This window comes from Helianthus annuus, chromosome 10 (genome assembly GCF_002127325.2).
Source record: "Helianthus annuus cultivar XRQ/B chromosome 10, HanXRQr2.0-SUNRISE, whole genome shotgun sequence".
Taxonomy (NCBI): Eukaryota; Viridiplantae; Streptophyta; class Magnoliopsida; order Asterales; family Asteraceae; genus Helianthus; species Helianthus annuus.
In genome coordinates, this window is record NC_035442.2 from 47,457,010 (window position 1) to 47,529,098 (window position 72,089).

General features: G+C 40.2%; 3 protein-coding genes across 4 annotated transcripts; all 3 read left to right on the forward strand.

Annotated features, from left to right (window-relative positions):
* The first annotated feature begins 14,834 nt into the window (after nucleotides 1-14,834).
* LOC110885429 lies at nucleotides 14,835-32,746 on the forward strand. Its single transcript, XM_022133119.2, has 2 exons — nucleotides 14,835-15,482; nucleotides 30,920-32,746. The coding sequence occupies exon 2, from the start codon at nucleotides 30,924-30,926 to the stop codon at nucleotides 31,734-31,736; it is 813 nt and encodes a 270-aa protein (XP_021988811.1). The 5' UTR covers nucleotides 14,835-15,482; nucleotides 30,920-30,923; the 3' UTR covers nucleotides 31,737-32,746.
* On the forward strand, nucleotides 19,150-22,291 carry LOC110885428. Of its 2 annotated transcripts, XM_035978928.1 has the most exons (5): nucleotides 19,150-19,790; nucleotides 19,866-20,219; nucleotides 20,295-21,469; nucleotides 21,558-21,722; nucleotides 21,789-22,291. In XM_035978928.1, exons 1-5 carry the CDS (start codon nucleotides 19,652-19,654, stop codon nucleotides 21,846-21,848), a joined length of 1,893 nt encoding a protein of 630 aa, XP_035834821.1. In that variant the 5' UTR covers nucleotides 19,150-19,651; the 3' UTR covers nucleotides 21,849-22,291. The 2 variants fall into 2 exon arrangements, with proteins under 2 accessions (XP_035834821.1, XP_021988810.2); XM_022133118.2 differs by having other exon boundaries at nucleotides 19,150-20,219.
* A 414-nt stretch (nucleotides 32,747-33,160) lies between the features above and the next one.
* LOC110882184 (glycine-rich cell wall structural protein 1-like) lies at nucleotides 33,161-33,682 on the forward strand. Its single transcript, XM_022130265.1, has one exon. The coding sequence runs from the start codon at nucleotides 33,161-33,163 to the stop codon at nucleotides 33,680-33,682; it is 522 nt and encodes a 173-aa protein (XP_021985957.1).
* The last annotated feature ends 38,407 nt before the right edge of the window (nucleotides 33,683-72,089 follow it).

Below are 72,089 nucleotides of genomic sequence, written 5' to 3' on the forward strand. Positions count from 1 at the left end.
TACAACACGTCATATATTCGAAAAATCATCAACCTGATAACATGCTTTCGGACCTTGACCTCATCAATAGCATTCAATGCATATCAAGATTAAAGCATGAATCATGCTCATTCAAGTTAATGCATAAAACCACATCAACCCTAGTTCCTTATCATGCGATCTCTAACAGTTTACTATCCGAGTTAATCCATCCGAGTACAAACACACATACAGCCGATTAACATGCTTTCGGTTCAAGATTATTATTCACATATTGATACCATACGGTTTCTATCACAAATTATTATGCAAAGATATTTTCAACACACCAGATATATACATAGATCAACAATCATTCAAATAGTGTTAAGATACTAACCCGATTCGAGATGAATACAAAGGAATCTTCGAGAGTTGAGAGATTGTCGTCGGGTTCCAAAGGAAAGAGAGAGAGGGAGAGGTGATTAGGGTTGTGTGTGTTTTCCTATGTTTGCAAGTTATGAGAAACAAGTCCCATAATGGGTATGTGTTGTGCACACAAGGGGAGTGGGCCGAAACCTATCATGGGCTGCCCCCTTGGTCTCGAGTCCTAGTAGAGTGGCCCGAGGAAGTGTGTGCGACTAGGATCTAGGTGTGCGGCCAAGTGTATTTTATATATATACACAATACACATTCATGTAACACATAGCATTCCCTTAAAACCATGTATCACGTAATCACATAGAGTTCATACAGGTTAACACGTAATACAAGAGACGGTTCTAAAATACGAGTTGTCACACACCTGACCAAATCATTGGCAACATCAATGAAAGGGTGCTCACCAGAATCCCAAAACATTTTTCTTTTTGTTGGTTTCCTATCTCTCCATCAGCTAGTCAAGTACCAAGAGGCACTAAAAGACAACAGCTGGGTAGAAGCCATGCAAGAGGAGCTCCAATAGTTTAGAAGATAACAAGTTTGGGAGCTTGCTCCATTGCCAGAGGGTGTGAGTCCTATTGGCCCAAATTGGGTCTTCAAAAATAAAACTGATGAAAGAGGTATTGTTGTTAAGTATAAAGCCAGGCTTGTGGTTCAAGGGTTCAGACAGGAAGAGGGCATTGACTATGATGAAACATTTGCCCCTGTAACAAGACTTGAAGCTATCAGATTATTCCAGGCCTTTGCTGTCAACCACAACATCAAGGTGTATCAAATGGATATTAAATGTGCATTCCTCTATGGTAAGATTCTAGAAGAGGTTTATGTTTGTCAACCTCCAGGCTTTGAGGATCCATTTAATCCAAATCATGTCTACAAGCTAAATAAAGCTTTGTATGGCTTGAAACAAGCACTAAGGGCCTGGTATGAAACTCTTTCCACCTTTCTACTTTCCATTGGTTTCACAAGAGGTAAGATAGATAAAACACTATTTTTAAAATGGAGAGGAAAGGATTTGATGATTGTCCAGATTTATGTGGATGACATCATTTTTGGAAGCACATGTAATAAAATGTGTGAAGAGTTTAGAAAACTCATGACAGCTGAGTTTGAAATGAGTGCAATGGGTGAACTCCAGTGCTTTCTTAGTCTCCAAGTAAGGCAACTACAAAATGGCACTTTTATCCATCAAGGAAAATATGCCCAAGAACTGTTGAAGAAATTTGAGATGGATGATTGTAAGCCATGTAGTACACCCATTGCAACCAATAAAATAGTCATCTCTGATGAGAAGGATGATTTTGTTGATCAAACTTTATATAGAAGCATGATTGGGTCTTTATTGTACCTAACTACATCTAGGCAAGACATCATGTTTGCAACATGTGTTTGTGCAAGATCCCAATCAGCCCCTAGAAAGTCAAACCTTATTGCTGTAAAAAGGATATTCAGATACCTAAAAGGTGCTCCCACACATGGTATCTGGTATCCAGCTGATGGTAAAATTGAGCTTTCAGGTTTCTCAGATAGTGACTTTGCTGGATGTGACAAGACAAGGAAGTCCACTTCAAGAGGGTGTCAATTCCTAGGCAGTTGCTTAGTGTCTTGGCAAAGCAAAAAGCAAGCAGCTGTTTCCACATCCACTGCTGAGGCAGAATATATAGCTACTGCAAGCTGTACAGCCCAACTGCTTTGGCTTCAAAATCAGTTGCTGGATTTTGGTATCACTGCCCTAAAGACACCTCTCATGTTGGACAGTCAGGCAGCAGAAAATATCATCAAAAATCCAGTCTCCCATTCAACCACCAAGCACATTGATATCAGAGATCACTTTGTGAGGGATTGCTATGAAAAAGGTTTGATTTCTCTACACCATGTTCCAACTAAAGATCAGCTGGCAGATGTGCTAACCAAAGCTTTAGACACATCCACCTTTGAAAGCTTGATCTCTAGGATTGGCATGCTAAACATGGAATAACAGGCAAAATCCTGTTTTTCTATGAGTAAAAGCATTAAAATGTTTTCAGAAAATCAAAAATCCATCCTTAAAAATAGCTAAAAATGAATTTTTCATTAAATCCTTAAAAGTCTGCCATAACCACTGCTTTGTTAAAAAGTCTGTTCTACTTAAAAGTCTGTCTACTGCTGAAAGTCAACCCCTGTTCTCTCATTTCCTTGATAAGCACTGTTGTTCAAAATCAGTGTTTTTATCCACTGATATGCAATCCACTGATAGTAAAAATCACCCACTGCTTTCATTGTTACCGTTACAACCACTGATCTTGTTCCATTAGTGGTTTTCATAAAACACTTGTCCTTTATTTTATCAGGGGTTGGCACGTGGACAGTACGTAGCGGTCAGATCTTTTGTAACCGCTGCCACATCAGCATTCACTTTTTACTTTATAAAACCCCCTTCAAAACCCCCAAACAGGGTTTTGCTGTCGAATCGAATTCACAAGAATTCCTATCTCAAAGAAGTTTCCATCTCTTTCTCTCAAAACCTTCATCGATTTCCTTCATTAAAATGACAAAATCAAAGTCATCTGCGAAATCCACTGCAAAATTATCTTCTAAAAAGGCCACTCAAATGGCTTCCACAACCATTGAAATACCATACAAAGCTCCTCACAACTATCTAGGTCTTCTCACAAAACCCGGCACCATCGATATCTACGATTCCATCATCGACATCATGACAGCTTCAAAGTACAAAACTTTGTTGACAGCAGATGCTCCAATTTTCCTAAAAACCCAAATAGAATTTGGGAAAAATGCTACTCTTGAAAAACAAGGTGAAGACTTCATAGCCATAAATTCCTCGCTGATGGGTAAAACAGTCAAAATCACACCACAATCCATTTCAGAGGTATTCGGACTAGATGATCAGCAAGGTAAAACCATCTTCCCTAAAAACGAATATCAAACTGATTTTCTTGAAAGAGGGTATGCAGAACAAATGAAGAGGGATACCTTACAAAAAGGTAACTTCCCTCCTGCAACAAGATTTTTATTCCATACCCTGTTAATGTGTGTTTCAAACAAAACAACTACTTTTAATGAAATACCATTAAAGATTCAATATCTGGGATATGCTATTTTACAAAATGAAAACTTTAACTATTCCCAGGAAATCTTTGATGACTTGGTTAAAAATGTTTCTACAAAATCCTTTCTATTATTTCCAAGGTTCTTAAGTTACTATTTTCAAACGAAATTTGGAAAGGATGATGCAAATGTGTACCAACAAGGTGATTCTTTTAAAATAAGCAGCTTAACTGCTGAAACTTTTACTAGATTATCAACACCTTGCAAAACACAAGCAGAGGCGCCTGAGCAGAATTTAGCAGCTACCACTGCTCCTCAGGTATCTGCTGCTGAGCCCACTGCTCCAGGTGATCACAGCAACAAAACAACTACTGTGAAACCCACACCTAAAATCACCAAAAAGCCAAGACAGAAGAAAATTCAACCCCCCCCCCCCCCAAACCGACAAAATAGGCAACTCTGGAAGTTGAGATACCAGAGCAACTGCCAGTGACAGCACAAAAGTCACAAGAAATCACTGCTGCTACTTCCTCACAGCAGATGGTAGAAATATCTCAACCCATGCCTGAAACTCCTCCTGCTTCTTCTCAAAAAGAACAGGTTGTACATATAGGGACACCACAATATGATGCTCTGGAATCACTTGCTTCCATCATCCACAGCCCAATGCCCAAGCCAATTCTCTTTCTACACCCAACCTCACCTCCACAATTCCCCCATAAACAAAATTATTGTTGGATGCTCTTGATTTGAACCAGACTCAAACCAGTCATTCTCGCTTACCTGTCAATGAGAACATACCTCAACAAGTGACTGGGTCTGATGTATCAATCATTGCTAACCCACCAACCACACCTGAGGAGGTTACACCCCTTGAGTTACAAGTAACTCTTGGTGGTAGTCCAAGTGAAGCAGCCACTACAAGTGCTGAACCCACTGGTTTGCATTTGGACAGTGGTTACATCAATAAGACTTCCTTGGGGGCAATTCTTTCTTTGGGAACACCTGTGTATCCATTATTCACTGGTTCACTAAAAAGTGTTTCTCTTTTTGAAGGAAGAAGTCCCAAGTTCCAAGACAAAGGGGCATCAGTGGATGATATTTGGAGTACACTCCCTGAATCAACCACTGTTACAACCACTGCAAGTGGGAAATCAGATGATCCCATTAAATTGGGTGATGGTTTAATGTACCAAGAATTGACGGGTAGAATTGATAAGCTTGATACATCTGTTGCTAAACTTAAAAATATGATGCAACAGTTGTTAAAAGTTCAAAAGGTACCAACCACTGCTGCTCCAGCTCAAGCACCTGCACAACCTGCACCTGCTGCAAATGAGTTATGGAACTTATTTCAACCACTGCTCCAACAACAAAGACAATTGGCTGATCAGCAGCATGAGATACATGTTCAAAAGCTGAGAAACATGATGGAGTCAAGGTTTAAAGATACCCAAGCTGACATCAAGGCTATAAAGGCCCACATACTGAACACCACTGCCACTGCTCTTCCCACTATTCTCTTTATTGATAACCCACCTCAAGATAATGCCAAAAAGGGGGAGAAAATCAAGCAGTGGAAGAAGAAGGGAACTGAAGATGGTCTTTACATTGAGCCACAACAAGATAGTATGCTTAAAGACATCCCTTTGCCAGATGGGTCCAAAAAGATTGATGTTACCACTAATGCCATTGCTGATGCATTAGCAGAGGTAAAAAGGGATAGAAAGGCTAAGGATAATGCCAGGTGGGAACAGGAGAAAAGAGCATTTATGGAGCTAAATGAGCAGGGTATTTCTGAGCCTAAGGATGACCAAAATCCGAAGCCAAAAAGAAAGAATCCCACTAGAAAAGTGAGGGAACCCAAACACAAATCATCCAGACCCACAAACCAAACTCCTAAACCTACCAAAAATCTCACACATCAATCTTCCACCCAAACAGCTGTTGTAACACCTGTTGTATCAACAACTGCTGATACTTCAGTGGTTTCAACAACTGCTAGCCAAACACACACCACTTCAACACACACCACAACCACTGCCTTACCACCACCACCAAAAATCAACTCACCACCAAAACATCACCAACACCACCCTCATCCCCTGCTAAAAAGCAGAAGACAACAGATGTTACAACATCTGTTGTAATGGCAACATTGGTTGAAACACCAGTTGTTTCAACAACTGTTAGTCAGCAACCTTCCACTTCAATCACTTCCACTACAATAACCACCACCCAAATCACTACCACTGATCCATCCAAAACATCATCAGCCTCTCCTTAACCTAAAAGGAGAAGGTTAATTCTGAAAGATGATGATAATTTACCAACACCAACATCTTCACAACCTCTATCACTTGTTACTATACCAAACCCTGTTCCTCTCTCATCAGCTCTGGTTCAAAAGCCAATCACTGACATTACTCCTGCAGGTGTCCAATATCCTCTAGAGCTTGCAGCAGCCAGAGAAGAGATCAAATCCTTCTACTTTGAGGATGATCCTGCTAAAAGGAGTTTGCCATCAGTTGAAGGATATCCCAGGCCTAACAACATTGAAGAATGCTTAAAAGTTAAGGCTCAACAGGTAGAGGATATCTCAAAGAAAAATTCACAAGGAAAGTCTGACAAAGAAATACAAAGGCATTATTAATTTCTGCTCACACAAGTCAGATCTTTGGAGCAGTTTGCAAAAATGCTTGTCAGCAAATATTAGAAAGAGCAAATGAATCCCTGAGAAAAGATTACATTGAGAATATCATGGCTTATAAGAAATATAAGGGAGAAAAACACATGTACAAAGAATGGACCATTCCTGAGCTTGAAAGTGAAGCAGCCAGGATTCAAGAAATGATTAAAAACAAGGTTAAACACACTCCTCCTGATTAGGAAAAGTACAAGAAGAATGTACTTGATAAGGCATTGGAGCTGAGGAGAATGAAAGAGGAATTGATAACAGCTGAGTTTGGGTCAAAGAATCAAGTGATGAGGTGGAAAGAAGACAAAGTCAGGGTCACTTACAAAAAGTTAGAGGATCTAAGGAAGAAAAATCCAAAGATTCCACAAAAACCTGACTACTCTGAAGCAGAGGTTTCAACAAGACCACCAAAGCTGCAAATCAGAAGAGCCACTGTTCCAGCTGGTGCCTTTCTTTATCAAAGAAAAAGGCAAAAACAGATGGATGCTGAAACAGCAGAAGAAATAGCTGCTGGTAATGAAGTGATAAAGATGGTTTATAAACAAATGATGGCTGATATTCCTGAACTTGCTCAAGCTCAAAGCACTGCTCAGTCAGTCATCACAAGGCCAGCATCTCCAAACTCCTCATCTAATAAAAATCTCCCAAGAAACCCACCAGACTCAAAAGTAATAAAGTGGAAAACTGATAAACAGTCCCATGTACTGACTGTGATCATGTCTAGTGGAGAAGTGAAGAAAATATCAAGGGAACAAGCACTTGGCCTAAGTCTTGAAGATTTGCAGGATCTCCTTGATCTTCCACTGTGTAGGGATGAAGATGACACAGATGCCTTAGACTTTAAGTTACAACTCAAAGGGCAAATAAGGGAACTGTTGATGAGGCAATAAAGTTCCACAAATAATGAAGGGTTTTGGCAATATCTGTTCTAGGGGGAGATTGTTGGGATTGAACCCTATCAGAGGAACAGATGATTAAAGCCAAAACTGGATTAGAGAAGTGGATCCAAAATAAGCAGATATTTTGTATAAAAGTCTCTCCCCTTGAAAGTGGTTTCAACATCTGATGACCTCCAATCCAGTGATCCTTATAACTGCTGACCTACAACTGCTGATCAAGTCAAAGACTGATGAAGACTAAAGCCCTACTGATCAATCTACTGTTATGGGTCAAGCACTGCTGAATATATCAAGTACTGCTGGAGTCACAACAGTGGAAGGATAAAACAGTAATTTAGTTTGTTTTATGTAATGTATTGTAATCAGTAATTAGCATAGCAGTGTTTGTAGAGATCAGTTGTTTAGAGTTTGTTAGGAGGTTAGATGTCATTTTCATGGTGACGTCAGCAAAGATGCCACAGTGGTTTGTCCGTGCCTATAAATAGAATAGTACCCTGTACTGTTCTATTAGCTCTCTTCATCACTTTCATTCCTGTACGAACAATCACTATGAGCTCAGGCTGAGGGGGAGTTTGTTACATACTAGCATATTGTAATTGAATCTTGTAATAAATTCAAGCATTCGGTTCAATGTTAAACTTGTATGTTGAAAGCAATTCTCCTGTTTGATAGTGTGCAAAGTTTGTTTCCATTTATATTCCGCTGCACTTCTTGTTCATCTTTCATCTTATTTCAAACGTAAAACACAATCAATCCAAACTCAGATCCTAACACAATTAGAAAACCCCTTTGTTGTTAGCCTTTTCTTTTGTGTTATGTTTTCCTAAACCCTACGTTACCCTTTAGGATTAACCATGTTGAGCCTTTCCCGTGTTTTCCTTTTATAATGTTTTTAACTTTATTTTTGAGCATATTTGAGCCTTAAATCTGTTATATATTTGACTTCCGTTTTTTATGAAATTGAGTTGAATTTTTATAATATTTTTAACTTTATTTTTGTCTTGCATTGTTAGTATAATCAAATTAATAAGACAGTTTCGCTCCTCTGTTCGGGTGTTGAGGCTAACCGTATACAATACCGTAAGTCAGTTGGCAATTTCCCGCACTTTGAAACTAAAACATATGGAAAGGCCATTATTTGCTTTATAAGATTAATGTTTTTTAATAGTAGAAATCTATACAAATTTCTTTTGGAATTTTACATAATCTGCCAACAAAGGAGGCATTTAACGTCAATGCTTAGTCCATTTAAAAAGATTGAATGATTGATGTTGAAATTGCTATTTGTGCATTTAGTATAAAAGAGAAGAAAATGATAAATAATGGGTAATATTGTTTTATATGAAAAGGGGTGAGATTTTGAAGGAAAATGTGGACCACATAATAAGTAGGTAGTTCTCTGATACTGATATTCACCAAATTACCTATATTTTATTCCCACATTTTACCCCTATTTTACGCGTTTTTGCCCAAAAAACCGTGAATCGGATACTTAATCGGGTTAACTTTTGTTTACAGGCCTAAAATAGCGTGCCGAACTAGAAGATGATGAAAACGAGGATTTTTCGGGTGAAACGGCAAAGCTGCGAAGACTCTGTGAGAAAACTGACCTGGGCGAGTTGCACGGCCGTGCAACTGGTGGCACCACCGTGCGGATCCGAATAAAGAGCTCGTCCCGGAATTGCACAGCCAGTGCGATCAGGAGTGCAGCGGATCTCGGCAATGCACAACCTTGCGACTGAAAGAACGCACGTGAGGATGCGATGATCAACCCTAGCCCGGAGATGCACCACCAGTGCAATGGGCCGTGCCAATCTAAACCCGGAGATGCACGCTCGTGCAATAAATGGAACGCCCGTGTGACAACGAAGACCGGTCAAGATCTGCTGATGTCACATAAGTATGGTAAACAGTAATATAAAATGAACGGTCGTGCACTTTATTGGCACAACCGTGCGATCTGAAAAAGTTATAAAAAAACAGACATAAGCATTCTATTCAAAATTCTGGACTTTTGGGAGCTTCACAGGCGATTTTACAAGCTCCGGAGGCTTTGCTTTTGACCCGGATTCAAGCCACATCGCGCCGTTTAGCTCTGTTACTATCCGGATACTCAATCTTGTGCTTGTTTATGGTTTGATTCTTGAATCTTTCCATGTTTTTGTTAATGTTTCAAGCATTTAGATTGATTATTATATATTATTGTAAGCCTAAGGGTAAAAACACTAGAATCCCTTGCTTAATTACAACCATTAGTATGTTAATTATATTTGTAATGACACTTTCTTGATGATTAGTTTGCAACCTTGTTTATTGATGTTTTTTTCTTGATTATAAGTAATTATCTTGGATGATAAATTTATGGTTAGTTGAGATATTTGAAAGAAGATGCTTAATTAATCATGTATTAGTAGACTTTGAACTTGGTTAACTAGTTTAACTTGGTTAAAATGTGTGCACCATGATACTAGAAATGGTTAGTGGTTTAATAAGGGGTAATTATTGTTAATCAAGAAAGCTTTCCCTCACGTAAGGGCCTTAACCGGTTAATAAATGGCTGGTTAAATGGTGTTGTTATGAATTCTTGACATTAAATTGTTAGCTTAGTTAGTGATTTAGGCCAAAATTGCTATCTTGGTGAATTTCTGTTCAAGATTTGTAAAATGAACTTGGTTGTGATTTAATCTAGTTTATGCTTGTCTCGGTGGTTGCATTGTGTTTATCGGTGTCACTTTCTTTGATTAAGTGAGGTTAGAAAACTCCTAACGGATGACTAACTTATCTTTAGGGGATTTTCATAGACATTTATCAATTGCACGTTAAAGAACAATTTTAGGTGGTTAAAGTGTGTTTATCGTTTTAGCTTTCCGAATGATTGTCATGTTAGGATTCCCGAAAGGGATACTAATTGTCTTGAAAATGGAAAATTGATCAAATGTTTCAAGTGACAAAACCGACTTAGTTCATATACTTTGGTTGTGTATAAAGCAAGGCTATATATTTATTTTCGTATTTGGAGTCTATTATGTTTTTATAAATATTTGTTTGTGCTTATTTTAGTTTTTAGAAAATCACTCACTTATCTTCCTACCGGTAGTTTAATGACAAAGGTCTAGTATTATTTCTCTGCCCACATCCTTGGATCGACACTTGGTTCTTACCGATACTTTACTACATATATGACGGGGTACACTTGCCCTTTCGTGTGTGTTTTATTGTTGAAGTATAAATCATTTTTATAAATTTAAAACCGAATCGTGTGTTATATTCTTTGTAAAAACATGTATATACGCACACACGTCAGATACTAATATTTATGTTTCTTTTTTTTTCTTTGTTTTTATAGTAGGATCCCTTAGGGTTGTGTTTTGCTTATGTGTATATGTTTTCTTCATGATTGTATTTATGAATGTCATGCAGGTATCCTTAGTTGTTGCTGTCATAATGTATATAGTTCTTTCTTTTCTTATTTTAGCAAATTAATTTGCTTAAATTAAGGAACTTAATATGTTGTATTTGAAGGTGGCTAAGCCGAACTGAATGGGACGTATAGTGGTATCTTTTCGTGTACGTGATACCTATTCTTAGAGGGATGTTTGGTAACGGTTCAAATCAGGTCGAGACGGCCATAAATGTGAGTTCATTTACATTAGAAGTGTTCAATATGGTTACAAAATTACATTTAATTAAAGACATTCAATTTCGATAAAGTGATCTAAATAATGATGGTCAATACACTTTGATTTTTCTTTTGTTGTATGTGCCTAAATAATGGCTATCTTGGTTGTATCCGAAATTGATAATACATATATCAATTCACTTATGTGAATATACGGTTTTGTCGCCGCAAAGCGCGGCAGGGCTAAATCCTAGTTTGACTAATATTTGTACTTTGTATTTGTAAATAGTTCTAAATGACAACATACCAACACGGGGCATATGTTGTATCCTTTATAGTAGAGTCGTAAATGAACCAAACGTTTAACAAACAGTTTGTGAATCATTTAGCGGAAAGTTTGTTTGTGTTTATTCGTTTATTAAACAAACGAACACGAACAAGAAATTTCGTTCATTAAACAAACAAACATGAACAGAGGTCGTGTTTGTTCATTTATGTTTGTGAACGTTTGGTAAGGTGTTCGTTTGTGTTCGATGGTTTATTAGTGTTTATAGTTTTTATATTTTATTTAGGGGGTGTTTGGGATTGCTTATTTTAGCCAACTTATAATTTATTGACTTTTGAAAAAATTAAATGGTGTTTGGTATTGTAAGTGTATGTGAGGGGAAAAGTTATAGTAAGTTTTAAAAAAATCACTTCATTATAACTTATTAACTTTTTGAAAAATAATAAGTAGTTTTGATAAGGATTCTCACAGGTTTACAACTCCTAATAGCTTTACAACTCCTCATATTTTATAAAACATTGTGTCTTGTAAGCTATGTAATCATTTGTATATGAATAAATTATAACTAGGTGTTGCCCCGCCCGCGTTGCGGGGCGATGACGAATAATTATTAACCAATTAAAAAAACAGTACCGTAATTTTGCTAGAAAGAAAAAGTAAAAAGAGTGTTAGGCAGCTCCTTGACACGATTTTTAGCTGGGGGCAAAGTCATATTTTTTTTTTACATGGGGGAAAAATCAAATTTTTTTCCCGAGGGTAAAATCCTAATTTGTAGCTAGGGGAAAACCATATTTTTATTTTGCACTGGGGGCAAAAAAACGTAATCTTGAATTGAGGGTGATATCGGAATTTTTAACCGAGGGGAAATTCATAAATTTTAGCTGGGGGCAAAAACATAATTTTATTTTGAACTGGGGGCAAAGACGTAATTTTAAACTGGGGGAAAACCGTAATTTTAAAGTGGGCATAAAATAATAAACTGGTGTAAAATCGTAATTTTGAGCCGGGAGAAAAACAAAATTTTATTTTGAACTAGGGCGAAAACGTAATTTTGGCTGAGGGTAAAAGCGTAATTTTTTTACCGAGGGCGAAATCGTATTTTCGGTTTAGTTGGGTGTAAAGTCATATTTTTATTTTGAACGGGGGGAAAATCATAATTTTGAACCAAGGGTAAAATCGTAATTTTGAGGTAGGGGAAAACCATAATTTTATTTTTAGCTGTGGGCAAAAAAGTAATTTTAAACTGAGGGTGAATTCGTAATTTTGAACCGAAGGAAAAATAATAATTTTGAGCTGGGGGCAAAAGCATAAGTTTATTTTGAACTGGGGCGAAGACGTAATTTTAAACTGGGGGGCAAAACCGTAATCTTAAAGCGGGTATAAAATAAAAAGCTGAGCTAAAATCGTAATTTTTGAACCGATGGCAAAATCATAATTTTTAGCTGCTGGCAAAAGGGTTATTATATTTTTTAGTTGGGAGAAAAGCGTAATTTTAAACTGGGGTAAAAACCGTAATTTTAAAATTGATATAAAATAATAAAATAGTTGGTCCAATAGATAAGGGGCGGACGTCCATTTTAACTAATGAGAGGAAAACACTATTCCCTGCCATGGTTTTTGTATATGTTACTTTTACCCTTTTACCCTTCAACAACACTAATTTTTTTTCTTTTAGTGTATGTTTGTTTTTCTCATTTTTACCATGCAATATTTTATAATTATTCGTTTAGTTAATCATGGTTGATGTCGTGTATAAAATAAATTTGATATAACGTCACTGAGCTAACTCACAAAAAAGATGCAATACATTTAACGAATATGAGGTAAGGCTTAGAAGTAAGAAGAGCATTCCAATGTACGTTTTTGAGTGAGGGACAACTTAGAACTAATAAAAGCACCTCTATGTATGTTTTTGAACTCACGTGGAGTGAAGAAGGAGATGCGGCTGATGTGGTGGGAAGAGTGTGGAGATGCATTTTTGCTAAATAAAAGGAGTAAACTGCCATTTTGGTCCCTAATGTTTGGTCACTTTTGCCACTTTAGTCCAAAACTCAAACATTTTGCATATGGGTCCCTGTGGTTTCAGTTTTATTGTCATTTTGGTCCAAAAGTGAAATCATGCATATTTGTCTTATAAAATCATGTTATTTTGTCTTTTTTTCTTAGAGGTAAAATAGTCATTTTAATTTTTCTTAATTAAAATAATAAAACTAAATAATCCATTTATATAAAGGACTCTATTATCATGTCACATTCTTCAATAAGAACACCCAAAACATTAAATTGATTCCTGATTGTTAGAAAACCAGATTTGTGTTTTTGAATTCAACTGATTTGAGCAAACAATGTCTGCGATTGTGTGCGGAAAGAAATCGTTCTTCATTGACCATCCATCAGATCTGACCATCGTTCTTCGTTGACCATCAGATCAGATCTGACCACCAGATCGATGAAACGAGGAGAAGGTTAAACTGTTTTTACAATCAAATGTTCGCATTCATTCCATTTCCGGTGTCTCGCTTCAATCGTAAAACACGGTAATAAAATCTGCCCGGTTTGCAGAGCAAAATGGAAAGAAGTTCCGTTGCAAGGTCTTACTAATCTAGGTCCACCGTTAGGAAGAACAAGAATAAATCCCGTAAACTGGTCAAATGACAACTTGGTTATGACTTTGCTCCGCCCAATTCCTCCTCGTCCAAACAGCCCACGACACGCTGCAGCACCGATTTTCCCGAACCCCGAACCAACTATATTTAATGATGATGAAGCGTTAGACCTTAAATTTACAAACATGTCGTCTTTATATAACTCTAATCCGAAACGGGTATTGGTCAAAACATAGACCGAGGTTCCAGCAGTCCCAAGGTTTAGCGTTGCTGACGATTTCACCGTTTCGAAGAACGATCTCTTTCCGCACACAATTGTAGACATTGTTTGCTCAAATCAGTTGAATTCAAACACGCAAATATGGTTTTCTAACAATCAGGAATCAATTTGATGTTTTGGGTGTTCTTGTCGAAAAAGATGAGATGGTAATAGAGTCCTTTATATAAATGGATTATTTAATTTTATTATTTTAGTTAAGAAAAATTAAAATGACTATTTTGCTCCTGTGGAAAAAAGAAAAAATAGCAGGATTTTATAAGACAAATATGACCTGATTTCACTTTTGAACCAAAATGATAATAAAACTAAAACCATATGGACCCAGATGCAAAAGTTTTGAGTTTTGGACTAAAGTGGAAAAATTGACCAAATCTCAGGTACCAAAATAGTAGTTTACTCTTATTTATTTATTTATTTATTTTGCTGTGGGAGAAGCAAAGCATTCTGGTGAAGAGAGGTGACGTAACAACTTTTTTGAAGCTTCCCATTATGAATCTTCCAAGGCGTACCATACCATGTACAATGTACAAGTAAGTATGATGCAAAACATCACGGGCGTTTCTCAGAATTCAATTACCCTGTTCGAGCTCGAAAAAATGTGTCATTCCGTAATGTTTTATTATTATTATTATTTAATTTTAAAATCAAATGGGTATTGGGCTCACTAAAGCTAATGTCAATGGGCTAACTTCCAAACCATAAAAATTGTTTTGTAAATGAGCATATCTTGGAGTTGGTATAGGTATACCATTTAAAAAATTAACATATATATCAGATCTTTTTTAGGGTAAATTACATTTTTCGTCCTTTATGTTTGTACCGGATTGCAACGGATAGCCTTTAACTTTAATAATTACAGTCACAGTCCTTTTTTTGTAAAACTCATAACACCTTACGTCCTTTAGCACTAACTAAGTTAAATTTTTCAGTTAAATATGGCATGTGTCTTGCACATGAGAGTAAGTTAGTAATTTTACTATTATACTTAAAATATATTTAAGAAAATAAACAATTCTAATCTCGTTCTCTACCTCACTATCTCAGATCTTTCTCTCTCTTAAACCAACCCCCACCTATCAGTCTCTCCTATCACCGCCACTACTTCCATTGACAACCCTAATTATACTTAAAAGAATAATTGACTTAGCCTGTGTTCATCCTTTATCTTCTCAACAAATGATTCCCAAACTTTCCCTTTCCTTCTCAACCTGCCACCCCTTCATCGCCCTAAATTCATTCAAGAAATCAATACAACCCCCCACCTTATTCTACGGCCTTACTGCGCTGAAAAAAAAAACTAAATTCATCGCTATGCTTTCTCTTTTCGATACACCTTTTTCACCGCATAAACACTCGAAACCAAACTAGATCGGAAAAATTGTTTCACTTCAGTAAAATTAGATCTCACAAAACCTGGTCATCACTTGCCATCCACAACCATCTCCATCCCAAAATCCGAACCTGTAAGCAAGAGGATCATCAGTTGAGTTCGAATTTAGGGCTGGAACCGGATGACGTTGAGCATCGGACTTGAGATTCTTCAAATTGTTGATTTTATCGACCAAATCAAGTGTTCCTACTGGAGTAGCGACCTGAGGAAGTAGCGGCAACCTAAGTGGAGTTCAACAAGGGTGTCGATTCAACCAGGTGACAAAATCACATATTCTATTTTAGACAATTGTGATGGAGAAAAAATTGAGTAGGATCTAGAGGGTTAGGTGGAATCGGAAGTGATTGTGGTGGATTTAGATACTTTAGACAGATTGTTATGATTTCATCAAGTGATATGAAGGGTTTACAAAGGGGGAAGGAGAAAGGGGTAAAAAGACTTTATTGCTCTCACATGAGGTGCACATGATTAAACTTAACGTTTAAAACAAACCAGATTGGTGTTAAAGGACGTAGGTTGTAATGAGTTTTTCAAATAAAGGACTATCACTGTAATTATTGAAGTTAAAGGTTATCCACTGCAATCCTATACAAACAAAAAGGACGAAAACTGTAATTTATCCTTTTTTTAATAAAATAAAATTGTCCTTCAAAATCACGAGCCCTATGCAGTGGTCCTCCCCGCACACCCCATCACCACCTATGCAAAACACAGTTAACAAGAAAGAAAAATAATTAGTGCCACATTACATGATACATCAACATAATGAATTAAAAAAAATACTAATCACGTATCCGTCACAAAATATATAAACATGTAAACACAAAAATAAAATATTATGTTAATTTATATGCTCCAAGTAGACTTGGAGACTTGGGTTTTCCAATGAAGACTAAATTCAATTTCCACTTGTGTCATATTGGGGTGAATATTGGGCAGTTGATGAAACAATGGTTAACCGGGCAGGGTTAACTCACTGGTCTCGTCAAGAAGGGTTAATCCCTTCCTCTCGAGGATCGCTGGCTGGATCACCGGTGGGTTGATCTCCTGCACAAGGAAACAAACCGTGACTCGTAACAAGGAGGATATGGTGGGGGGTGCTCTTTGTTACCACTCTCTGGCGTGAGAATCAGTAGTTTGCTTGGGAAGCAAAGTATGATAGTAGTAGTGAGAGAGTTGTGAAGAGATACCTCAAACCTGGTTTGGGGTTGGTATTTATAGCCGAGGAGTGAAGGAGGAGGTGGATGGATAGACTGACGGCATGCTGCACCTTTGCAGGTGTGTCAGACATGTCGGCCGGGGAGACGACGCCACGTCAGTCTGTCGCTTACGTAGACCTGACATGTGACTGCCATTGGTTCCACTTGCACTGTGGTGTCAGTCCCACTTGTTGAGCGTATAGGATGCGGTGCTGGCCGCATGCTGCCTGCGGTAACATCTGATGTTATCGCGTCTCTTGCTTGTGATCAAGAAATACGCGAGATGCGGTGCTGGCCGCATCGTCGCCTGTGGTGACTGTTGCTGTTATCCAGCTTCCTTGTATTGATAGAAGTGTTCACTAGACGCGGTGCGAGGCCGCATCGCTGTGAATACTTCCGTTTTCATACATCAGATGTGATGCTATGTCGCATCACTCTACCGTTCTCATGTTCCAGGTAAGTCCTCCTTCATCACTAGATAGATTGGATTCAACCCTTGTGTCGACGCGTTCTCGCATGGGCACAAGTTGTTGGCTGGTGGGGGTTTTGATAAGGGTAATGGTCACTCGCGGTCGATGCTGACGCGAGATCTGGGACCATACCCCTTCAAGTCCCCCAGTCTAGTGTTGCTGCCATATGCAAGTTGTATGTGGGAGGAGTACTGGACTATGGTGTTTAGAAGGTAGTTTGGAGTCTGGAGAAGATCCTAGACCATGTGGATGGTCTTCTCTGTTTGTAAATCAAGCTGGAGGTCTGGAAGGGTCATTTGACGCCTCTTCCGTACCGGTGAAAATGTTTCGTCTGATGCGAAATTCTCAGCCTTTGGCTGGTTGCCACCTGTTGGTGTGCCGAACCAACTGTGGGAATTAGTTGGAGGAAGTGTACAAACTTCGAACCAATCTCTGAGATGGTGGTTGAAGGTGTGCACAAACTTCGAACCAACCTTTGAAGTGGTGAATGAAGAAGAGAGCATGTTGCTCCTATGATTGTATATCTAATGATGATTCCTTTCGTGGGGTGTTCATGTTCTTCCCATTAGCTCTCTAGTAACCGCATGTCCTTTGCGGTTACCTCGTTGCTTGACATTGTTGGCCACGGTTGTGGGAACAACGTTGGGTACTTGCGTCATTGTTGGCCATGTTTGGTCGAACAATGTGATTCTGGATAACGGTCAAATAAACATGATCATAGGCATGGTAAAGCCTACCATTGTTTATTCTATCCAACTTACAAGTAGGGTAACAAAGTCATAAGCAGACTTATTATCGTTTGTTTGATCGCTTGTTGTTCGATAAGGGCTCGTATGATCATTGGGGATCTTGTCCGCATCTCTTTTTTAGGCACCTTCCTTCACGCTCCAATACCGAGGAGTTTTTCCTTGAAGTAGTTTCGTTCCTCGATGTGGAGTTAGTTGTGGCTCTTCCGTAACAACCATTTGCGGAAGCTATGGTTATGTCCGCAACGACTCATGAGTGTCTGCGGTTTTGCATTCCCATATTCGCTCGAAACGGGTGTGTTGCTCGGATGTAGCTCTTAAAGGTTCAGGAGTCAGGGTTGCTGATGTGCGCGCGCGTACATTACCTTCCTTCTTCTTGTTAAAGAAGGGGTTCATGCACCCTCTGTGGTTGTGAACCGAACAGAAGGGATTTGAAGCTTGAAGAGAATGAAGGCAATGCGGTTTACCTGTATCTGAGATGCGGTTCAGTCTAAAGAACAACGCTGGTTCTAAGTATCTGACACACCTGAATGGGCTCGTGTGTGTCATTTCCGCATATTGCACGTGTGCTCGTGGGTAGTGCGGAAAGGTATTATACCCCCTTATAGTGTGGAGATATATATTTTGCCTATTTTTAGGGGTATGTAAAAAAACGACATGCGGTATGGGTTATGGTGCGGTATACCAGAGAAACCGCATGCCGCTTGTAATTGGATAAGGTAGTCGCTTTTTGTTGCATACGTGGCTGATCTCACGTGTGAGTTGGTGGAAGTTGGTGAGATCTTTCTGGCATGTGCTGAAATGAAAGGACGTTTGCACTGCCCGAGGCATTAAATGCACTGTAGCAAAGAGTGTAAACGTCTCCTATGTCAGGCGCGTGGGCGGCCACGCGCGCGTGATAACCGTCAGCGGAAACGGCGCTTGACACGTGGTGTCGCGCAATTCGTTCTTTTTGAACGTGATGATTCGTTTTCTCCCTCCTCATTAATTGCGATGGGTATATAAGGGGAAACTGTTCGTGGTTTCCCCTCACTTGCTCGAAATTTCAAAAAATTTGCCGGTGAGGGAAACTTTTTCTTTGTCTTCTCCGACGATCTTTTTTGAACTTCCGGCGAGGTTTAGTTGAGTTTTTCCACTCACGTTCCCCCGTTTCTTCGATATTTCTGATGGCTGAACCATCAAGTCCACATAATGTGGAAGGTGAAAACCCGGAGTTTTCATCGCCGGTGGTGGCAGAGGAAGAAGAGGGGAGGCTTCCGGTGGTGGTTTACCGGTGCTAAAATGGACCAGGAAGTCATTTAATCGTCTGATTCTTGACGTTCAAATGCCCCCAGAATATGGGGCCTTTTATCCATCGGAGGGTGACACCGGTGCCGATGCTCCGGCCGGTTATGTTACCATGTGGGCAGACTTTTTTGGTGACTGTAATCTCCGGTTACCTTTGACTGTTTTTGTTGTTGAGGTTTTGGAGTGGTACAAGATCCACATTTCTCAACTGAGTCCGTTGGGTATGATCCGGATTCGAAATTTTGAGTCAACCTTTCGTGCTCTTGGCATAGAGCCTTCTGTTGGAGATTTCCGACGGTTTTACCAAATGACGATATCCTTGGGGTTCTTTTCTTTCCGTCAACGAGATGGTAGTCCCAAACTGATGACTCCTCCCAGGGGTATGACGAAGTGGAAAATGAAGTTCTTTTACATAAAAGCTGCTGCAATTGTTGCAAATATGACGTTTCGGAATGTGACCGAGACGATCATAACAGAGACCATTGCAGTCCCGAGTTTGAAGACGGTGGAGTGGTTTCTGCGGTTGCAGACCATTGAATGGGTGAAGCTGAGCAACACACAGTTGTGGGTGTTGCGCATGATGCTGACAAGGAGGAACAAGAAGTTAAAGCCCGTGGTGCGGGAGAAAAGTGGTGGTACGTACTTTTCATTTGTTTAACTTTCTTATCCCCGTATGCTTTACTGACTTGTTCGTTCGCTATCAGAGGATGCTCCCTTATGGAGGATGTTTGCCTCGGATTTCCGGGGTCAGGTTGAAACAGTTGTTTGTGCGGATGGCGAGGAGGAGTTTAATGTCATCATTCGAGATAACTTCCGGGTGCCTACTGAGGCCGTATTGGCGGTTGAGTTGCCGCGGGGCAAAGGTAAATTTAGGAATCCTTTTTACTTGATAACAATAATTGTTTCACTAACTCGCCATTTGGATGGTTTCCATGCAGGTGATCTTGGGGCCTTAGGGGACCCTGACGCGAAGGGTGTGCCTAAGAGGCAAGTGGTGAAAGGCGTGCGCTTTCGCCAAAAGAAAATACCGGAGGTCACTATTGTGCCTCATCTGGTGCCGCAGGCGGCAGGTATCTCTTACTCTTCTTTCCGTAGATACAAGGATTATGTGATAGTATCTGATACCCTTAAGGGTTTGGGTATAGCTGCGGGTGGAAACGCTGCGGGTTCGCAGTCTGTTGTTGGGAAGAGGCTAGTAGAGGAGACGGCCGCTGGTGCCGGTGGACCGAAACGTCGGAGGTTGCAGTCTAAGAGGATTGGTCCGACACCAAAGAAGCCTGCGGTTACTGTTGGTAAGTGTTGTATAGCTTGTGTCAAGTGTTATGTACAACTTGTTTTTTGATAGCTATTGACTTTGTTTCTTGCAGAGCCTCAAGATGATGATTTTTCTATCTTTGATGCTCCTTTGTCTCCCCCGCATACCAGGGATGTGGGTGCAGGTGCGGGGGTGTCTAAGGAACCTTCAACGCCTTTTGTCAAGGTGGTGCCAGATTCAACCGCGCAAGCGGAGGGTACTGCGGACAAAACCGCGACCCAGATTTTTGATACCGTTGATTCCTCCAACAATCTGATCTCTCCCAATGAGGGTGATAATATGGATCTACGGTTTTCGGATTCTGGGAAACAAAAGGCTGACGCGGAGCCGCGGAAAACTGATGCTGAGCCGCAGAAGTCTTCTGTTGGTGAGAAGGTTACCGGTTCGTCTGTCGGCGGTGCGGGTTATGATGGGCCTCCAATTCAGCCTAGGGAGTCTGAATTGGAGTATTATTACCGCACCTATACCCAGGATCGAAGTACTGTTTATCACCGACCCCCCTGGACTGTTATGCAGGGGGGTGATATTTCCAACGACCCCTCTGCGTGCAAGGAGATTCTGAGTGGTCTGGGCACCCCTTTTAAAGTTGAACGTGCCCATGCCGCACCCCGTGAGCTGCGCATCAACCAACTTTCTACAATGCTAGTAGGAAGTTCCATTATGGCGAATGCCATTTTGGAAGACTACAAGGTTTTGAGCCGCAGGGAAGAAGAAGTTGTTCGCTTGCGGGCCGAAGCTGAAGAGTTGGTAAAGGCTGCTCGTGCGGGTGCGGAGCAGCTTGAAAGGGATAGAACTGCTTTTGAGAAGCAGAAACAGACGACAGAGTGGGCTGCAACCGCTGAGTTAAAACAGGTTCGTACTCTTGCCAAGTTACTTTCTGAAGAGCGCAAGAGTTGGCAAGAAACTCTTTCTAGTGAGCGTAAGTCGTGGAAAGAATCTTGCGCCAAGGTGAATGAATCACTGTTTCGTGTTCGTCAGGAGTTGACGAATGTCAAGGCAGCGAACGCTGCTTTGGTCAAAGAAAAAGCTGCAGCTGAGGTGATTGCAGTTAAGGCGCAGCAGGCAGAGGCCGGGGCCGTAAAGGCGCTTGAAGAGGCCAAGGAAGCGGGGGCTCGTGTTGCAAAAGCCGTTGAGGAGGCCAAAGAGAGGGAGAGCCGCTCTTCTAAGGCTCTTGAAGAGGCGAATACTGAGCGCACCCGTTTGGATAAAGTTATTGCCAGCTTGCAGGTAAGATTCGTTACCTCTGTTTTATATTTCTCTGCCTTTTTAGAATGTTTACTGATGTTTGAGTAAACTGTTTTTTGCTCTTTGAAAGGCTGAAATTCAGACCCTGGAGGTCGCGGTCACTGGCCTCACAGCCCGCATGACTGCAGCGGAAGAGCGAGCCAATGTTGCCGTTGAAGCCAGAGATGCTCTGACTTCTTCGTTTCAACAACTGGAGGCTGATCGTGAGTGGATGCGGAGTCAAGGCATCCCATATGTAAGTATTATCTGACTTTGTATCAAAGTTTGGCCATATGATGACCTTGTTATCCTTTTGTCGCAGATTGTTCAGGCTATCATGGATGCTCCTGAAACCGCAACTGGTTTGGATTTGGTCAAGTAACGTGCACGCGATGCCGGTTTTAAAGCTGGTTATAGCCGCTGTGTCAGTCATATGAACGTCATGTCTGAAGGCGGTTTTACCGCAGAGCGATCCGGGTTTCGTGATGTGGACACCGAAGGTCGCCTTAACGCGGATGTAGCCTCCTTTTATGATACGTCCCTCTCTTGTGTGGAGAAGTTGGACGAATGTTTAGAAGCTGCGGATTACGTTCACCGGTTGCGGATGCTGTATGCTGATGCAGAAGAGGAAAATCCCGCTGGTGGTGCTCGAGATGATGCAGGAACCAGTGGTACAAAATAGGGTTTAGGTTGGCTAGTGTGCCTCCTTTTTTGTTTTCCTTTTGTAAATGTTGGAAACTCTATGTAAATCCGTTAAGCATCGCGTGGGTGCTTGAATTTTTTGAATATAAAGTTTGTTGTTCACTTTGTACAAGTGTTTTTAATTCTTGCATGTTTGAACGTATATATGCGGAACTTTACCCATTTGTGAATGGGGTCAAGGATATTCCATACCTTTGTCGTATGAGTACGCGTCAATTCCGTTATTTACCCCGTTAGGGTTTTAGAATTGTGTAAGCTTTGTAAAGACTTGTATATCCGGAACTCTACCCATTTGTGAATGGGGTCAAGTATACTCCATACCTTTGTCGTATGAGTATGCGTCAATTCCGTTATTTACCCCGTTAGGGTTTTAGAATTGTGTAAGCTTTGTAAAGACTTGTATATCCGGAACTCTACCCATTTGTGAATGGGGTCAAGTATACTCCATACCTTTGTCGTATGAGTATGCGTCAATTCCATTGTTTGCCTTTTTGGGCTCAGGAATTGTGTTAGGTTAACAAAAACTTGTCTATCCGGCCGGATAAACACTTAAGTCTTTTTGCCTTTTGCTGGCCTATTACAATATTTGTGTGTGGTTACCACTTTGTATGGGTATCGCGAATGAAGATTTTGCCAATCTGTTTTTGGGATGCCGCAAAGTGGAACACGCATTTGTAATAGTAGTAACAAGCAATAATGTATAAAATTGCTTATTTATTTATTTGCCAATGGCCTGCGGCCCGATAGGTTACATAGAAAATGTAAGAACATGGCTTACATATAACAGCGTCGAAGCTGTTGTGCATTCCATGTTCGTGCGATAGGTTCGCCTTCTAACGTTTGTAATTTGTATGCGCCTTTCCCTAAGACCTCTTTGATGAGGTAGGGTCCTTCCCACTTGGGGGCAAGTTTGCCTGTGCGCTCAGCATTAGATGCTTCATTGTCGCGTAGGACGTAGTCTCCTGGATTGAAAGTACAAACGCGGACGCGCGTGTTGTAGTACTTTTCGAGTTTGGATTTATATTTGGCCTCGTTGATGGCAGCGTTTTCGCGCCTTTCTTACAAGAGGTCCAAATCGATCCTGCGTTCTGTGATGTTGTCTAGGAGAGGGGAGACCTACTTCCGCGGGGATCACCGCTTCTGAACCGTAGACTAGGCTGAAGTGTGTTTCCCCATTGCTTGTTTTTGGGGCTTGTACGGTGAGCCCATAAGATACTTGGGAGTTCGTCGACCCAGCCACGCCTGGCTGTTCCCAACCGTGCCTTGATGCCTTCGACTAGACTTTTATTGATACTCTCGACTTGGCCATTTCCCTTGCGGGTGTGCCACTGATGAGAATATGTGCTCAATATGTAGTTCTTCTAGCCATTTTTAGAATTCGTCGGCAGCGAAGTTGGTGCCGTTATCGGTGACAATGCACATTGGTAAACCGAAACGGCAGATGATGTGTTCCCAAATGAATTTTCTTGTTATCATAGCAGTGGTTGAGGCGAGCGGTTTTGCTTCTACCCATTTTGTGAAGTAATCAACCGCTACTATGATAAATTTAACCGCACCCGGAGCGTCAGGGAAAGGTCCCACGACGTCAATTGCCCATTTCTGAAAGGGCCATGCGGTTGTGACGGGGACTAAGTTGTTCTTTGGCCGCAAAGTTTTTGGAGCATGACGTTGACAGTCGATGCATTTGCGCAACTCTTTGACGGCGTCCAGATGAATACCGGGCCAGTAATACCCGGCATTCATGATTTTGGCCACTACCATGCGTGGTCCGGCATGTATGCCACATATGCCCTCGTGTATCTCTCGGATGAGGTATGTGGCATCCTGCGGGTTGACGCATCGCAGGAGTGGCCCTAAGTATGATTTTCGGTATAAGATACCGTCTCTCATTTGATAGTGGCACGCTTTGTGTTGTAACTTGCGTGCCTCTGACTTGCTTTCGGGAGTCACACCTGATTGCAGATATGCGATAATAGGTGTCATCCATGACGTTGTACCGTACTGAATGACGTTGACTTGGCGCAGGGGTACCGAAGGATTTTGCAGAATTTCGATGCGTATCTCCTTTGCCAAGTGCTGGAAACTGGTGGATGCGAGTTTTGATAGTGCATCCGCGGACTTGTTTTCACTTCGATTAATATGTCGGATATTGAACGAAGCGAATTTGGATGTTAGTTGCAGGGCTTGCTCGAGGTAGAGGATTATGATGTCCCCTTTTGCGGCATAGTCGCCGCGTATTTGTCCTGCAACCAACAAAGAGTCGACGTGTGCTTCCAGGTGTTGCACGCCGAGTTTGACTGCTAAACGTAGTCCCGCTAACAGGGCCTCATATTCTGCCTCGTTGTTTGTGCTTTTGAAATCGAGGCGGATTGCATATGTAAGCTCTTGGCCGTCAGGGCTGACGAGTCGCAGACCTGCGCCCGCACCTTCCTCGTTGGAGGCACCATCGGTAAATAGTGCCCATGTTTCTGAGGAAGATGGCGTTGTTGCAAGATTTTGTGCTTCTTCGCATTCTTGGATGCGATTCACCGGTACTTCGGCGGCGAAATCAGCTAAGACTTGGCCTTTAATCGCGGGGCGCGGTTTGTAGTGTAGCGTGTGCGCGCCCAGCTCAATTGCCCATTTTGCTAATCTCATAGAGATGTCAGGTTTGGATAGGATCGGGGCGATCCTGTAATTGGTTAGCACTGTGATGACGTGATTTGCGAAGTAGCGTCGCAACCGTCTTGAAGCATGCACCAATGCTAGCACCAACTTCTCCATGATTGAGTACCTCATCTCTGGGTCGTTGAGCATCTTGCTGATGTAATAGATGGGTGTTTGAACCCCCTCCCGTTCCACTATCAATACCGCACCCACCGCGTTGTCCGCGGCGGATAGGTATAATATGAGTGGCTCATCCTTGCGTGGTGCGGTTAAAGTTGGGAGTTGTATCAAACACTCCTTCATTTCCCGGAAAGCGCTTTCAGCCTCTGCAGTCCACTGGAATTGTTCTTTCTTTAAACAATTCCGCAGGGTCTTGATGAAAGGATAAGACTTAGCTGCATGGTTGGCTAAGAATCTGTTGAGTGCTGCTAGCCTGCCGGCTAGTCGTTGCATCTTTTTCATCGATGAAGGCGATGGCATGCGCTCGATCGCCTGAACTTTCTCCGGGTTTAGCTTGAATCCATCTTTAGTCACGATGAACCAAAGGAATTTGCCTTCTTCCATTCCAAACGAGCATTTCACTGTATTGAGCTTTATTTTAACGCTTCGCAGAGTCTGGAATGTTCTTTCAATGTCTGTGAGCATGGTATCTTCCTCCATGCTCATGACGACTAGGTCGTCCATGTAGATTTCGACACTTTTGCTTATTTGGCCGCGGAAAGTGTCATCAGCTTTTGATAAGTTACGCCCGCGTTGCGCAACCCAAACGGCATCTTTGTATAACAGTAATTCCCGGTGGGAGTGCGGAATGCCGTTTTGTCTTCATCCTTGACTGCCATTTGTACCTGATGGTACCCTTTGTAGCAATCGAGGAAGCACTTCCATCTGAATGGTGCGAGATTGTCGACTTTTTCGTCGATTTCTGGAACCGCGTAACAATCCTTGGGGCAGGCTTTGTTAAGGTCTTTGTAATCGACGCACATGCGCCAGCCCTCGGACGGTTTTTCTACCATGACTGGGTTGGATAACCAAGTCTGGTATTTAACTTCCCGCAGGATGCCTGCGGAAAGCAGTTCTTCGACCTGCTCTTGCATCGCCTGGTTTTTAGCGGATCCAAGGTGGCGTTGGCCTGGGATCACCGGCTTGATACCTGGTAAGGTATTCAAGTGATGTTGCGCAATATCACGCGGGACCCCTGTCATGTCTGCGGGCGTCCACGCGAAAATGTCTTGGTTCCTGAAGAGAAGCTGCTTCAGGTGCGCTTTTGTGGTCGGGGACAAGGCGTGACCCAATGTAACCTTTTGTTCTGGGTATCTCGCGTTGAGAACCCATTTTTCTGGTTGTTTGTTGGGGGTGGGCCTTGCGACCTTGGTCGGACGTAGCTCGTCCGACATCATGACGTCCCTGCGGGCATATATTATCGCGACCCCTGATTCGGTTGGGAAACCGACCGCAGAGTGGGGGACGGATGTAATCATATTGAAATCTCCTTAGGATTCTCTCCCAAGGAGTACGTCATATCTGGAGGTGTGAGGTAAAACCATGAAGTTCACCTCTTCTGTTCTTGTGTGCCTTCCGCTGGTAAGGCGCACAGGAAAAGTGATCTGGCCCAGGGGAAAGACAGTTTCCCCTGCGAACCCGGCCAATGGGTAATCTACTGCTTGCAACCGATCTTTGTCCTCCTGGTCGAACTGGTTGAAGCATTATTCGTAGATTATATCAGAAGTACTGCCCGGGTCGATGAATAGACGCTCGGTGCAGTAATGTGCCAGTTGGCCTGAAATAACGACGGCGCGCCTATCGCGCGGTCCGCCTCGGACTTTTGGAAAGACGAGTTGCTCGTCTTTCCAGTCATTGTCCGGCCTTCTCGCCGCTTTGCGCGGCCTACCTTTGCCTCCGTTGATCATGTGAGTGGAAGCCACGTACATGGTTCTCTTTCCGGAGGAGGTACCTTCGCCATGAGGGGTGATGCGCTTGGTGGGTTTTTGCCCACCTGGTAAAAGGTGTTGCAGTTTCCCCTCTTTTAAGGCCCGCTCAATCTCCAGCCGGAGACTGATGCAGTTGTTTGTGGTGTGGCCCGAGTCCTTGTAATACTCACAGTAGAGTGTGAGGTCCTGATTTTTCTTGGACTTCATTGGTTGGGCCGGTCGCAAGAATTGCGGGTCTGCAAGAAGGACCTCGCTTGGCGACATGGTGATCTCGGTCCAGTTGCGGTCCCGAGAATCTTTCTTTGGTGCCCGGTTGTCCCGTTGAGGACTGCGTTTCCTCGGGTCAAACGGGTTGGTCCGCGGGACATACGGTCTGGAAATATCGCTATTCCCTACGTCCCGGTTGCGTTTATTGTTACGCTTGGACCCTTGGTTGGAAGTTTCGGCCTGGTGCTCCGCCTTTGCCATATGCGGTTCGAGGGACCGCTGTGTCTGGGCATATGTCTTGACTGCGGCCATGACATCTTCCCATTTTTTAGGCAAGCCTTCTTTGCCGGAGATGGTCATAACCATCTGCTTATCCTTCACGGCCCTGATGAAATGGTTCCGTGCCATTTGATCTGCCACGTCGCCTATTTCTAGGCATTCTTTATTGTATCGGACAACGAATGCTTCTAGGGATTCGTTGTCTCTGCGCCAGATATTCATGACGTCCAACGAGTCACGCGCGTGACGTCGTTGCTGGCTGAAATGAGCGAGGAACTTTGCATGAAAGTCCTCGAATGAGGCCAGTGATCCCACTGGCAAAGAATCGAACCAAGCCCTGGCCAGACCCGTAAGGGTCTGGGGGAAAAATTTGCACCAAGTGGGTTCGTCCCACTGGCCATTGCACCCTGCGCCTATGAAAATGTTCATGTGGTCGTCCGGGTCGGATGAACCACTGTATTTCCCAACGTTGAATGGGAATTTTGTTGTGGTAACATGGGCGTGGGCTATTCGCGGGGCGAATTTAAAGTTTTCGGCCGCTGCCTTTGGTCTGTAGGGTTTATTCTCAGGGCGCTTTGCAGCCCTGAGGTATGTACTGCGGGGGTGAGTGGGAGGAACATAGTTGCGTCCTCCCGGTCTGCTGCAGGTGTCATGCGAATCCCCACAATATGTACGGTCGTCCGGGTCGGTACGACCATACCCTTCGGTGTACGGTTGTGGGCCCAACCGGCTCTGAATTCCAGAGCCATGTCGGGATGCGGATCGTTGCCTGTTCTCAACGTAGGGACCTAGGCGGGTATGCACTGGTCCCCTGGTGTGGGACCCGTATGCGGAATCATCCTCGTTGATCGTGTGGACCGAACAGTAAGATGATCTGCGGTCTTCGCGTCGGCTTCTAGAAGCTGGACGTGAATGTGCCCTGCCTGCGTATTGTAAAATACGATTGGCGGGGGTGTGCGGTGCTGGGGTAGGCCCAGCTTGTATCTGCGCTTCCACACAAGCGCGGTTGTATGTTGCTGTCAGGAAGGCTGCCTGCTGGTCGTACCAGGCATGAACGTCTGTGCCTGGTGGGATCACAGATGCATACTGTGATAAGTCATGTCCAAACGTAAGGGAGGGACCCCTTTGTGTGGACGTGCCGATGTGTCCGGGTTGCGATGTTGAGGGATTGACCCCTACCGGACTTAGATTTGTGGGATTTTGGTTATCCCCAGTGTTGTTTTGGTGATCAGTCATGATTTTGAGAGAGGAAAAAGGATGATCAAAAAAGTGCTAAGAGTAGCGTTGGGCGCCAATGATGAAACAATGGTTAACCGGGCAGGGTTAACTCACTGGTCTCGTCAAGAAGGGTTAATCCCTTCCTCTCGAGGATCGCTGGCTGGATCACCGGTGGGTTGATCTCCTGCACAAGGAAACAAACCGTGACTCGTAACAAGGAGGATGGGGTGGGGGGGTGCTCCTTGTTACCACTCTCCGGCGTGAGAATCAGTAGTTTGCTTGGGAAGCAAAGTAAGATAGTAGTAGTGAGAGAGTTGTGAAGAGATACCTCAAACCTGGTTTGGGGTTGGTATTTATAGCCGAGGAGAGAAGGAGGAGGTGGATGGATAGACTGACGGCATGCTGCACCTTTGCAGGTGTGTCAGACATGTCGGCCGGGGAGACGACGCCACGTCAGTCTGTCGCTTACGTAGACCTGACAGGTGACTGCCATTGGTTCCACTTGCACTGTGGTGTCAGTCCCACTTGTTGAGCGTATAGGATGCGGTGCTGGCCGCATCGCTGCCTGCGGTAACATCTGATGTTATCGCGTCTCTTGCTTGTGATCAAGAAATACGCGAGATGCGGTGCTGGCCGCATCGTCGCCTGTGGTGACTGTTGCTGTTATCCAGCTTCCTTGTATTGATAGAAGTGTTCACTGGACGCGGTGCGAGGCCGCATCGCTGTGAATACTTCCGTTTTCATACATCAGATGTGATGCTATGTCGCATCACTCTACCGTTCTCATGTTCCAGGTAAGTACTCCTTCATCACTAGATAGATTGGATTCAACCCTTGTGTCGACGCGTTCTCGCATTGGCACAAGTTGTTGGCTGGTGGGGGTTTTGATAAGGGTAATGGTCACTCGCGGTCAATGCTGACGCGAGATCTGGGACCATACTCCTTCAGCAGTGATGGTGACAAACCCACCAAGGGGGGTTCGATCCTGAGCCGCACCCCGGTTTTCATCCGCCTGTTACTTCAGCGAGACATCTCGTGTGGAGGCAGTGGTAGGAGACTTGGGTTTTCCAACGGAGACACAAATTCAATTCCCACTTGTGTCATATTGGGATGGATATTGGGCAATGATGGTTACAAACCCACCGAGGGGGTTCGATCCTGAGCCGCACCTCAGTTTTCATCCGGCTGTTATTTCAGCGAGGCATCTCGTGTGGAGGCAGTACGGTTTCCGGGGGAACGCCGTAACCAAATCTGACCAACCCAGCATGAGCTCGGTTAAGACAACGTAGTCTGAGCAAATCTTGGCTAGAGCCATCGTTAAGACGGTGTGACATTGAGTTATTCAAAAAGAAAGTCACAAAGCAGGGAATTAAATCCATCCAATTTTACAGCTGAAATTCAATTTAACAAACTGAATGAACTAATCCATCCAATTTAATTGATTGGACCGAATTATGAAACACATCACATTAGTTTGAGTGTACCGAAACTTACAAATCGACATGTTACAATTGTTTTAAACCTATAAATCTTAAAAAACACAAACGCGTTTCTTCATTAATTATTATGATTAGTAATTACCCAGACTTACTATTCATAAAAAAATGAATGTCGTTCATCATTCCGTGTCAGGTTCGTTTAACAATTAAACAACCTACATATAGTCGTTGCTCTTTGTGTAATCATTTAGATATTACCTCTGTTTTCGAATGTCATTACTTGGACATATCAAACAAACAAGTATATGTGTTGTCTGCTGAATCTGCCTACGTTGAAAAGAAGAACAACCAAAACGTGAATCAGTGGCACCAAAGGCTTTGTCACGTTGGCTATAATAAACTCAGGCTTATAATGGAGGAACAATTAATGATCAGGTTACAAAAGCTAAATGTAATGATGATGAGGTGTGCACCGGGTGTCAGTTTGGGAAGGAACATAAGCAACCATCTGATTGAGTAACCTACAAAACTACGTACTTCACCACTTGAGTTGGTTCACTTGGATGTATTTGGTCCGCTAAAACAAAGATTGCTAAGTAGGATGGAGTATTTGATCATCTTCATAGACAAATTCTCTAGACTGATTTGAGTGTTTATCATGAAAGAAAAATCTGAAACCCTAAACAAGTTCAAAGAGTTTCGTCTAGAATTAAGTCGAGTAACGGTAGGTCCATTATAACACAAAGGTTTAACTACTCGGGCTTAGTGTTGGAATATTAAACTTAATTTAGTTATTTTATTATGTATTAAGTGTAATTAGGATAATTAAAGTTATTATTATGTATGTATCTAAAGATATGAATGAACGGAAACGTTGGTTGGTTGACACCGTTTCAAGTGACGGTTACTCCCGCCAAACATTACCGTATATATATGTACCTACCGGCAATTTGTTCGATACCAAGATATTCAATTCATAATATCCATTTCAGTTTTCTTTTGTCTATTTTTCTGTACAACACACACACAAACAGGAATATGACAACGATGACGATAACGGCTTCCGCTAACATAGATGATGATGTTTCGGATATGATGATGACGACTTCCGCTGTCCGGATGTCCAACATAGTGGTATCAGAGCCACGGTGGGAAATCGATGAAGATCGATCGATATTATACGATTTCGGGCACATCCGGATGAAGAACAAAAACAGGGGATATGGAGACGGACAAGAATCCAATCCCGATCGCACGATTTCGCGATCACGAATGTTCGCAAGAATGAAGCGAAATATTCTAATGAAATTAGAAATCGAAATCGAGTTACTGGAACGAGAACCGGAATGGTTTAATGTTCACGGTAATGAAGGTATGAAACAACAGGAGATGTTTAATGTTCATAAGAACAGAGAAAAGGAACGAGAACCGGAATGGTTGGAAATCGCAGAATTACACGTTCCCGGGAAGAGACGGATGATAAAGAGGAACGAACGACGAAGGAAGGATCTTACGAAGAAGCGATGTTACTATTGTCATGATATGGGACACTTAATTGCCTTCTGCAAATTAAAAGAACATGACAATGCAACCGGAATTCAGCGAACGAGGGCAGAGTACGACGTCACCGGCACAGAACATGGATTATGGGCAGATATATGGAATGAATGTTGTCACCGGATTAATAAGAGTAGAGGAGTTAGGAGAAAGAGAAAGAAGAAGAAGATGCAAACTATGGATGAAGGCCCTGTACATGAAGAACAATCTGTGGATGAAGGCCCTGTACATGAAGAACGAACTATGGATGAGGCCAACAAAAGTGTTCTCAAGCACTCTCTAAAACTGAATTAAGTTTAGGGGAGTGTGTTGGAATATTAAACTTAATTTAGTTATTTTATTATGTATTAAGTGTAATTAGGATAATTAAAGTTATTATTATGTATGTATCTAAAGATATGAATGAACGGAAACGTTGGTTGGTTGACACCGTTTCAAGTGACGGTTACTCCCGCCAAACATTACCGTATATATATGTACCTACCGGCAATTTGTTCGATACCAAGATATTCAATTCATAATATCCATTTCAGTTTTCTTTTGTCTATTTTTCTGTACAACACACACACAAACAGGAATATGACAACGATGACGATAACGGCTTCCGCTAACATAGATGATGATGTTTCGGATATGATGATGACGACTTCCGCTGTCCGGATGTCCAACACTTAGGCCTAAGCATCGAGCCAATACGGGATACACAATTACACAACACTGATTCCTTTCATAATATGTACCAATTATGTATTATGTATATTCTTGTTATATACATAACATTATGTGTGTGTTTCACATTGCAGATGTCACGTTGATTTATTATTTTGCTTTAGCGACTCTTGTAAAAGTGATTTATGAGTCATGTGTTATAATGATATGAGATGGGTTTACGGGCATCGTGGCATGCATGTCATGTGGTACCCATTTGGTATTATTGATACTCCCCTCATAATAATTTTGTGTTGTACCTTTGGCATTACTGATAATTGGCAAAAGTGGGTAGGGGCCAAATAGTATGGGCAAGAGAAGAGGACTTCTTTTGATCAATAAGTTAAAGGTATCCTATTATATATCTCTCAAAACACTAAACACATATGGGTGTTTTAATGTGCTTTAAGACAACCGTAATAACTAGTAAGAAATACATAACAAACTCTAGTTATGATTATTGTGATTCAATAATGATTAAAATTTATGAAATTGATTACAATTGGAGTGAATGGTATGTGGTTCCAACAATCAGTTGTAAAAGAAATTAAGAAGGAAATCCAGAAAGAATTTTAGAAAAAAAAAAAAAAAAAAAACTAGAGTTTCATATTTTTCATTCATATCTTAACAAATCAATATTGGCTATTATATAGCCTACAAAATGAGATCCGAACTAACTGCAACAAATTAGGAAACACTAATCCACTAGACCCACTAATATCCACTAACTAGTCAAGGAAAACACTAAACATGAAAATAATATGCAACAAACAACGTGGGCAGTAAACAAATTAGACTTCATTCATGAAACATAGTAATGCATAGATTTTGTGGGTGTTCGGCACGTAACAATCTACTCCGCTCGAACTCGCCTTGTCCTCAAGGTGAAAATCCAATTAGACCACGGTGGACGCCACTCGATTATCATAGTGACTTATGATCGGGTGTTAACAAGATGCCAAGGTGGGCGCCACTCGCGTCTATCGGTTATCTCATCTAGCGCTATCTTCATGTCCTTTGCAAAAATCGATTTCATAACTTGCTTCAACAAGTTCGGAACCACAGATGGTGCATCGTTTGGCTCTGGTACGGGTGAGGGTGTGGGTTTTGGCATGGCTGCAACGGGGAATGGTGTGGTTTTTTGGGCGGGTTTTGATATAGGTTTAGGGAATGGCGTGTGTTGTGGGACTATTTTAGTTGTAGGCGGAGTAGATAGTGGCGCGGTGGGGGAAGCGGCAATAAGTGGTGGTATGGTCGTTGTTTTTTGTGTCAAAGAATTGGTTGAAGGGGCTTGTTTTGGTGGTGGTGTAGAAAATACAATGCAAGAGTTGGTTTTTGGTGGCCTGTTTGGGAAAATTGGGGGCGGCACGAGACCAAAAACTGGTGGTGGCGGTACTTTTGGCGGTGGTGTGGCTACTAGAGTGGGTGGTACGGGTGGTGCGGTGGCAGAAACGGGTGGTGGAAGTGTAGAAGATTGGGCTTCCCATGCGGTTCGGATCGAACAGAGCTCGTTTATTATGGTTTGCAATTGAGACTCGAGTCTCGCAAAGGATTCATTCACCCATTGGTAGAACTCGGGATCAGATAGAGTTTAAGCGCCCATGAGTCTCGCAAAGGATTCATTCACCCATGGTTCATCCACCCCCCCCCCCCCCCCCCCCGCGGCCCCTAAACGCGTCTTGTCCGCAAGGCGAAACACGGGTTAAGGCTTTTTGGGCTACATTTTCGAGAATCGCCTGGGTTTTAGTTCATCCAAGCCGAAGCGTTTCATACCGTATAGCTTGTACGAGGAACCGGCAATACGAAACCCAATAGTAAGGTCGTGAAAGTCAATCTCAACTAGGCCTAAGGTTTTCAACCATTGAATACCTAGGACAAACGGGGAAGCTGCGACGGGTAAAGCAAAAAAAAAAATAGGTAGTGACGGTATAACCCGAAAACACAATCGTGAGGTCCCGAATCCGGCTGGCACAAATGAGCGTGTCATTATTAGCAACCACCACTTCAAACTTTACATCATAATCTATCGTAAGTCCCAGTTGATCTACCAATGCTTGAGATATAAAATTATGAGTACTTCCCTCATCCACCAACACCACAACATCTTTAGTCTTGATCTTTCTCAACAACCTTAAAGTTTGGGGAAGAATAGTACCCGAGATTGCCAAAAACAAGACTTCTGCTTGAATAATACCTTTTGTCATCTTAGGCGGTTCATCTACATGGACCGTGTTGCCAACCTCGCAGGCATCACTAATCCTAAAAAGTTGCGGCTTACTACATTACCGTCGCAATAGTAGCAAAACCCCCGTTCACATCGATCTCGGGCCTCCGCAACAGTTAGTTGCCGTAATGGGTTAGGAGTGGGAATTGCAAGAGGCAGTGTTGGACGTGTGCCAAGTATCCCGTTAGTTGATTGCATGTTTCCAAGATTGTTAACTATGGAAGTATAATTCCCCTCCAAACTTGTGGGAGAAACATTCACATGTTGAAGAGATAATTTCTCTTCCACCAATCGTGAACTCCTTATTGCCTCCCCCAAGTGTCTTGGTTTCTTTAATTTAACCTCCAATCGGATCCCCTCCTTTAACCCAACAATAAGGCAACCAACCAAGAAAGGTTTCGGTAGCCCATCGACGCGTTGAGTAAGTCGTTCAAAAGCTTTTTGGTAAGCCATGACAGTAGTGGTTTGTTTTAGCCTGTGGAGTGACTCGGAAGGGTTTTCATAATCAGTCGGCCCAAACCGATTCAATAAAGCGGCGGTGAATTCTGACCATGTTAACGGACCACGTGTTTTGGTGTACCACTGGTGTCGTTGAAGTGCGATACTGTCTAAATGAAAGGAAGCCAGATTGACTTGATCCTTAATGTGAGTGCGGGTGTGTATATTTTTTAGGTATATTTTAGCTCTTTTTACTCACGAATTCTAGTTTTAAATTTAGGGCAAGTGCACCCATCGCGGACGTAGTAGAGTGATGGCAAGATACCGAGGTCGTCCAAGGACACAAGAGCTTTTAATATCGGCTTATCGTTAATGTCTAATCTAACCAAACTTTGATGAAAAGGTTTCTAAAGTTATAAAAAGTTAAACTAAAAAGCAAAAATAAAATGCAAGGAAAAACAAATAGACAAGAAGGAATCACTTGGTTCCAACTCATCTTTTATGTATCCTTTAATGATTTCCGCATTTCGGGCATTTTAAGAGATTATCTTTAAGTTATAGTAGTAGGCCCCCTTCCAGGCAGTGTTACCCTCAACCGATTGGTCTGAGTCAGTAGCGATTGTTGGACCCAGTATGGCCTAAACAACTTCTTTTCACATAATATGGCAAGTGATTTCAATAGATGTGAAAAAGATGTGCGGAAATGGAAATCAGACTTTCAGAAACAAGACCTACAGAATTATCAAGTTTATATCACTTTGAAACAAAATAGTTTACAAAGTGTTTGTAAGATTATTATCTAATACAAATGAATCTTGAATTTTGTGGGTGAGAAGGGCAATGGAGTTTGTGTGTTGTATATGAATGCTAAGCTTCAAACTCAATTGTCTTCTGCTGGTTGAGCCTTCTATTTATAGAAGGCTGGGTACATGAATAAACAATAGTTTATTCATGCAATAAGTCCTGCAAGAAGTAGCAATTTGACATATTCATTGAATCCAACGTTCAAGTTGCCTTTGTAATCATGATATCCAATAATATCAACTTGCTTCAGTCATTGTGGCAGGATAGAGTTGAGTTTTAGACAAGTGGGGTTTTCATCAGAATTTCTGATAAACCACTTCATCAGAAATTCTAGTGAACAAATCATCAGAAAATCTGATGATCAGAATCGTCAGAAACTGATGATATTTCATCAGAAATATCATCAGATCCATCAGAAATAACCTTCTCTGATAATCCAAATCAGCTCTTGATCAACTTGTGATTCTTTGAAGTAGATGCTATGTATTTGAGTTGTCCTATCTGATCTTCTTTTTCTTGTTGTGATCTTCAGGACTGTTATTTCTTCATAGATCCAGTTGATTGTGATTTTCTTCAATACTTACAAATAAAGTTTCCTAACAGTTTCCCCTAAGTATTGTAAGAAAATGAACTACCTTATGAACAGAAAATTTCCAAACAGTGGAAACATAACATTTGCAAACTTAAACCAGTTACTGATGTTTTGAAAAACAAATTACATAAAAGATGAAAATTCAAATAAACAAGTTCTTCAATTCAGCTTCACTCTCTTGTGCACATCTCCTTTCTTTAACTGCTTCTTGTAGGAGATATACTTGTTGCAGCTGACATACATGTCTTTGTACCATTCTCTTGCTTGGATCTATTCCTCAATCATTTGCTCAATCTCTTTCCTGTGACCCTCCAAGTTTTCTCCTGTCTTCTGAAGGTATTCTTGTCTTTTGTTCATACCTTTCATGATAAACCTCAGAGTTTGATTTGAGTACTTGTAGATATCAACACTTCTGAACAGAGCTTTGTTATTATCAATATCTCTGAAGATGACACCATAGTTGTGACCGTTAGTTTTGCTTGTTAATTCAATGATGTCTCTAGATCTTGCATTTTCCACTATCTCTGCAGGGACTTTTGTTTTGGGTGGTATGACATACACCTTTTTGTTGTGTACATGCTCATAGTTGATGCATAGATCAAAGTCTGAAAAAGCCATTCTTTCAAATAGCAGTATTTCAGCCTTTGATATGCCATTCAATTCTCTTCTGACTTCTTGGTTATTTTTATTTTCCTTTTCATAATGATCCTTCATAAACAAAATGTCTATAGGATGCAACTGGTCAACTATTTCTTCATCAGTCACCTTTTGTTCTTCCACATTTTTTCTTAGAAGTGTGTACCTGTTTTGCACACGAGTTCCTCCAACATCATCCGTTGCAACCTTCACTTCATCCACTCTTAAAACTCTTCTTACTGGATTCTCATTTTTTGGAGTGAATGCTACCTGAACCTCTTTTTATCCTTTCATCTCTTAAAGCCACTCTGAGAGGAGTCAGTGGTCTTGGTGGTACATCTTCTTTTGTCAAATAATACTTCACCAGATTACGCTCAGGGAATATCATTACATCCCTGGCAATCTCTCTAACCAAGACAGACTTAGTTTCAGAGATTTTTCTTTTGACAATGTTTGGTTTTCTTGAATCTCCTTCTTGTTCCCATTCGTTCATTGATTGCAGATTCATGAGTTTACTCATTGCAGAGTCATAAGACATTGTTGGTTTTGCGACAGTTTCAGAAGTTAAAAGTTTCAAATTTTTAACAACTTGAGGTTTTGAAGTTGCTAACCTTTTCAGCATTTCATCTCTTGGGATATTTGGAGGTGGACCCATCAATATGGTTCCAGCTTTGGTGCTTGGTGTAGCTGATGTGTCACGTCCCCCGACCCCACCCTGGACGGAATCGGTGGTTTATTTAGAAAAACATTGCAGCGGAAATTTCATCAAGACCGTGAGTTAGGAAAAATATCAGAGTTTAGAAACACCGGATTTTATTTATGAAATAGATGGGATAAACCAGAATACATAAAATAACTTTTCATAATTGAATTGAATTGATAAATTAAGCCACTTCTGTAAACCTTTTGGTGTCGTATCCAACTCTTATTCCGATCTACTGTAATTACCTGAAACATGTTTTAAGAAGGTTTTTTCAGCAGGAAATACTGAGTGAGTTCATTCAGTTTGCACAAAATGACCCATAGTTATAATTTACAGTATTAAGAGCGATTACAATGTTTCTATATGTCAACCATACACCCACGGTATTTGTCACTCGACCACCCATTGGCTATCTCGTTGTCCAATGGTGTTTGTGACTATGGTCATATCACCCCTTGGCTAACTCGTTGTCCAATGGTGACGGATAACAAGTAATGTATACAAAACCTCACATACCGGCTGTAATGAAGACTACAAAGACTTAATCTCTGTAATTATAACTTTAAAACCAAACATGATTTTGAAAGCAAGTTTGGTAAAAAGAGAATGACTCACAGTATAAGCATGCAGTATTGATTTAACAAGCTTCTTGATTCTACTCCTTCTGATAATTAAGTATATACTTTATTGTTCTGAATCTTCTGATGATTTAACAGCTTGTTTGATTGTAAGTGTGTAGTTGGGAGTATTCTGGTAGTTAAACATATAGTTTAACAGAATGGAATACGTATTTGTGTAAAACCCAAATCAAACCTAACGGTAGTCACGAGATTCGAACCTTAGAAAAATTCACAAAGTATAGCACTTTGGATTCCGCTTAAATAAATTCACAAAGTACAGCACTTTGGCATTTGTTAGTTGGTTCCTGAATCGATCGGACAGAACATCACATCGGCGATTATTGGTTAGAACACTAACGTATAGAGAGAATAATAGAAGAAATGAGCAAAGGAAATGAATTCCTAAGCTTCCTATTTATAGGTAAGAAGATAAGTCTTACCCCTATATAGAATTTCCCTAGATAAGTTTTCCCCTAGATAAAGCTTTTCCTGAATAATACTTTCCTTAGATAATACCTTCCCTAGGTAATACTTCCCTTGGATGAAATCTTTCTTATATAATATCTATCCCATATATATCTATTTTTCATGTATATCTATTTAGGTGATTAATAAATCTTACTTAACTTAATTACTTTTGCTTAGCTTAATTAATCTTGCTTAACTTAATTAATCCTGCCTAGCTTAATTAATCTTATTTAACTGATTAATTAATCATACTTAACTTAATTAATCTTACTTAACTGATTAATCTTCCTTAACGGTTTAATTAAGTAATTTACTTAGCCGATTAATTAAATAACGTTACTAGCTAATTAATTAACTTACTTAGCTTACTTAACTGCTAAGTTTCCTTTCCTGTTAAGTTGCCGTAGCTATTAAGTTTTCCTAAATCGCTAAATTATCTTAATAGCTAAGTTCGATATACTTGTTTAACAGCTTCCTGATTATGAGTTCTAATTTCTAGATACAAGAACTCGTATTAGTGTATTAACTCAATTCAACTTTAACGAAAATAACGAGATAGAAACCCTCACAACGAATGACAAAGTGCGACACTTAAACATCCATCGAATCCGCGACGAATGACAAAGTATGACCCGAGTTTGAGCAGCACTTAAACATCCCTCGGATAGTTTCAATCGATCGGATAAAGTATCGTACCAGTGATTAAAGTTATTACCCTAGTAACGGGTAGAGTTTCGGGATTTAGAAGGTATAATGCCGAACTACTTTTTGCTATAACAAAAGCTAAAGGAAAGAAAGGAATTGAGAAGTTTGAAACGTAGCAGTGATCGAGTTATTACATTGTTATCGCGGCAGCGTTTCGTGCTGTGTGTGTTTTGAACGAGAAAGTGAATAACTCAGTGTAGGAAACGAATTTGAACGTCGAATCAACGCCGAATTTCAAGTGCCAAACTCCTCTATTTATACCTGGAAAACGGCGCGGTCGCGCCACGCGACGGGGACCCATTTAGCATAGGGTAGCCACGTCTTTAACTAGCCTTGGTGAGTCGACAGATCGAAGAAATTCGACTTTTACAGCGAGATATGAAGATAATCGTCAAGTAGGGGTTACCCTCCCCCCCCTGAGTTTTAGGGGCCCTGATCCTAGTTCCGATTGTTCTGAAAATTTTAGGGTTAGTGCAATATATCTTGGGGGTCTTAATTAGGGTTTCCTTTTGGACAATATAAAATAAGAAATAGAAATTTTAGATGAGAGTTGTTACATGATGATTGTTGTTGGGTTGACTTTGGAGCTTCTTGTTGTGAACTTTCAGCAGGAAATTCTTTCATGAGTTCTTTGGGATCCACTTTGGCCAATTTTGCAATGTTGAACTGCATCTTCTCCATCAGTTGTTGCACTTCTCTCACCTGTTTTGAGTTGCTGGCCATGTTTTTCTGAACTTTGTTGAATTCAGCTTGAGCTTTCATCTGAATTGCAGCCCATCCTTTTGACAGCTTCTCAAGGGCATCTGTGATACTGTTATTACTTGCCCTTAGTATGGTAACTTCCTCCAAAACTCTGTTTGAACTGCTTGACTGCCTTGATTCCACAGCATTTGCTACTTGTGTCTTGATCTTTTCTATTTCTGTGAGAATCATCTGGATTTCTGATGCAGAGATGTTGGATTCTGGTGCTTTTTCTTTCATCTTTTGGAGAGACTTTAGTGCTTCAGTGTTTTCTTCAGTTTGTTTCTTTATCACCTCCACTGATTCTGAAAAAGTCTTCATATCAGCCATTTGACCTTGTATTTCTGACAGCAACATGTCAAGTTTTTCTTCTACTGGATTTATTTTGCAGACTTTGTAAACGCTTTCCAGCACAGTTTCCAGATTTTCTTGGTTCATAGGTGTTTCAGGGATATTTGGAACAACAAATGTTCCTGCTAACATTCCAGTTGCAAACACATTTGCTGCTGTTTTGGAAATGATAGGTCACTTTTGGCTTTACCAAATTTTGGTGCAACCTTAAGTTTACCAGTATCATCTCCACCAGTGGTGACTAACATATTCTCATCCTGGATTTCCTTATGTCCTTGAATCACATTATATGATTCTCCATAAGTTTTTGAGGTAAACAGATTACCTTTTGCCAGATTTCCTTGATCAGTTTCCTGATCTCTATCTGTTGGGATCTCATCCTCTTCCTCATTTTCTGATTCAGAGTTGAGATGAAAAGAACTAGTAACCTCTTCATCAACATCAATCTTTTTATGTTCAAACTTGTAAGAAACATGAACTGAACTTTCTGATTTTGTTTGTTTTGAGTGAGTATCAACTAACACAGTTTTTGAAAGAGATGTACCAATAATTTGAGATTCATCATGATGTACTATTTCAGTGGCTTCAGTTTCAGCATCATCAAAGTGAGTTTCTTCATAATGTTGGTCTCCAGCATCTTCATGAATTCCTCCAGCAATATGTGACTCTGCATAGTGTTCATGTACTTCCTCTTGATGAATATCAAAATCATGATGAATTCCTTCTTCATGAATCTGATGACTCTCAGCATGTTCTGTCTTGTTTTCTGGTGAGTTTGTTATCATCAGAATTCCTTCTCTTCCTGCAACCTCTGTTTCTGATGTTCAGGATTTCTGAACTTCTTCTTCTTCTAGTGATGAAGAACAGTTAAAAACTTCTTTGCTGGCTCTTTCTGTTGGAGAATCTGATTTGGTCAGAAGTTCTTCATGCTGTATTCTGTACTATGAATCTGGTGCAATGAGGCATAGCATGCTTTCTTGTAACTCATGGATATCTTTGTCATATTCCCATCCATGATTGGAACTCCAGGCCTTCATGGTATTTGAACTCCATATATCTTCCAAAATTGGAATTTCTATGTCTCTTGCAGCAAATGTTTCAGAAATGAAAATAAAGATTAACCTTGGATATGCCAGATGTGAGGTTATTCTTCCATTTCTGGTGATGATTGACCTTTTGATCAGGTTGAAAATTTCTGACCCATAATCAATTTTGAACCCAGTTATGAGTCCATACATGATTGTCAGAATAGCTTGACTGACTTGATCAGTTCCTCCTATCTTTGAGGTGAGACATTTGTTTAGCACTTCCATCATCACTTGCCAGATGGCTGGCATTTCATTTCTTCTAATTGCTCCAATTTTGTTGATATCCTTTTTCTTGTAACCAAGCCCAATGATGAAGCTTATTGATTCTTCTCTGTTTGGTGCTTCAATGTAGTTATCAAGAATAGGTAGTTCAAGCCATTCTTTTACCCTTGCAGGGGTTAATATTACAAAAACATTTCCCCATACATGAGCAGAGACCTGATTTTCTTCAACTTCATTAAAAGTGTGAACAAATTGCTGTAGTAGCCTTTCTGGTACTTCTCTTCCTTTTTTTAGTGCTCTTGAGATTGGACAATTCATGAGATATTCTACCAGAAGTTGACATCTTACATCATACTCCAAATGCTATGTATTCATCAGCAGATTGTTTTCTTTCATTGGTAGAAATTTTGTATCTTCAACAAAAGGTACTTCATGTTTGAACAATTGGGATGTTGAGGTTTACTTCAGCCATTGTTGAATTTTGTGAATTAGGGTTTGAAATTTAGGGATTTTTGGACTTTGAGTGCGAAACAGGGGATGTTTTGGTTTGAAGTTTTTGTGAAGAAGGTGTGTGATTTTCGAATTTCTGCTAAGTGAGATTTATATAGTGAGGGTTTTAGCAGAGAATTGTGGGTTTATGGAGTTGAGGGGATATGGAACGTGCCATGTAATGGCGGTTAAAAGATCATTAATTGTCTTTATTACCGTTAGATCGTGTGATGTGAGTTTTGGTTCAGAATATAACCGTTGGATCATGGGTATCAAGACATTAATGATGATTAATCGTGTAATCGTGGTTGTGTCCTTTCAACTTGTTCTTTCAATTTGTAGTTTCTTTAATCATTCCTTTCACTGAAGTGTTAAACTGAATTTTGATTGGAGAAAGCTATCGGTTATATGACACCTTTTCATCTTTGTGGACCCCATTTAGTAAGAGGTCCAATCAGCTTTCTTCATCTGCATCCTCCTTTTCTTGTAAGTCAAAGTTCCATTCTGATGATGTCATCAGAATTTCAACATAAATTCTGTTCACAATATGTATTTCCTTTTGTTCTGACTTCTGTTGACTTTTTAGATGTGGTCAACAGAAATCAATAATTCTCAACAGAATTTATTGGTTGTGTTTTCCCCCTAAACTTGTGACCCTTTTCAACAGATTTTTGAAGTTGCACTTTTGATTGATATAGAGGTATACTGGCACCTTTTTTTTTTGAGATGAGAGGGAATGAGATAAGATCAGAAAACTTACATGTGATTCTCTAATGGTATCCAAGTCCCTTTGGCTTTTTCTGATGTCTTCTATAACTTTATATTATGTTGAAGTTTTAACAGAAAACCAGTTTGGATTACTAGATTTTATCTTCTGTCATCATAAACTCAGAATCTTGTGTCAAATATTTTTGTTTTCTGATGATCATGTTTCTCAATTTTCTTTACCCATTACCCAATCCATAAGCCAGTCAATCAAAGCAAAAAATAAACATACCATATAAACATATTAACATGCAAACTATCTACACAAACAAGATTCAAACAAGGAAAGAGCTAATCAATATCTATCCCTTCTCCATGCTCTATCTCAAGGAGTACCCAAAGTTCAGTCATCAATCCAGAGTTTTGATTAGTAGGTCTGAGTAGACTGATATTCATGTTTTCTTGGAGACTCATCTCAGCTCTGAGATAACCTGCAGGAACTCCTCCAAAGCCTAGCTGGCTTATGATTATCTTCATCAGAAAACGAGGATACATAAAAAATGGCCTGCCCGACCACATATTACTTGCAAAATCTTTGATTAAATAATAAGAGAAGTTGTAAGGAATGTTAAATATGAGGGCTCGAACAATCTCCAACAACCTATGGGATGCTTCATGATGATTAATGGCCTTCTTTGAGAAGCATGCACCCATTTGTGTGATCAGAAATTGCCATGGCTTGATGAAGCCATTTTTATTGACTGCTTGGGGTTCGTTTACAGGATTGTACCCCATTTGCTTCAAGGTTTCTTCAATCTCAGTCTATGAGAACATCAGAACATTATAATCATCATTGAGCTGTAGAGCCGTTCTGATGATATCTTCAGTTATTCAACTCTTTGGTTAAGCACAACACTTTCAATAAATATTTGTTCCCTATCCTCATTGTCTGACAAAGTTGCATTTTGCCAGAACATTTGAAGAATCTCCGGGAAGACTATTATATTGGCTGTGAGAGCATACTTCAAGTTACTTCCCATAAGCAGATTCACCACTGTTTGGCATCCTTCCTAGTGAGGACCCTCAAAGTTGGTTCTGAGTTTGAGGTTGTGGTATGGATGGTGAGGAAGTGGGAAACGATCAACTTTTATGGTAAGCATTTTTGTGAGTGAGTGAAGATGTGAGTGATTGTAGAAGAAGATTAAGAAGTTTTCTCGTGATTCCTAATGTGATGGTGACAGACTTTGCTTAATGTGGTGAGCATATATAGTAAACTTAAAGTTTTCCATAAATGGCATCTACCTACTAATAGATTTTGTACACCACAATCTTCGTTATTAATGTTGGTGCATATGTCCGGTTACTTCGTCTTGTATCGAGTCTTGTAATAGAATAGATAAACCAAGACGCGTTGTACAAAAGAAACGGGAAAAAGGTCGGAACAAGTCACTTCACACGAACTGACCAGTTCGTGCGAAGTGGACCAGTTCGTGCGACCTGGCCAGGTCGTGCGACCTGGACCAGGTCGTGTGGGTCTGTTCGTGTGACCTGGGGTTCTCTATAAATAGGAGGTCTTGATCTTTCATTTAGAACATTCTGATTCCGGTAGCGAAGCTCTGCCGAAGTGTCTCCGCCTCTGATTTGGTCTAAAACTCTTCTGATCGACTCGTTTTGATCGATTCCCCGATCCTACAAGTGGTATCAGAGCTCAGGAGGAAGAGTTCTTACCATTTCAGCTTATTTTCACGGATAAATCTCATTTCTACTCATTTTCTACAATTTTTCTTCAAAATTTCAACGAATCTACGATTAAAATGATCTGATTTTCACATATAACACGTAAAACTGAGTTTTAATCAATCCTTGAAAAAATCAGAACTAAAACCGACCTAAAACTTGATAAAAATGACCAAACCCCGTGAAAAACATGTCAGATCGTTCGAAACCCATTCAGATCGTGTGAAAAGGTGATCCAGGTCGTGCGAGGTGTAATTAGATCGCACGAAAATAGTCAGGTCGTTTGAAAAGTGTGGTCAGGTCGCACGGGTTGATCCAAGTCGTTTGAAAGTGTGTCAGGTCGCGTGAAAGTTGATCAGTTCGCACGGTTTGAAATTACTTCAGGTCGCACGGTTTGAGATCAGGTCTAGATCGTGTGAGTTAGATTCAGTTCGTACAAGTTGAGAGTTTCCAGTTTGTACGAAGAGGGTTAAGATCTCCAGATCGTTTGAAAACTCCAGTTCATTTGAAAAGCCTGTTTTTGTGAAAACTCAATACCAAAACATGGAAAACGAATTTTCTAATGCATTTGCTACTACCCCGGGTACTCCTGTTACCGTTGTTCAGAACGTAAACATGGAAAATGAAATGGGAACGTTGCAGAAACCCCCAAAGCTGATGAGCATTGAAGAATATTACAGTTAGCAAGAACGTTTCGAAAACTGGGTTCAAGCAAATCATCTAAGGTCTTGGGAGTGTATTGAAACAAAGTACGTTCGACCTCGTAATAATATGGGAGTTGTAAAGAATATTTCTGAATTTACTGAAAAAGAGAGAGAAATGTACAAGGCAGAAAAAATGATGATCAGTTTACTGCAACAAGCTGTGAAAGAAGGCATTTTCATACTACTTCAACATGATGAGAGTGCACGTTCGATTTGGGAAGCACTTCGTACAAAATTCGAAGGAAGTACGGAGATGATCAAGAATAAAAAAATCACTATTAAAGAAAGAATTTGACTTGTTCTCAAGTTTGCCGGGTGAACCTACAAAGACTCTCATTGAGAGATATTGTCATCTAGTGCGTTCAATGAGTCGGTTGGATATCACTAAAGATCGTGAGGAATGGGTTGAGAAATTAGCCAATGCTTTACCTCAAAAAGAATGGGGTACATATCTTATGATCTTGAAGAATACCGGAGAGTATGATAGACTGACAATTACTCAATTCATTGAAAAACTTGAAGGACAAGATCTTGAACAACAAAAGATCGCTAGAATGAACAATTCAAGTGGTAAACAAGATATCAAGATGTATTTTAAAGGTAATGTTCAAAATGTTGAAGCAAGTCCGAAGATCCAAACTGCTTTCAGTGCAGAAAACTCATCCGGATCACTCAATCAAAGCTCAATCAACAACAGTGGATTTTTTTCATATCCAAGTGTTAATCCTAATGTTTCAACTTCAAGTTATCAGTCTCAAAGCTCAAGCAATGGTAATAGTCATGTGCTACAATGTAACATCGCGTTGCATCTTCAGAATGGTCAGAATTTCTCTGAAGAAGTCGCTAAAGGTCATATGGCATTACTAGTTACTGTGTTAGAATCATATGAGAGTTTGGTTGCGGGAAGAATCGGAAATCCTATGTTAACAAAAGAGGATTACGATCAGATTGGTGCTGAGGAATTGGAGCTAATGGATATTAAGTGGTGTTTAGCGAGCGTGTTGAGGAGAGCTGAGAACTTTAAGTAGATTACCGGAAGAGATGACTTACGTGATGCTAATGTTTCTACTTTAGGTTTTGATAAGTCTAAAGTTACTTGTTTTCGGTGCAGGGAAAAAGGACATTTCAAGAGGGAATGTACCAACCGAGAAGCAGGAGGAGCTTAGAATCCTTTCGGGAACAATGAATATTATCGGAAAGCAATATATCATCAGGTAGCTCAACAACTGTCAATTGAAGATGGAAAGAAGAAAGCTTATATTACTATGCCTCCAGATCAAGAAGATGAAATATTGCCAGAGGGTTTTAACTGGGACAAATATATTCCGGCTGAAAGTAACTCAAAGTTTAGAGCATTTAATGCATAGATCATTCAGGAGCCAGAGTTGATGAAAGAATGGATGGATGTGTTTGCAAATGATGAGAAAAGTCAAGATGGAGAGTCTGTTACTTCAGAAGATAGTTCAGAAAAGACACCAGTGTTTGATCAATCATCAACTGATAGCAGTGATGATGATGAAGAAATTAAACAAATAAACATTGGTAAAACTCACCTATATCCTGAAAGTTTCAAATTTTATTTTGCAGATAAATTGGAGAAGCTTAAGGAGAGACGAGCAGCAAAAGAAAAGAAAGAGGTAAAATGTGAGAATGTTGCTCAGGAAGAGAAGAATGAACAGTGTGAAGAGGTTAAAGTTATTGAAAAGATTGTAGAGGTCACAAAACCTTGTCTGAAATGTTTGGAACCATGCAGACATTGTGAAGAGAAAGATAAGAAGTATAGTGAGCTAGACAAGATGAAAGAAAAAATGTTGTTCGATGTTAAGTACGTGAAAGAATCTTATGATGTGTTGAACAGAACAGTAAACCAGTTGGAAAAGACAAACTCAGAAAGGGAAGATGCTTTGACAATGATGAATGCAGTGATGATGTCTAAGCAGAAGGCCATCAATCATTATATTGAAGAGTGTGCAGAGTTGAAGCAGCAATTAGAGACTGAAAAGATTGAGAATGAAAGAATCAGACGATTGCTGATGGATTACTCAAGTTCGGATTATTTGATTGATAGAATCTATCCGACAGTTGTAGGTTTTGAAGCCTTTCAAGATAAGAAGTCGGAAGATAAGGATACTGGTAAGAAACAAAGTGTGAATTATAACAAGTGTTCGCCTCCGATCTGGGAAGGTTATTCTCCCAGAAAACCAAATGAGGAACAAGTCAAAAAGGCAGTCAATATAAAGTTAAAGTCTGAAACAACTGATGAGTTACCAGACAACATTGATGTCACATTCACATCGTCTGACACTGATCACGAATCTGAGTTAATAAAGAAAGTGGTGGATCAGGTGTTGGATAAGGATGAGGAGTCAGAGTCAAAATCTGAATCTGAGAGCTCACGTTCATCAGTTGACAGTTCGAAATCATCGGTCAAAAGAGTTTACAATAAAGATTTTCTGATGTCAAAAAATAATTTGAATAACGAAACATTCAAAGTAGCATATACGTTGAATGATTCAGACAAATTATATTTTGATGATGAATTTCCAATTAACAATGTGAAAATTGAAAATATTAAATCAGTTTTTAAATTGATAAAAATAAAATTTTCAGAAATAAAAGATAAAACGGAATTTTCAAAACCTAAATATACTTCTAGAGTTCAACAACGTTTAAACAAAAAGAAAGGTTTCGGTCAAGGTCATCAAAGGAAACCGAATCATAAAAGCAATTTCAAAAAGAAGGGATTGGGTTTTGATGTCGATAATAATAATAATGATAAAAGTTCTAAAACAAATACAGTATTTGTTTCAGGGTTAAGTTCTGAAGAAGAGAAAAAAGAGCTCATTCTGGAAGCAATCGAACAAAGATTTTCTTGCTGAAAAACAAAAGTTTGAGAAGACTGTGTTTGGAACCAAAAAGGAGACAAGAACTTGCTATAGATGCAAAAAAGTTGGTCACATCGCCTAGAACTGTCCAAAGGCAACCAACACACAATAGGGAGTGTCTTCTAAACTCAAAGAAAAAGTTGTTGATAAAACTGAACCACCAATGAAAAATTCAAAGTGTTTAAAAATTCAACATATGAAGTTGGTGAGAGTTCAAAACGTTTTTACAAAAGAAGAGTGAATCTTAACAACCAAACGTGGGTTGTTAAGAAATCAGATGTTAAATCTGGCGATGAATCTGATTCGTCAAAATCAGAGGAGCCACAAGATGAGCTAAAAAGAGAAAATTCAGTTCCACCGATGGATGATGTCAACTTTCCACCATTGCGGACCGAAAACTTTAAACAAAAAGTTGGAAAAGTAGAGATTTCGAATCAATTCTATTATGAAAAGAAAGAATTTGATGTAGAAAAGGCTTTCAATGGCAAAGTGAAACATATTTTTGGAAAAATGGTCAATGGTAGGGCCAAAGGGGTAAAAGACTTTTACGAATCAAAGAGGAGAACTTACCTACCGAGTGAAAATAAATCGGATGCACCCAAAGTTGGTCAGGCTAGGGTGTCTATATTTCATGCTTAAAAATCCTGACTTGCCGGAACTCCCAGGTTAGTAATTGTGGAGCAAGAATCGACATCTTTCTTGAGAAATTCACGACAGTGATATTTCGTCATACAAGTGGTGAAAAACCTACAAGTGTTGGTTTTTTACAAGTGGTTAAAAGAAAAGGAAAAGTGATTGTTTTTACAAGTGGTTAATCAAGGTCATTAAGTTGAACTTGATTTAACTTTCATAACAAGTGGTTGAAAACAATGTGATGAAACCCCATGATGTGTGAAATCAACAAAACTAATTTTCCGGAAAAACCATTTTGATTAAAAAAAACTTAAGTGTTTTGAAATCATAGTGGGAAAATAGTTTGTTGTCAGGGGGAGTTCTGATTGTTTATGCCTAGTGAATGGAGAATTGAAGCAATTCACATCATGCAAATAAAGTGACAAACTGATAAAAAAAATTGAAACATATTTTTCAAAAATTTTATTTGTACAGTTTATTGCATTTATTTTCAAATTTTCCTTGAAAATCAAAAATTGAAACATATTTTTGATTTTAGGGGGAGTAAAAAATTTAGAAATTTCGAAAATTGAAAAATCCAAAAACATGATAAAATCTAAAAATCCAAAAACATTGAAAAACCAAAATGAGTTTTGTTGTGAAAAAGAGGAAATGATAATACATCAGTGGACTATCACAAAATGCTAAAGAAATGTAAAGAAAAATGTTTTTAAACGAGTCTCACTGATGATATGCAAGTAGAATTCACACGATTAGTAGATTGAATTTGAGATATAAACCTAAATATCAATATTTGCTTATCTCGTGGGGAACATCTCTCGGATATATATGGGTAACCCCCGAAATCTTGTTTGAGAGATTGCCTGATTCTGAGATACTAGGTCTTTATGCTGTTTGGTATCTGGGGTATTATACCTAGTCTTCTGATATTGCGGAAGCAATGGCCTAGACTTCATATAATACTTTACGCGCTTTAAAAGCTTACCCTCTGCATAAAAATTGAAAAATATCGAAAGATATGAATCAATTGCAGTTGAAGAAAAGATTCCCTAAAGGGAACACACCTAAAGTCGAGCCTTCATCTCTTTGACTGAACGGAAGTTCATACCTGAGCTCTCAAGGTCTCGCACTAACCTGAATACAGATATCAGATTGGTATACTCACCTGTAAGACTGAATCTAGGGAATTTTGATACAAGAGTATATTCTGAGGTGGGACACGCGAATAAGTTTAAGTCCTTAAAACACTAATTCGTATCTCGAATCGATTGAAACTTGTGTAGAGGTTTAAGTGGAAAACAATACTGACAATCAGAAGTGAATTTGTTTAAAGCTTAAAGTCTAAAAAGGTCAACAGTGTTGATGATATGTCTCAAAAACTGATATGATCCTCTTACACAAACTCACAAAAATATGTCTGTAAATATTTCTTTACTTTTTTTCATTAAAGAAAAAAATCCAAAAAGAATGTGTTTTAGCATAAAATTTTGAAAATACAAAATGATTTTATTTCATCTTATTTTCGACATCTGATGTTGAAAAGCTGATTTTCAAAATTCCAAGTGCTAAACATGATGAACGACAGTGGGTTGGGAGAGTTTGTTTGAAACGAGAAATGATTTTAAAATGTTTAAATGGTTCATTAATTTGAAACCAAATTTGTGTGTTATGAATACAAGTGGTTTATTTGAGAACGTTTCAAGATATCTACAAGTGGTTTCTAAAATTGTTAAATTTTAAAAGTTGAGAAATTTACTTTTGGGTAGAGTATGTGCAGGTTAAAAACTTTGAAAGAGCTAAGTTTCGTATCCTGAGGATTTTCCGCATAAGCATGTGCATATTCGAGCCAGATTTCTGATTCTGTTGCTACAGAGAACCAGGAGACGTTTCTGAACATGTGAAAGCCTGAAGATAGTGAATTCCAGACTACGATCCTAGCTTATCGAAAGGGGGAGTCTGAACACGTAAGAGCCAGATTCAGATCTTGGAATAGCACTCGATATAAAAGCTGCTAATGCTGAATAGTTTAAAGAATTAAGAGATCTGACTAAGAGAGGATAGAGCCAGATTGAGATTCTGGGAGAGATAGAAGAATAGAAAGATTGAGGATGCTTACAGAGAAAGATACTTTGGAGAGAGCGAAAAGACTGATCAAGACTGAAGACTCGACACACTGAAGACTCGTCATCATCCAAGGGGGAGTTTGTTGGTGCATATGTCTGTTGACTTCGTCTTGTATCGAGTCTTGTAATAGAATAGATAAACCAAGACGCGTTGTACAAAAGAAACAGGAAACAGGTCGGAACAAGTCACTTCACACGAACTGACCAGTTCGTGCGAAGTGGGCCAGTTTGTGCGACCTGGCCATCGTGCGACCTGGACCAGGTCGTGTGGGTCTATTCGTGCGACCTGGGGTTCTCTATAAATAGGAGGTCTTGGTCTTTCATTTAGAACATTCTGATTCCGGTAGCGAAGCTCTGCCGAAGTGTCTCCAGCTCGTGTAAAGTTGTTATATCAATACAATTGACAGTTAATCTACTTCTAAGTGCATATCAAGCTGGATGAAGATCAAATCAATGAATTCCACCTCTGATTTGGTCTAGAATCTTCTGATCGACTCGTTTTGATTGATTCTCCGATCCTACAATTAAATTTCTATTAGGTTGCATAAAGAATAACTCAGATAAAACTCTCTGCATTAAATGATTTAGGCGGCCATTTTCAGATTATCTATCATGATTACCTACCATTGTCACTTCAGTGTATTTAATGAAAGAGAGAAAAAGCTTTACACCCACTAACGAGTTCCCAGAAAAACTTCTGTCATATGATGTTTTCAACACAAGAGATGGAAAAAGAATAATACAGAAAAAAAATTACAGAAAACTAAAACACACATAATACAGATTATGAATTTGCCGATATGAGATATAGATAAAGGTGATGACATGCATGAACTTGCTCTAATAATCATTTAATGATTCTAATTTTTCAAAATGTTTTCTGATGAGGTACCAAAATTTCTGATGATTTATTAGATATTCTGATGATGTATTAGATTTTCTGGTACTTTATCAGATATACAATCCTCTACTTTTGATTATCATTGAGACAAGTTGTTAAGCATTTTTCTGGTAGTAAGGTTATTTGAGAGGCCTTTATCACAGAATTAACCAAGATTTAGCAGATTGTACCTTAAGTCTTCAACATATGCTACTTTCTCGATGTTCAAGGATCCATACCTTATACATCCGTATCCCATGATCCTCCCTTTCACTCCATTTCCAAAATTTACCATTTTACCCAGCTTTGAAACAAAGTTGCTGAGTAAGCTCCTATCCCCAGTCATGTGCTTGGAGCTTCCTGAATCGCAGTACCAGATCTGCTGCACATGATGGTCCTGAAATGGAATGGTTAGAGGGTTTTTGGTACCCAGGCATGCTTGGGTACTTTTTCTGATGAAATTTTAATCCGATTATTTCTTCTTAATGGTCTTTCATCAGAATTTATGTTGTATGCTGAGCCATAAACAAATTTTTTATTTTTCTTTTGGAGATGGTGTTGAACAAGCTTCAGTATGTCAACACACATACAAGATTCATCAGAATTTTCTAATATACTTTCTTGTGATGGAATGATGGGATAATTTTGAAAAAATGAGTGAACTGCTTCTAGAGTTTTTACAGACTCTTGTTTACATTCACTTCTTTTTGGTTCAAAGTTGGGTTTATCAAAAGAGTATTCAGAACAGGTTGACTTGCAAGTTTCAGAATCAGTTTCTGATGTAAATTTATCAGAAATCTGTTGAGTTGCTTTTACAAAGACAGTGGGTTTGTTGTTACTTGTTCTTACATATCCCAAACCCTCTCCTTTGTTCTTTGGTGTGGACTCAATGAAGTTTAAAAATTCTTTGGCTTGTTGAAAACCTCTTACATTAATTTCTTTATAATTGATTTTCTTGTAAAGATCTTTTCTTTCATTTACATAGAACTCAATTTTAGCTCTTTGATCTAAACTTTCTTCTATGAGTAATTGGTTTTCAAGAATAATTTTGTTCATGGTCCTTTGCAACTCATCAGATTTTTCACTATCTGAATGATGTTTAACTTGCAAATTCAGAAAATCTGACATGAGCTCATTTAGCTTGTGTTCAAGATCAAGATTGTCTAAATTTACCTGTTGTCCTGAAGTTTCTGGTATGTCATCAGAAAGCGCCATGAGGCAGAAATTGGCCATTTATTCTTCTTCTTCATCACAAGAGTCATCAGATAGCCATGTATCTGTCCCTGCAATTAAGCTGACTTGTTGCTGCTGCTTCTTAGCTTCTTCAAGCTTCTTCTCATAGTAAGCAACATCTTTCAGCTTCTTGGTCTTGCATTCTGATGCATAATGACCTCTTTGCTTGCACTTGTAGCACACAACCTCAGCCTTCCCTTTATCCTTAGATCTAACTTCTTCCTTAGATCTTCCATCCATCCTCCCTCTGTCACTTCTCTGGTATCTCTGGCCTCCTCCCCTTAACCTCTGCTCAAATGTTTTGGTGAGTAGTGCTATTGCTTTAGCAAAAGCTGAAAAATCTGATGAAGTATCAGAAATTTCAAAACTTTGGTTATTTGAAGGTTGTGGATCATTGGAAGGTGTTGGTCTTTGTGAGTTTGAGATTAGAGCTAAAGATCCCCCTCTTTGAATAGTTTATTCAAATATTTCTTCCTCTCTGGGGATCAAGATGCTGTATAAGTCATGAAGACTCATGTTTCCTAGTTCTAAGGTTGAGGACAAAGTCATGGTCAGACTTCTCCATTCTCTAGGTAAGCATCAAGAAATTTAATGTTTCTTTCATCATTTGATTTAGTTATACCAAATTTCTTTAGCTCGTTTAAAAGTTTTGTAAATCTTTGATATGTATCATTTAATTTTTCATTAGGTAAACTTTTAAACCTCTCATATGAGGAAACATTGTTTGTTCTCTTGTTTCTTCTCATCCTTTCTCCTCATTCACACAGATTTTTCAACTGAACCCATATTTCCTTAGCTGATGCACATGCATCAACTTGTGAAAATATGTCATTGGGGATGACCATTATTAAGAGTGACTTTGCCCTTTCATCCCCAGCCACCAGATCCTTGTCTTCCGCGCTCCAGTTTATTTCACTTTTGGGAACACGGGAGGCAGGGATTCCTGGTATTTGGTCAGTTGCTGGAACTGCTGGTATATCAGTCATTGGTATATGTGGACCCCTTTCAATGGATTGAAACAGAGCTCCGTCATGACCATTTAGGAAATTGACCATCCTGATTTTCCATTGGGGGTATTCCTCTCTGACCAGAGTCGGAGGTTTAGACATAGAACCAATATTAAAAGCATTATTCCAAGATTGAAAGCTGACCATATTTAGAGAAGAAGATGAGCGATTGATCGTTTGAAAATAGTTTATTCAATCTGCTCCGATACCAATTGTTGGACCCAGTATGGCCTAAACAACTTCTTTTCACGTAATATGGCAAGTGATTTCAGTAGATGTGAAAAAGATGTGCAGAAATGGAAATCAGACTTTCAGAAACAAGACCTACAGATTTATCAAGTTTATATCACTTTGAAACAAAATAGTTTACAAGGTGATTGTAAGATTATTATCTAATACAAATGAATCTTGAATTCTGTGGGTGAGAAGGACAATGGAGTTTGTGTGTTGTATATGAATGCTAAGCTTCAAACTCAATTGTCTTCTGCTGGTTGAGCCTTCTATTTATAGAAGGCTGGGTACATGAATGAACAATAGTTATTCATGCAATAAGTCCTGCAAAAAGTAGCAATTTGACATATTCATTGAATCCAACGTTCAAGTTGCCTTTCTAATCATGATATCCAATAATATCAACTTGCTTTGGTCATTGTGGCATGATAGAGTTGAGTTTTAGACAAGTGGGGTTTTCATCAGAATTTCTGATAAACCACTTCATCAGAAATTCTGGTGAACAAATCATCAGAAAATCTGATGATCAGAATCGTCAAAAACCGATGATATTTCATCAGAAGTATCATCAGATCCATCAAAAATGACATTCTCTGATAATCCAAATCAGCTCTTGATCAACTTGTGATTCTTTGAAGTAAATGCTGTGCATTTGAGTTGTCCTATCTGATCTTCTTTTTTTTGTTGTGATCTTCAGGACTGTTATCTCTTCATAGATCCAGTTGATTGTGATTTTCTTCAATACTTACAAATAAAGTTTTCTAACAGCGATACAGTCCCGCAAGGTCAGATTATTGAAAGATAATTAAGTAAGTTATTAATGCGAAGTGTGGTAGGCCCCCTGTTGGTGCATATTTGTGACAACAGCTTAGATTTGGTCTTTGGATATCTTGTAATTAGTTAAACGATAAACAGTTAGCGGGTTTAGCTTTGAAATAGTGAGATTATAGAGTTTGGGCTAAACTAAACCCATTTGGGTCAAGGGGAAACGAATTGGGCTTGCCCATGTTGCAAACCCTAGTCCAATTAGTAAACCTTGTGTTATATAAACAAGGTTAGGCTTTAGGGTTTAGGTTAATCAGTTAATCAGCCAAAACAGTTACTAGAGAGAATTCGTAAGAGCTTATACTGCTTGGACGAAATTAGGGTTTGTTAGGGTTTGGATTGATTGTAATTCCTTGTGATTGATAATCAATAGAAACCCAGTTTGAAAGTGATTGCTGATTTCTGTTTTCTACACGTTTTCTGCTTATTCTGATCAAGAGGATTCCGCACTCTTGATCGGATTGACAATTCTGTGAAGATCCATACACATCAAGGGGACCTACAATTGGTATCAGAGCGTTAGGCTCTTGAAGGCTCGGTTCAGAATTGTTACTGCAGAAAAGGGTTGATTTTCGGGTTGTTTTGGGAATTTTCGAAAATTTTAAGTTTTTAAGACCTAGGGTTTCGAAATTTTAGAGTCTGATTTTCGAAAATTTTGGTGTGTTTGATTTGTTTGAGTATTTAATTTTGCTGTGTTAGTGTTTTTGGTTGCAGGTTTGGTTGATTCTTGAAGAATTTTGGCTGAAAAACTTGAAGATTCGAAGATTTGTTCTTCGTGTTCTTCGTGTTCTTCATACAGTTCTTCGTTGTTTCTTGAAAATTACTAATAGTTTGCTATTTTGATTCTGCAGGAAATTGTTAGGAAATCAGAATAAAATCTTTTCAAACTTTGGAAAGATTTGGTTCTAGCAAATTTGCTGAATTCGGATAAATACTCTGACAGACCAGCGAATTTGTGACCTAGCAACTCGGTGACCGGTGAAATTAAATCCTAGCAACTCGGTGACCGGTGAAATTAAATCCAAAGGCGACTTTGGTAATCGTTATAATTGTCCTCAGCGACATTATTACGGTGATCGGCGAAATTAACAGTCGTCGTAATAGCGAACTTGATCAGGCTAGCGAAATTAACCAGCAAAATTAATCTGACCAGCGAAATTAAGCTAGCATAATTAACCAGCGAATTTGATCAGCTAGCATATTTATTCCAGCGAATTTAAAAACCAGCAAAATTATAATTCCTCTACCAGCAAAATTAGCGTGACACAGCGAAATTAAGTTGATTTGCTAGCATAATTAGCGTGACACAGTGAAATTAACTTGGTTTGCTAGCAAAATTAGCTAGAGGAATTAAAATCTAGCAAAATTAAAAAGGTGGAAGATTTTTTGGCAAGCGTAAGTAAAAATTAACGTTTTCGGGAATAGAAAGTGATCCATAGCTCGTTTGACGAAACCGTTTGCACCATTGAACTCGGTTGATTTTTAGGGCAAAAAAAAATCCCGAAATCGGTTTTTGACATTATATATCATTGGATTCGTCTTTTCGAGACGATTCTAAAGGTGTAATTTGGTAACCACTGTTTTCGGAAAAATTTTGTACGGTTTTCTCAGTCTGCAACGTTTAAAATGTCGAACATGGCCAACTTGAATGCTCCTAAGATGATGAAGGTGGAGAATTATCTTACATGGAAGGACAGCTTCAAATCCTTCATTAAATCTCAGGATGCACACATGTGGGTATGTATTGAAGATGGGTACGTAAACCCAGTACATGATTTTGAGGGCAGACCACGAGTAACAGCCTATGTCAACATGAAAGCTGATGATAAAAAGATGTATGATGCTGAAAAGAGAGCTTTGGCTGCAATAAAGACATCCTTACCTGATAGCATCAAGCATATCTTCAAGAAGTACACAAACTCAAAGGATATGTGGGATGCATTAAAAAGACGATATCAGGGAAATGAGAGTGCTACTCAGGCATTCATGGCAGAGATAGTGCCAGTAGATGTGGCTGAAACTAGTGTGAGTGATGCTGAATCTGAAGTGAATAATGCTGAGACAAAAGTGGATGCTGAAGTAGAGAATAAGAGTGAAGCTGAAAAGGTTGTTGCTGATGAAACTACAGAAGTTCATGAGGAAGAGGTAAAATCTAATTCTGTGTGTTTGAGATACCGTGAATTACAGGGTGAGGTTGACAGGTTCTTAACACAAAACCATAGTCTGGTGAGCGAGATGTCTAGCATAAAAGAGTCAAACTTTTTTGCTAAAAGAAATGAATCTCTATACTTGAAGAAGATAAAAGGTTATGAAAGTGAAATCGAAGCTTTAACATGCAAATTAAACGAAAAACTTCAAGTAATAGACTTAGCTCATGAAATGATGGCTGAGAAAACAAAAGAGATTTCTGAAAAATGCAAAGAGTTGTCAGACGCACAACTCAAAATTATTGAACTTGAACAGAAATTAAGTCAATTCAGAGATTTGTCTTTTGATATGAAACACATGATGGGTGGGTTAAAGAAAAGTAATGACAAGACCACTGTGGGCTTCCAGGGCTTTAATGAAGTCCCACCTCCTCTTAGTCATGACTATTCTTTCCTCCCTGATGAAGATGAGCTAGCAGCCTATATGTCAACTGCACCAAGTAGTTTCGCATCTACATCAAGTCAAGGTGAGGGGTCTGAGAGTGGTGATGCTAGGAAGAACAATAACAGGGAACCTTTGAAAAAGCAAAATTCACCTCCTAAGAGCAAAAATCAAATTTTTGTTAAAAAGATTAATTTTGTTCAAGGTAGTGATATGAAAAATGAAACTGCTGTTATTGAAAAAGAATCAAATGTAGAGTTTGCAAAGAATAAGAACATAGAAAAATCTGAACTTAAGCAAATTGAACAAAATTCTTCCAAGGCATCATCACCATCTGATAAGGGATCTACCTCAGAGACTCCAGCAAAGAAGTCTTTGAAAAAGAGATCGTGCTTCAAATGTCACACAAAGGGACATGTAGCTAGCTGCTGTCCTAACAAAAAGAATGAAGCAAAAGTGAGTGAAAGGAAGAGAGAGAAGTCACCAGAGAAGAGTGTTGATAAGCAAGAGAGAGAGTCCAACTCTCCAAAGAAGTCTGCTCCTAAGCAACCACAAAATGTTGCTGTTGGTGTAGATAAGGCTGGAACAGGAACTTCACAAGTTCCACGTTTTCTAAGAAATCAATCTAGATTTCAGCCTAGATCTCCACCAGGCAGATATCAAAGACCTAGAAGCAGTTCACCTAGAATGAACAATTTTAATGGAAATACAAGTAATTTCAGAAGTCAAGGTCAATATCAAAATCGATACCAGAATAATGGTGGTCGAACTTTTTATAACATTGGCTTTAGAAATTACAACAATAATGCTTCTTGGAATCAAAGTTCAAGGTTTCAAAATCAAAATTTCCAAAGGTCGAATTGTCCAAATGTATATAGGAACCCTTAGGACCAAAGACCTAGTGGAAATCAAAACCCATTTCCATCAGCAGGTCTGAGATCCAAGACTCCAGTTAGGAATAATAGATATTGGATGGATGTTCCAGTGGTTGGTGAATTTGGACGACCCAAGACCATTAAGGCTTGGGTCCCCCAATCTAACTAATTTCTTAGTTGGTGTGTGTAGGAGCTGCTAAGGAGGATTATCAACTTATGTTGATAGTGGCTGCTCTAGGCACATGAAGGGGGGTGTGAGATTGTTGATATGTATATATATTTTAAATGATTTAATTTGAAGTTCAAAGTGCTGAGTTGACATAGAAGATAACCTGGCAGATCTTTATACTAAAGCATTTGACAGGGCTCGCTTTGAACACTTAGTCGAACTCAACGGGATGAGGAATCCTGAGTAACTGGTTTTTCATAAGAATTTTTGTAAATAGTTTACTGCTTTTCCAAAAAAAAATCAAAAATAAAAAAAAATTGAAAATCCAAAAACATAAAAAAAATAGAAAATCCAAAATGAGTTATCACTGTGTGAAAAAGAAGAAATGATAGTACATCAGCAAGTTAGACTGTCACACTGAAGTTGAACCTAAATTGCTTAAGTGTGATAGCAGCTTCATCATATGATGTACCAGTAGGCAAAAAGTATGAAATAATCAACTTACCAATGTGATATAAAATTAAATGAACTGAATATGAGTGGGGAACACATTAGTGGTGCATGGTTTAATGACCTTAATTCTTGCGTTGATAGATTGCCAAAATCTGAAGTTTTGGGTCTTTATACTGTTATTTCATCTAGGGATATCTTGGCTGTCTTTCTGTTCAGAACAAAAATTGTACATGACCCCAGGAAAGAAAGTCACTTGGAATTAGCTCATTTCTATTTGAATGTCTGTATGTGTCCCGATACACACAATTTTGATCTGATTCTGAAATATTCTCTGAAAAAAGTCGTGTACCTCCTCTGTTGCATCCAGATATATGCTGACCTGGAGATGCTAGGCAACGACAGCTTCTGCTGCATCCAGATACATGCTGACCTAGCTGTACGTTGTCGCGCTATAGATCTAATACACCCGAAAGAGGCCCTCAAGTGCCCAAAAGAAACCCAACAAACCTATATCAAACAGAGAAAATCTCATTTGATCTGTATATTATACCATCTCTACTAAAGATCTATTCTGTTCTCTTCTCAACCTATTCCCAGTTAAGATTTCAGAAATCTAGATTGGACTTGTGAAATATGTGGTAGGGAAGATACTTGCATGATAGAGTGTGTTGTTTATATTTCCAGGATTTGATTAGTATTTATCTGGGTGTTCATTGTTAAGAAATCAAAACATGATAAAACAGATTATATGCAGACCTAGACACAGTCAGGATATCTTAAAGGATGAATTCAGTATACTCACCTACTACGATGAATCTTTGTGCATACCTTGATCGCGGGGGTATATCCTGAAGTAGGACACGCTAGTATATCAGTAATAATATTACCTTAATGTATCATATGGTAATGGTACTTGAAATGTTCATGCATTTTGTTTAGGTGGACAAACATACTGGTAATCGTCTTGAACTGTTTTTCACGAGAAATTAAATAAAGAATTATCTAATAGTGTGAAACAGTTTGATTGTGTTGATATGATCTTCTTACCAGTGATTCTCACAAAAATAGAGTGTTTATTGTTTTTGTATTTACTTGCTTTCAGAAAAATATAAAAAACCAAAAATAGTGTCTTTTTCTGTTTAAAATTCTTAACGTACGGAAAACTGTTATTCTTGGAGGAATTGTTACTGATAGGGGGAGACGGTGTTAGAAAGTGAGTTCAAAATTTTTAAATCTTGCAGGATCATGTGTGTTGAACAAAAAGTTTTGCGTGTTGGTGATGAAATTGAAAATGCTTAATCTGTTATACAGTTTAACTAATCTCTTGAAAAATAATAATTTATTTAACTTATGTTGAAAAATTCTTATGGTTTCTCGAGATGTTTGTTTTATAGTATACAGATTGAAGCGGTATGTTGCTGAGAAGTTGCTGTGAAGTGTGAAGATGAGAGTTTGATTGGATGCATGGTAGAACCTCCTTTCTATATTGCAGACAAGAGTTGAAGAGTTTGAAGATTGCTGTGCAAATGCTAAACTGGAATTTAACATGTTGAAGATTTGGTGATTGGATGCATCAGCTTAGGGGGAGTCTGTTGCTGATAGAAGCTATTGAAGCTGACGCTATCCAAAGACCAAAGACAGTGAAAGATTACTTGAAGATTGCAAGAAGATTGAAGACAAAGTTTTGACTGAAGACAAAGTTTCTATGAAGCTATTGTCAAGGGGGAGTTTGTTGGTGCATATTTGTGACAACAGCTTAGATTTGGTCTTTGGATATCTTGTAATTAGTTAAACGATAAACAGTTAGCGGGTTTAGCTTTGAAATAGTGAGATTATAGAGTTTGGGCTAAACTAAACCCATTTGGGTCAAGGGGAAACGAATTGGGCTTGCCCATGTTGCAAACCCTAGTCCAATTAGTAAACCTTGTGTTATATAAACAAGGTTAGGCTTTAGGGTTTAGGTTAATCAGTTAATCAGCCAAAACAGTTACTAGAGAGAATTCGTAAGAGCTTATACTGCTTGGACGAAATTAGGGTTTGTTAGGGTTTGGATTGATTGTAATTCTTTGTGATTGATAATCAATAGAAACCCAGTTTGAAAGTGATTGCTGATTTCTGTTTTCTACACGTTTTCTGCTTATTCTGATCAAGAGGATTCCGCACTCTTGATCAGATTGACAATTCTGTGAAGATCCATACACATCAAGGGGACCTACACCCCCTTCCACGCAGCGTTACCCTCAACCCTTTGGTCTGAGTCAGCAGGGATATAGTCCTCGCATGATTGGTTTAAAGTTTTAATATTAGTTTATAGATAAGGGATTCAAGCAGTTTCCTACTTTCTTCCGGGGTGGATAGTACCGCCCAATCCGTGAAGTAATACAAAGCTTGAACCAGGTTCTCGCAGGATCTATACACTGAACGAGACATAGAATTTCCCAACCACCCTTCTAACCTCCCCTTCCAAGTAGTTAACGCGCTTTATATATACCGTAAAGACACGAATATGTGAATCAACAACATATGAAGAATGGTTAGATAAATTCGCCTTCAATATAAAAACTAGTTATTAAAGTCATTAATGCATACCCAAATAAAAAGAAGCCAAAGATTGGAAATCAAAAAGTAATACATAAAAGATTTGTCTCCACCAAGTGATGTAAGAGTTTAGCCAAGCATGACCTTTGTTTGACAAGAACTCTTACGATCGATCTTGGATCTCGAGACTACTACACACTCTAAATGATGGAAGATGGATGATGGTGGTGGATGATGGTGTTGCAGTGGTGGTGGAGTGGTGGCAAGTGTGAGAGAAGTGGTTTGCCAAGGGATGGATTGGAATGGAACCAAGCACCCCTATGTATAGCTGAAGTCAAACGTTTAACACGGCTCGTGCCCGCCTGGCATGGCCCCGTGGCCATCTTTCTCTCACTTCCCCTTAACTGCAGTGTCAGGTCTTGTACTAACACGGCCCCATGTGTCAACGGCACGATCCATGGCCATTGTACTTGTTGTACTATCTCAGATTCTACAAATCTTAGAGTTGGCAACGCCCCATGATGCCTTAGCACGGCCCCGTGTTGGTTGTCTGCTTTGTCCTTTGCTGTTGTCTTTTCTTCTGCAGAGAATCTTGCCTTGGGCACGGCCCCGTGCCAGATCTTCTAATCTTGCTATTTTGTTGGTTTGGATGTGGATGGGGGCTTAGCGAGTTGTGTCAATCCTCCTTCATTGTATTTATGTTGGTTTTTGCTGTTATTTTGCTCCTTTTGTGCGTTTAAGCTCTTTTGACCCTTTAAATTAAAAAAGAAACAAAGAAACAAGCTTTTCCGACATTAGTACCGAAAAAGGGTTGATTTTACATCGTATTTGATATAATTTATATGTTGTATGTTAAGTACATCAATCCTCAACTGCTACTTTTTGAAAATCAAAATACTGCTCGGATTGGTAGATCCATCCTGTCGGATCATCGCCACTGAATCGAGGAAAGTGAAGCTTTAGATAAGGCTTTTTTTGGGAATTGACGTTGAGGTGGCCATCTGCTTTTGCTTCCTACCGAACCGTCAAAGCTTGCAACTCACCCAACAATTTTTCAATTAGTACATCATATTTAGCAAAATGTTCTTCGGTTTCTTGTTGGAATTTGACGTTAGTACGTTTGCTCGCCATAGAATCACCACTGCTCAGATACCACTATTATGTATCGAACAATTAATTGAATGGTGAAGAAAATAAGAAAGAAGATTGAGAGAAATAAAGTGAGGATATTCAGACTAAACTTTCCGCATGTTATTCTAAAGTGACAAAAGATTGCCTATTTAAAAAGACCAAACAAAACAAAGTTAAACCTAATATCCTAAAAAGTTGGAAAGATACATTAAAACTTAGAAATGTGGGCATCCCTATCGGTTGCTTTATTTCAGCATAAACTAATAGAAACAATTCAAAAAAACATTGAGATCCGCATGGGCTTCACGGTTCGTTCATGGGCTTCTTCATGTGCATAGGTTGTTTGGGGTTGGGCACATAATAATATCATATATACAAGTGTACATGTCATCTAATGGTATATATGTAACTATGTATTGGGCTCAGTTGGGAACCACTTTTTCTTACTAAATAAACTAGAAATTGATAAATCATCTTTTAGATTAGATTCTCCCTAAGTTAGGAATGCAACTAAGCAAATATCATGTATTTAAATACGATAAGTTATAACTAGACAGCTTCGTGTTCAAGCTTAACTAACCAATAATTGATCATTGTTCTCAGATTCAGTTACCTATTGATGATAGGTTAACCTAACCAAGTTTAATCCCTAGTCCTACAGTCATACCCATCAAAACACACATTAATCAACTAGTTACATGTAAGCATATATATACTTAAAAGAACACCAAGTCAAATCTATATGTTAACTTGTGGGATTAGTCTTGCTCAAATAAGGTTAATCTTCTTTCTTCCTCGATTGGCTACTGCTCAATCCTGCAAAACAACACACCACCATGAAGCCCGTTACAAGGAAGAGGATTGGGGGTTCTCCTTATAAGCACCCATGGTGTGAGAATAAGAACTTGTTTTGAGGATAATAAGTGTGTGTATTAAGTGAGAGAGCAAGAGAGCAATCCTTTAACCTGGAGGTGAAGTTCTCTATTTATAGCCGAAGAGAGTAACGAAGGAGGTGGGCTGATGGGCGTTGGGCTCGACGTCGATATCAAGGAATATCCCCATTGTCCCCTGGACGTAATCGTTAGTGTTCACAGGTAAATGGGAAGCTAGCACACGTTGATTGGATCCACGTGGCTTGGAAGTTCTCCTTGTTGTGTGGTATGCCAATTGCGATTAGTGGAGATCATGGAGTAGTGGTTGGCGCAAGGTGATTGGTGACACGTCACTGTCCTTTTGTACATCTTGTTTCCTACACGATTGTTCATCGTGAGGCATTGCTGGACACAACCTGGCATGCGCTCATTGGTCACATGCTCTGACATTCGTACTAGTTGTACTATGCCTTGATGGCATGCACAGACTCACACTGATGAGGCTTGCCCCACATAGCTTGCGTTAATCTACTGAAAATGACTTAGTGTTAGATATATCTGATTTGGTTATGGCTCTTTGCGCGTGGCCTATGCTTGGCATTGCACATGTCGGCAAAGGATTTGGGACTATACCCCTTCAAGTCCCCCCAGTCAAGTGCTTCTTCCATGTGCGGATGCAAGTGGTTGGATCTCCATACTAGAAATGCTTTTTGTATCACTACGTTGTATGCTGACGTGTAGGTGTTAGGGCTAGGCATCAATTCGAAGCACCCATGTCTATTTGCTCGTTGTGTTGTGTGGCACGTTTCGCACTTGAGATTTTGGAAAATCGAATCATATGACTGGTAGGTGAAAAAGGGTACGATGGATGTGACAGCTGACACTGTGACAAGCATGTCGTCACAGTGTCCGTCATGTCGTTTCGTCTGGTGTCAGGCGAGTGAGAACCACGCCCGGGTTGTAACTGTCGGTCTGATTTTCCGGCCTGACGTGTCACCGCCTTACTAGACCTACGCTGCCAAGTGGAGGGCACGCTTACTCATCGCATTAAATGCGATGGGTATATATAGAAGATGAATGCGAAGGAGAAATCACTTTTCTTCGAATCTTCTTCCATTTTTCTCTCTAACCAATGGACTACCTTCAAGTTCTTTAAAGATCCTCAACAAGTTTCCAAATTTTGAAGATTCTGCATTCATCTTTCGATATATTCATGGCAGATCAACCGGAAAATGTCATCGACGTAGAAGAGGTCACCGGGGGAATGCCTCCGATCAAGTGGGACAAACCTGTTTTTGAGCAGATCGATCATGGGTTCCACTTTGATGATATATGGGTGCTACTTTCCTGTCGCCGGGGCAGACGGCGGCCGACGCTTCGGCTGGATATGTGACATTATACACCAACTTCTTTCAAGATGGCAACTTCTGGCTCCCGACGATGAATTTCTTTGGAGAAATTCTTTCATATTACCAGTTCCACGTCTCACAACTTAGCCCGTTGGGCAGGGTGAGAGTTCGTCATTTGAATTCTACTTTAATTCTCAAGGTCTGGAGCCGACGGTCGAATGGTTCAGAATGTTTTATTAGTTACAGTGCAACATGGGGTTTTACTCGTTCTCGTTGCGCGGCATAACCAAGAAGATCATGTTGTCTCCCCTAAGAGCGGTCATGATTGGAAGCAAAAAAAAATCATATTCGCTAGGAAGTAATCCATATCGCCATGGTGGTCCGCACACTTGGTGAAATTAAGAAGGAGACCTTATTGATACCCAAGAGAGAAGAGTGGTATCAAAAGTTACTTGTGCTGCCCAACCGGTTATTTGGGGAATAAATGCTTGTCGTCACAGGCATGAGCGATCGATGGCCGCAAGACAGTTTGGAGGTTCCCATCTTCGTCCTAGATGGTGTTGGTAAGCTTGGTTAACCCTCTATTTGCTTAAGTGTAGTATGAACATTTGAATCATGTATACTCTTTGCGTAGAGAAAGAGGTTTTTCATAAGGCCTTTGAAGATTGCTCGGGAGTGATGGGGTGAGGCTGTTGCGCATAAGTGAACAGACCTATTATGATCATATTCAGATGAATTTTATGTATACTCGTGTGGAATTGTTTGTTGTGCCGCCCACCAGAGTTGAAGGTTCGCTTTTCGTGAACCCTAGACCATGTAGAGCCATAACTCCTGGTGGAGAAGAGATCATGATACTTTCTAGCGCGGAGTCGGTGGCATCGTCCAAATGAGGAGTAACTTCAACGAGGTGTGATTATGCAGGTGTACTGCGTGACCTGGGTGTCGACTTGAGGGTTTACGAGCGAAGAATGTCTCAAAGAAGAAACCTGCCTCGACCACTGGGGGTCGAAGACAAAAAAAGATTGACGCTGCTGCCGCAGCCTCCGATGCTGCTTCGTGCAAAGGTATACCACGCTCTTGTTAAAGTCGTTTAGACGATTTCCTTTACGTGGCTGACTCACTCGTGGAGCTTGACTTAATAAGTGGCAAGTTCCAAACTAGTGGGGCGGGTGGTAATAAAAGTACAGGCGGCGCAAGCTCAAGGGAGCAACCTCAGGCGCCACTCCCACGTCTGCCATGTTGTTGAAAATGAGAGTCCGATAAAGGATCTGACTCACAAGAATCTGAATAAGCATGATTGCGACGAAACAAAACTCAACCCTGTGCCGGCGGCAAAGAGGGTTGCATTCTAGAAGCCTCCCGTTATTGGGATAAATGGCAACTTAGGGTCGTTTATGTCCAAGATAACACCTGGATAGTTAGCTTGTACTTCGCTGCGCGTGATACTTTCATTTATATGTTCTTGACATGTACATTCATTTACTTATGTGTAGAAGCCAAGCCTTTGCAGCCAAAGACTAGAATCATACATTCTAAGGTTGCACCTCTGCCACCTCCCCCCAATCGGATTAGCAAAATCACGAATGTGAAGGGTGTGCCAGATGCGACGCGTGAGGCGAAAAAAGGAGCTTGAGGTGGTCGAGGTTGAAAGTCAGCATGTTGAAGATGTTGGCTGTAGTATCGAACCGATGAAGATTGTTAACGAGTAAGGAAAAACCAACACCGATGTGCCTGAAGATGCTGTTCAAGCAGCACATATTGAAAAGCCAATCTCCAAATCTGCTAAGGCCAAAAAAACCTAAGGGAGATCAAGCTGTTGTGTCTAGCGCGGCTATTGGCAAGGTTAGTTTTGGTATCGAGCGCAAGGAGCCCTTGCCGATCAGGCCCAATGAGACTCCTAGGGATTATTACTACCGTTCGTATACTGATAGCCGGGTGGGGGAGGTGCATGCCCCAGTGTGGAAGCTTAATCAAGGAGGCACTTTTGTTGACTTCCCCACCTACCGCGAATGGTTCAAAGGCGCTTTCCCGCCGGCTGAAGTGAATCACCTATAGAAGCACTCACACGATCAGCTAAGGCAGAAGTAGCCGAAAAGCAAGTGCAGTTGTAGGCAAAGAAAAGGTCTAAAGAATGGGGTGCCTTGGGGCTTAAGAAAAAACTTAAAGCTGCTAAAGACAAGCGGGCTGAAGAGCGCAAGCAATGCACTGAAGCTTACCAGTGAGACAATGCCAAGATGCACAAGGCCCATGAGTAAATTGTAAAATTAAAGAGGTAACTTGAGTCTTCTTTTTAGGCGAACGCTGAGCTACAGGCTCAAGTTGACGAAGCGCATACCCAAAATGCTGAGTGCATTTGTAACTAGTTTTATACTTAGGAAATAACAAAGAAAATAATGTAAACAACACTTGTATTAATAAACTTGTCAGGCGCAATGCCATCGCTTACAAAGGTTGTGTTTTACATATAAAATTTTCCGAATTGTTGTGCATTCCAAGCTCGAAGAACAATGTTACTACTGTCTAACGTGCGTAATTTGTACGCACCTTTGCCCCGGGCTTCATGAACAATATAGGGCCCTTCCCATTTTGGTGTAAATTTTCCTGGGTGTTCGGTGTTAGAGGCCTCATTGTCACGGAAGACGTAGTCATCCGGGTGAAAGTACATATGCGAACTCACGTGTTATAGTACTTCTCCAACTTAGACTTATAATTTGCTTCGTTGATGCCCACGTTCTCGCGCCTTTCTTCTAGTATGTCTAAGTCGAGACGATGCTCCGCCTCATTATCAATCGAATTGATTCCCAACATGCGCAACGAGGGGAGGCCGATTTCAGCCGGGATAATCACCTCTGAGCCATAGACCAGGCTAAAGGGGGTTGCGTTATTACTTGTCTTGGGCATGGTGCAATGAGCCCACAATATGCTAGAGATTTCATCGACCAACCCTCTTTTTTTGTGCCACGTCACGCTTTGATCCCCTCGACGATGCTTTTATTTATGCTTTCCACCTGACCATTTCCTTGGGGATGTGCCACGGAAGAGAAGAAATGCTCAATATTCAACTCTTTCATCCAGTCTTGGAGATCTTCTGAGGCAAAATTGGTTCCATTGTCGGTGACAACATGCAAAGGTAGCCCAAACCGAAATATGTTCCCATGTGAACCTGCGAACAACCATGGTAGTAGTTGAAGCTAGGGCCTTTGCTTCCACCCATTTTGTGAAATAGTCGACCGTGACTATGATGAATTTCACCGTGCCAGGAACCTCGGGGAAGGGGCCTACCATATCGATGCCCCATTGTTGGAAAGGTCATGCCGTTGTAACTGGAATCAAAGCATTCTTTGAGCGCAGGGTTTTTGGCCCGTGGCATTGGCAAGAATCACACTTGCGTAACACTTTAACTGCATCCAAGTGCATACCTGGCCAGTAATACCCTGCATTAGCAACCACTATGCGCGGCCCTGCGTGGATCCCGCATATACCTTCATGAATTTCCTGAATCGGCTAATTTGCATTTTGTGGGTCCATGCACCGCAATAGTGTGCCCTAAGTACGAACTTCGATACAGGATCCCTCCGTCCATTCGGTAATGCAATGCCTTTTGGTGTACCTTTCACGCTTCTAGTTTATTATCTAGAAGGACTTCTGCTTGGAGATACTGGAAAATAGGGGTCATCCATGATGATGAACCTATTTCGATGACGTTTACCTGGCGCAAAAGAACAGAAGGATTTTTTAGCACTTCGATGCGCATGTCCTTTGCCAAATGTTGAAAACTTGTGGCACCAAACTTGCTAAGTGGATTTTCCACGTTGTTTTCGGTTCTGTTAATATGTGTGACTTTGAATGATTTAAATCTTTGAATCAACTCTTTTGCTTGTTCAAGGTACAAGGAAATGATCTCACCCTTAGCATCGTATAAGTCATTGATTTTCCCCGCGACTAAGAGGGAGTCAACATGTGCTTCCAAATTCTTTACACCCATTTTGGCTGCCAGGCGTAACCCAGCTAAAAATTCCTCGTATTCGGCCTCGTTGTTGGTACTCTTGAAATTGAGGCGAATGGTATACGTGAACTCGTGTTTTTCTGGGTTAACCGATCGCAGTCCTACGCCTGCACCATCATCATTTGACGCTCCATCAGTGTAAAGTGACTACACTTCTTCATATTGTACTGGTGTAGGAGTTTTTATTTCTTCACGCTCTTTGATCCTGTCGGTGGGCACTTCCGTGATAAAGTTTATCCAAAATCTGACCCTTGATTGCTGGTCTGGGTTTGTAAACGATGTTATGACCACCCAGCTCTATCGCCCACTTGGCTAGTCTCCCAGAGATCTCAAGTTACTGACGGATGGTGCCGATATGAGAGTTAGTTAGAACATTAATTACATGACCTGTAAAGTACCGTCGCAACTTTCTTGAGGTATGGACTAGTGCTGGAACTAGCTTCCCCATGATTGCATATCTTGTCTCTAGGTCTGTCAACATGCAACTGACCTAGTAGATTGGTTTTTGTATCCCTTCCCATTCTACGATGAGCACTGTGCCTATAGATCTGTTTGAAGCCTATAGGTATAGGACTAGTGGCTCTTTCTTTTGTGCCTTCTACTTTGGGGGTGCGCAGAGTACTTCGGGGGTCTACCGAAACTCATTTTTCTTGACGGCATGATTTGGCGGCATGATTGGAAAAAAATGATTAACCACAACAAGCCTGCCGTCTAATCGCTACATTTCCTTGATATTACTTGGCGATGGCATGCGCCCTATGTCACACCCCAACCGATGGCGGAATCATCGGGGCATGGCACTGAGCGAAACAGATTGTCCAGAAGTTTCCATAACAATTATCATTACTATTCAATTTAAATAATACGTCCCATACCGTATCTCAAACAGTAAATAAATTATTACAGACAAAAATCCAGGCAAATATTCTGTTCCGATAACTCATATTTAAATAGACAGCAATTGTTTATCTGCTTCTAGAGACCCTTAATTCGACTACTACATACAACTATTTGTTGGGCTCTAGAGCTTTATTTTAGCCTCGCTTTCCTAGCAGATAAGCATCTTAAACACCTGTCACATACGTTAAAATAAAAGTCAATACATAAAATGTAAAGGTGAGCATACAAGTTTGGTAATAGCATAATAGAGTTCAAAATAGTTTACGCATAACCAGCACGTACACAGAGGAAAACGATGCATGTTAATTATCGACATGGATCTATCGATACCAATGACTGCGGGTTGACTGCCCGAGGCAGTTCGCAATACATGATTACCACCGTAATCCAAGCAAGTAATTATCCTAAACAACCCCCGTGTGTACGGGTGCTGAGTCCAAACTATAGTTCTATCGCCGTTAAGGCAGGTAGACAGCATTCCACGTGTAAACATAACAACATGCATTCATTTAGTCACGTAATACATGCGGTAACGGTTAGCATTTAAAGTAATTGAGTAATGTGTTCGATTGTGATTTAGAATAAGTAACGTATGTAACACCCAAAAGTGTTGAAAGCAAAAAGGGTTCGAGTATACTCACAACGGTTGATGGATTGAAGGGAGCACTTGAGAGTAGGGTTAGCCTGAATATTTTGATAGCATAATGATAAGCAACGCGTAAAACGGAAAACAAGTGCTGGAGGGTCGGACAGCTGGTCGATCGGACGGTAGTCCGATCGGACGGCTGACCGTTCGGTTGACAGTCCGTTCGGACAGTTGTCCGGTCGGACGGGAGTCCGATCGGATGGCTGTTCTAGTGGATTGTTTCTTCCTTTGTGTAGGATGTGTTTGAGTATGATGGTTTGACCTTTTGAAGTTTTTGTTGTAGTATTTTAAAATATTGAAGTATCTTTACCTTTCAGGTCGGTCGATCGAACGGTCGTTCGATCGGCCAACAACCCGATCGGTTAGGTACCTCAGCAAAACAAGTTCTCAGCAGGGTGTCACCTGATCGGACGGATGTTCGATCGGGTGGCACTCCTAGTGCATCGAACATGTTGAAAAATCGATTTAAGTGTTGAAGTATAGTATCTCATGATCCGAAGAGTAATCCAATCGGACGGTAGTCCGATCGAACAGCAGTTCATTCAATACTCAACTTTAAGTGGATTAATTGATTAAGTGTGGGACCTTGTGCTAGCCGATCGGTTGGCTGGTCGATCGGCTGACTGTCTGATCGGCTGGCTGTCCGTTCGGACAGCAGTCCGATCAGTCAGCACCCTGACCTGATCAGCCTATTCGTCTAACACTTGGTTGTTCTGATTGTTCGTCGTTTTATCGAGGTATTTTTGAGAACGAGTTAAACAATAGAAAACTCGCCTTTACTTGGTTCTCCTGATCGGACAGGAATCACCCAAACCCGGTCAGTGAACTGTTCGGTACGGTTGTTTAACGTTTTTAACCCGAAATCGGTGAACCTCGTGGATATAACCCGGATCTTGAACCGCACAACTACTAGGACACAAGAACGGAGCATGTCTTCAAGAGTACGGATCGTTCTTTCAGTCTGACCGTCGGTTTGAGGATGAAATGCGGTACTCAGGTTAAGCGTAGTACCAAGAGCAGCTTGAAACGTTTCCCTCAATCGCGAGGTAAACCGACCATCACGGTCAGAGATGATGTCACGAGACGTCCCATGATTACAAATGATCTCGTCAGCGTAGATTCGGGCTAATCGTTCTACCTTGTAGTCTTACCGTATTGGCAAGAAGTGGGCTGATTTGGTTAAGCGATCAACAATAACCCAAATGCTGTCGTGACCTGATGACGTGGGCGGAAGCTTTGTTACGAAGTCCATAGCTATACTCTCCCATTTCCATATAGGGATTGGGGGTTGCTCGAGTAAGCCAGAGGTCCTTTGATGTTCAGCCTTGACCCTTGCATAAGTCAGGCACTTCCCAACGTAGAGCGCG

Coding starts and splice junctions, on each gene's coding strand:
- LOC110885428 (XM_022133118.2), top strand. CDS start 19,652: ATGTTTGCCTCGGATTTCCGGGGTCAGGTTGAAACAGTTGTTTGTGCG. Junction 20,220..20,294: donor GAAGCCTGCGGTTACTGTTG/GTAAGTGTTGTA, acceptor TGTTTCTTGCAG/AGCCTCAAGATGATGATTTT. Junction 21,470..21,557: donor AAGTTATTGCCAGCTTGCAG/GTAAGATTCGTT, acceptor GCTCTTTGAAAG/GCTGAAATTCAGACCCTGGA.
- LOC110885429 (XM_022133119.2), top strand. CDS start 30,924: ATGACAACGATGACGATAACGGCTTCCGCTAACATAGATGATGATGTT.
- LOC110882184 (XM_022130265.1), top strand. CDS start 33,161: ATGTCCTTTGCAAAAATCGATTTCATAACTTGCTTCAACAAGTTCGGA.